Source organism: Humulus lupulus, chromosome 5 (assembly GCF_963169125.1).
Source record: "Humulus lupulus chromosome 5, drHumLupu1.1, whole genome shotgun sequence".
Classification (NCBI taxonomy): domain Eukaryota; kingdom Viridiplantae; phylum Streptophyta; class Magnoliopsida; order Rosales; family Cannabaceae; genus Humulus; species Humulus lupulus.
The window spans coordinates 7784320-7856408 of NC_084797.1; the positions used below are offsets into that span (position 1 = coordinate 7784320).

The 72089-nt window shown below is 32.8% G+C and overlaps 3 protein-coding genes and 3 long non-coding RNA genes across 6 annotated transcripts; 4 read left to right on the forward strand and 2 right to left on the reverse strand.

Moving 5' to 3' along the window:
• The first annotated feature begins 2073 nt into the window (after positions 1–2073).
• LOC133778790 (protein LEAD-SENSITIVE 1-like) lies at positions 2074–2772 on the forward strand. Its single transcript, XM_062218814.1, has 2 exons — positions 2074–2323; positions 2540–2772. The coding sequence occupies exons 1-2, from the start codon at positions 2236–2238 to the stop codon at positions 2770–2772; spliced, it is 321 nt and encodes a 106-aa protein (XP_062074798.1). The 5' UTR covers positions 2074–2235.
• An 8432-nt stretch (positions 2773–11204) lies between these two features.
• LOC133780242 (uncharacterized) lies at positions 11205–12474 on the reverse strand. The gene is made up of 3 exons (XR_009869181.1): positions 12323–12474; positions 11662–11736; positions 11205–11241 (listed from the first exon to the last, which is right to left on the reverse strand). It is a non-coding gene; the product is annotated as an uncharacterized LOC133780242 (long non-coding RNA).
• A 6503-nt stretch (positions 12475–18977) lies between these two features.
• Positions 18978–20654, forward strand: LOC133780243 (uncharacterized). Its single transcript, XM_062220094.1, has 2 exons — positions 18978–19227; positions 19444–20654. Exons 1-2 carry the CDS (start codon positions 19140–19142, stop codon positions 20232–20234), a joined length of 879 nt encoding a protein of 292 aa, XP_062076078.1. The 5' UTR covers positions 18978–19139; the 3' UTR covers positions 20235–20654.
• Positions 20655–33225: 12571 nt separating this feature from the next.
• Positions 33226–39466, forward strand: LOC133834330 (uncharacterized). Its single transcript, XR_009893338.1, has 3 exons — positions 33226–33572; positions 39007–39061; positions 39257–39466. It is a non-coding gene; the product is annotated as an uncharacterized LOC133834330 (long non-coding RNA).
• Positions 36010–36746, reverse strand: LOC133780244 (uncharacterized). The gene is made up of 4 exons (XR_009869182.1): positions 36641–36746; positions 36389–36504; positions 36216–36302; positions 36010–36090 (listed from the first exon to the last, which is right to left on the reverse strand). It is a non-coding gene; the product is annotated as an uncharacterized LOC133780244 (long non-coding RNA).
• Positions 39467–67257: 27791 nt separating the features above from the next.
• LOC133778791 (uncharacterized) lies at positions 67258–67824 on the forward strand. Its single transcript, XM_062218815.1, has one exon. It carries the CDS (start codon positions 67258–67260, stop codon positions 67822–67824), a length of 567 nt encoding a protein of 188 aa, XP_062074799.1.
• The last annotated feature ends 4265 nt before the right edge of the window (positions 67825–72089 follow it).

The following is a 72089-nucleotide window of genomic DNA, read 5'->3' on the forward strand; positions in this document are numbered from 1 at the left end:
AAACCCAAAAGAATTAGGATTATTTTTATATATATACATCAAGAATAAATAAGTTTTTTATTTAATAATGGATGTGTGATTTGAATAATATCTTAAATGTTTTGTATCTTAGATAGAATATTTCATGAACTAAAATGTTATCATGTTATCATTTGTTTTAATATAAAACTATAATCAATGTTTTGTATAATATTTATTTAAATATGTTTATGTCATTGTTTTATTTATAATATTGTTTATTATTATTTAAATTTTTGTATGAAAATCATAAATTTTTTATCAAATAAATAATAATTTTTGAAAATTAAACTAAGTAAATATGTATTGTATGTTGCTTGTACCAGTATATGTACATTTTGAGAGATATATAGAAAGGAGGACAACAGCAAGCTCAAAGCAATGGAGCTAGGTCGAGAATTAGTGAGAGAGAGAATCAATGAGAAAGGACAAAGCAAAAATTTTAAAATAAAAAACAAAAAAACTTACCCTTGATCTTATTTTTACAATTTCACTATCTCATTTTTGCTAAATCATTAAAAAAATACAACAAAAAATAACAACTCTAACAAATCTGATTTTTACATTTTCTATAATACCTATGCAATATACAAAATTCATATTAAATCATAAATTATTTTATACATTCTTTAAATATATATACATATATCAAGAGAGATAATGAGATTATGTGAGGAGCTGAGGTTAAAGTTTCAGAGGAGAGATTAGTGGATAGAAAGTAATGGTAGGATAGGTTTTGAATCATTTTTGGTAAGAGAGAGAGAAGAATGGAGAGGGACAAATGGAGGAAGACCTTTTTCCTCTAAAGTTTAATGATTCAATCCCTTAAAAAATAGAAAGAACCAAAAAAAAGACAAAAAAGAATTATGTAAATAATATATATCATTTTAAAAAATAATAAATATCTTTATTAAAAATATAAAATTGTAATTTTAATAATTTATTTCATTTCCATTCTTCCAACTTATTTCTTATACCAAACAACATAAAAGAGAGTAACTATCTTCTGGCAACTAGCATTTCCATCCATATATCACTCCTCATCTTTCCTATGTAAATACTCTATCCATCATACTCTCTCTCATTCCTACCAAACATATAGCATAAAAGTAGAGAGAGACTGAGAGAGTAGTATGATGTAGGAGTTACATTTTTACGTTTTTGTTTTTTTTTCTGTTATTTTTAAGTTTTCTTTTGTTGATGTTTAGTTGGTCCAATAAATTTTTTGTAAGTTGCTTTTTAATTGTTTTCTCTTTGAAAGTAATGGAGAGATTGAGGAAATAGAAAGGATTCTAGATGAAATTGATATCTCGTGCACTTCTAGCAACGATAGAAGTCGTCGACAGAGACCCCCACAAGTCAACGACATTTAAGACATTTTTTTGTAGTGCCTTTTAGATTTTTTTATTATTATTATTATATATATATAAATAACTATTTATTACCATTTTTAATTATGTATATCAAACCTAGTTATCATGCTATTATTATGTCGCTTATTTACAAAATTGTGCCCCAATATCAAACAAATTTATAAATTGTGTTAATTTGAACTATTTATCACTTAATATTGTAAGAATAAAATTGACGAATTTCGTTATCAATAAATAAATGCAAGGTTTTATATAACAAATAAAGAGGTTTGTTCAATTGTAGTATATATTATTTATATTATAACCTTTGATTTTGGAGGGGTGGCTCGTTATGGAGTGTACATTCAGTCGTTTTGATTAAAATAACATAATATTACTAAACTAAAAAAAAAAGTATTAATCGAGAACTTTTTTGTTGTTGTTGGTAGAAAGTTTAATTTACCGATGACTTTGCTCTGCACTTTCATAATCATTGACTTCTTAAAAAATGTGGACTTGGTACGTACTTTTATTACGTACCAAGAAAATTTATATTACTAATTAATAAGTTTGTTGACACATAAATGACCCTATAATTAATTTTATAGCTACGCAGTTTGGTCAATTTTAAGAGTGGTGTCATGTATGGTATATGGAATGAATCTACAAAGAAATTGAGATAGTGGAATGGGTCAACAAAGAAAGAAAGCACTACTATAGGACGTTTTCTGTCTATATAAGAAGATTTGCAATCGTAAAAGTAGATGATAAAGGTTTATAGTGAATGAGAAAAACAAGAGAAGAGTAACCCATTTTCCATTTATTCTTTTGGGTTTAAGAAATAATAGTCATATGCAAAGTGATCATGGGTTTATTTCCAATCGATAAGAGTTTACTTCGAGCAGGAGATCACGTTTACGGCTACAGAAACACGCACGTCTACACCCACCACGGTTAGTTTTAATTTATATATTCCTATATATAGCAGATGAATAATTTGTTAAATGCATGCTTTTTCCTTCAAAGATCGATACAAAAATAATAATAATAATTTTTGAGTGTTTATATAATGTGTAATAGTCAGAATATAGATTATTTTGTATTGGCCCGATAAAAGGTTTAACATCTATTCATGAGTAAATGATCTATTTATTCTCATCAATAAACAGGAATATATGTTGGAGATGATAGAGTGATTCATTTCACAAGCCCTGACTTCTCCAAATCACCAAACCATGTCACCAGCTGCGGAGACTGCAACTACGCTCCAACGAAGGACCGAGGAGTGGTCAAGTCCTGCCTTGACTGCTTCCTCAACGGCCACAGTCTCTATCTCTTCGACTATGGTGTCTCATCTTCGAGGTTTTTCTTCAATAGATCAGGAACATGCTCCACCTATTGAACACCTCAGCTCGGCTGTTACTTAACAGTCTCATCTTGGTAGCTTACTCTGTTACACAGTTGGTTATCTTAACTAACTTGTCTTGTAATATCAGTTCTTGAATGTTCTGTTTTCTTTTCTGTTGTAACAAACTTCTTCTCTCTTGATATATATAAGCTCCTTAGTCTCAGCTATTCCGGTTGAGCTACATTTTACCATTTTCAATCTTTCCACATTTTTCCACTTTCTCTGTTTCCTGTTATGGTACCAGAGCCATTGTCGCCATGGCAAATGACAACAACAATTCAAACTCTTCGTCTCCCTCCACAGGTGTTCTCCCTCCCGTAGCTCCCATGGCGGTCGATCCAGTTCCTCTTCCCAGTAATCATCTCCTTCCGCTTCAATTACGTCTTGACAGATCCAATTACTCCTACTGGCGAGTTCTTGTTTTGGCTGCGGCGCGTGCTTACAGTCTTGATGGTTATCTACTCGGCACTACTTCATCACCAGTTCCTCTTCTCCTCAACAATGATCCCAATCCAGCGTACCTGGCGTGGCTCAGATCCGATCAGTTCTTGATGCATTGGCTGCTCAACTCGGTTTCGGAATCAATGCTCGGACACATCATTCAATGTCGATCCTCCTCTGAAATCTGGTCCGTTTTGGCGCGCATCTTCGCTACAAAGTCAAAAGCTCGTCTTCTCCAAGTCAAAGGACTCCTCCAGTCGACCAAGAAAGGATCCTCATCCATTGATGACTACATCCTCAAGATGAAAGGGTATGCTGATGCTCTTTCAGCCGCTGGTGAACCTCTTTCTGATGAAAATTTATGTCTCTATATTTTAGGTGGTCTTGGTGCTGAATATGAGGCTACTGTTGTGAATCTAACCAATCGTACTGAGCCCCTTACTGTTCAAGATCTTCAGTTTAGCTTGCATACCCAGGAAATGAGGCTGCATCAACAGTCCACAGGTTCTCTTGATACCATTCAGGCTAATCTTGCCAATCTTTCCCTAAGAGGCAATCACAGGTTCAACAACAGGGGCGGTCGTCCGAGCTATCGCGGTTCTTATTCTAACAGGGGTGGCCGATCTAATAGGCCAGTATGCCAACTTTGTGGGAGGACAGGTCACATTGTTCAGAAATGTTACCATAGGTTCGATGTCAACTATACAGGAACCACTGGAAGCAACACTCCCTCTCCTGAGTCCTCCTCTTCAAGTTCTGGTACAGACAGTGCGCAGGCATATCTCTCTGAATCTTTTCTTCGTGATGATGCATCTGGTTCTTGGTTCTTGGACTCGGGTGCTACCAATCACATAACCCCTGATGTTCAGAATCTCTCCTCGAAGACTGACTATAAAGGAAAGTCCAAAGTCTTAGTTGGTAATGGTAATTCCATGTCTATTTCACATATAGGCTCTAATTTCATTCATGCATTACATAAGTCTAAATCTTTAGAACTTAGGGACATTTTACATGTTCCACATGCCACGAAAAATCTGCTTAGCATCTCTCAATTTACTAAGGATAATAATGTTGTGCTCGAATTTGACTCTCTTTGTTGTCTTATCAAGGACAAGACCACGGCCCAAGTACTTCTACGGGGATCACTCATTGATGGTCTCTACAAACTCCAGCTTCCATGTCCTGTTCGTTCCCGTTCCTCTCCTGTCCAGTCTACCAATACACCAGATTCTGCAGTTCAACTTTACAACTGTAATACTACTTCTAACCCTGTAAATGACAAGTCACAAGTAGCCAAAGTTTGGCACTGTCGACTTGGTCATCCTTCCAAACCAATTTTGCAAAAGGTCTTGTCTATAGTGCAACCGAATACCAAATGTACTTCGTTTCCATTCTGTGATGCATGTCAAGTTGGCAAGCTTCATCAATTTACTTTTAAATCAACCATCAATAAAACATCATTTCCTTTTGAACTTGTATATTCTGATGTATGGGGTCCCTCATTTTACAGTTCAATGGATGGCTATAGGTATTATGTGAGTTTTGTAGATGCATACACTAACTACACGTGGATATTCCCTATGCAAGTAAAGTCTGAAGTTTCAAACATCTTTCAAAATTTTAATTCTTATGTTGAAAGAGTTTTTGATGTCAAAATTAAATCTGTACAGACTGATTTAGGTGCCGAGTACAAACCTCTTTATAATTTGTTCAACACATTAGGCATTATTAGAAGGCACTCATGTCCCCACACCCACCAACAGCAGGGTCGGGTTGAACGAAAGCATAGGCATGTGGTAGATGTAGGCCTCACGTTATTAGCTCAAGCCAATATGCCCTTACAATTTTGGTGGGAAGCTTTTTTATCAGCAACATTTCTCATTAATAGGCTCCCCACTCCCACCCTTAAACTCATCTCACCATATCAAGCATTATTTCACCATGAACCAGATTATAATCTTTTAAAGTCCTTTGGTTGTTCTTGCTTTCCTTTATTAAGGCCATATCAGAGTCACAAAGTCTCATTTAGAAGTTCTAAATGTCTGTTTCTTGGTTATAGCTTACTGCATAAGGGGTATAAATGTATGCATCCATCTGGTCGAATTTACATAGCCCGTAGTGTTACATTCAATGAAATTGAATTCCCCTATACATCTCTTTTTCCACAATCTGATTCACAACCTACTCCTCATACTACTTACATCAATATTAGTGATCATCCAATCCCACATTTGCCTACATTTCCTTCTGCTCAGGTTAATGCGCCCAGTGCTCCCACTCCAGCTGTTCCAGGGTCTTCTCCAGCAGCCTTAACTCAGTCCAACACATCCACTTCTTCTCCTACGATCGTAGCTGATAGCTCATCTCATTTAAACACCTCATTACAATCATCTCAGTCACCCTCTGCTAGTTCACCACCATATATTCCCATTTCTGATATACAAATTGATTTGCCCATTCCACCTGTCCCAACCAACACTCACTCGATGCTAACCAGGTCCAAAACTGGCCATTCTCAACCTAAAGTTTTCTTAAGTACTGCATTCCATGATTTAGAGCCTATATCTTTTAAACATGCTATTACTAACCCCTCTTGGCAGCTGGCTATGAACCAGGAAATACAGGCTCTTCAACACAACCAAACTTGGACCTTGGTACCTGCTGAGCCTGAGATGAAAGTAATCAGCAACAAGTGGATTTATAGAGTAAAAACAAAGCAGGATGGCACAGTGGACAGATATAAAGCCCGTCTAGTAGCCAGAGGGTTTCAACAAGTTGCAGGCCTTGATTTTTTCGAAACATATAGCCCAGTTGTGAAGCCTTGTACAATACGTCTCATATTCACATTAGCTGTTACTTTTGGATGGGATATACAGCAAATTGACATAAACAATGCATTCTTGAACGGCATTCTTCAGGAGACAGTCTTTATGCAGCAGCCCAAAGGTTTTGTTGATCCCAATTTTCCACAGCATGTTTGCAAGCTCAACAAGGCAATTTATGGCTTGAGACAGGCTCCACGAGCCTGGTTTGATAAACTCAAAGGATCATTACTGAGGTATGGTTTCATTAACTCCAAGGCAGATTCTAGTCTCTTTTATACAAGGAAAAATGGCAAGCTGGTTCTTCTACTTGTCTATGTCGATGACATACTCCTCACTGGTGAAGATACTGCTTTGATTCACAAAGTTATCACTGATCTGCACTTAGAGTTTGCTTTAAAAACTCTCGGGTCTGTTACTTACTTCCTAGGCTTTGAGGTTACTCGTGATTCTACTGGGCTTCATCTCAATCAGAGAAAATATATTCTTGACTTACTACACAAAACCAACATGTTAAGTGCCAAACCCCAGCCTACTCCTATGTGCTCGAGTGTAAAATTGGCCTCTGATTCAGGTATTCCGCTTGCTGATTCAAAGGTTTACAGGAGTGTAGTTGGTGCTTTGCAATACCTCACAATGACACGACCTGACATCTCGTTTGCTGTCAATCGCCTTAGTCAATATCTAAAGGCTCCTACTTCGATCCACTGGGCTGCTTGCAAGAGGGTTCTGAGATACTTAGTTGGCACTACCACTTTTGGCTTGCATTTCACTCCTGCTTCTTCATTTACTGTCCAGGCTTACTCTGATGCTGACTGGGCTGGCAACATCGATGACAGAAAGTCCACCTCTGGATATTGTGTTTTCCTTGGTCCCAATCTTCTCAGTTGGTCTTCCAAAAAGCAAAATGTGGTGGCTAGATCAAGCACAGAAGCTGAGTATCGATCATTGGCCCTCGCCACTGCTGAAATCATCTGGATTCAATCCTTGCTCTCTGAAATTGGCTTTCCTCTGCATACTTGTCCTGTTCTTTGGTGTGATAATATGGGAGCTGGTTCCTTAGCTAGTAATCCTGTCTTCCATGCAAGGACAAAGCATATAGAGATCGATCTTCATTTCGTCCGAGACAGAGTATTGTCTAAGCAGCTGGATGTTCGATATGTGGAATCAGCTTCTCAACTTGCAGACATTTTGACAAAGCCTCTGCCTCATCATCAATTTACTGGTTTTTGCAACAAGTTGGCTCTTCATCAGACTCCGTCCAACTTGAGGGGGGGTATTGAACACCTCAGCTCGGCTGTTACTTAACAGTCTCATCTTGGTAGCTTACTCTGTTACACAGTTGGTTATCTTAACTAACTTGTCTTGTAATATCAGTTCTTGAATGTTCTGTTTTCTTTTCTGTTGTAACAAACTTCTTCTCTCTTGATATATATAAGCTCCTTAGTCTCAGCTATTCCGGTTGAGCTACATTTTACCATTTTCAATCTTTCCACATTTTTCCACTTTCTCTGTTTCCTGTTACCACCGGCTCATGCATCTACTCCCCAGACGACGTCGTCCGACGCGCCGCCGATATCTTAAACACCGACGAGGGTTTCGGTGATTACGACTTTTCTACGAACAATTGTGAGACCTTCGCAGTGTACTGCAAGACTGGCAAACGTGTAAGCTTGCAAATCTTTTCTTGGAAAAATAAAGGAAAGACTGCGTTTGAAGATATGACTCGTCAGCCCCTTTCTGTGAAGAACACGGCTAAAACTGTGTTTAATGTGCTTGTGAAACAGAAGATTGATACGCTTCGATATGATATAAGAATGCATCAACAAGAATCTAATGGTGCAGACGAAGATCAACAAGAAAAAAAGGATGATGATGATGGTGACAAGATTCGAAGCGTACCTTTTCTACCTCTGTTCAACCCGTTACCTTGTCAGATGCCTTACATGCTCCCTCTATTTCTCATAATCTTATTAGTGTTGCCCATTTATGCAAAGATAGTTCTCATATTCTTATTAGTGTTGTCCGTTTATGCAAAGATAATCATGTCAAACATCATCACGATACTCAGAAAGTTCTTCACGGCCACCTAGTTGATGGTCTCTATCGACTGTCTCTCCCCACATCATCAACCCTTCTCTCCGTCACCGTCCAATTCTGTCTCTCCTCGACTCTTTCTCGCAAGACCTCTTTGTTGAAATATTAAACTTGATTTATTATTGTTAGTTTCTAGAATTTGCATGAATTTGGAGTTTCTAGAGTTTCCATGTATTTACTATAGTTTCTAGCTAGTGTCTTTGTGTGTATTTACTAGAAGTTGTTGGGTTTTTAGCATTCTAGAACTCCACTTTCTTAATTAGGATATGAGAATTATCTAGAATATTCTGCTAGCTAATAAATTGGACTTGGTCATTGTTCCTCTGTGATCACTAATCAAGTGTTGTGTACACATGGATCTTTGGGCAGCTTCCCCATGGTCTCTATTAATGGGTATAAATATTTTCTTCTGCTTATTGATGATTTTTCTCGCTATTCCTGGCTGTATCTCTTAAAATCTAAGGATGAATGTACTAATCTTTTTATTCAGTTTCATACTATGGTTATAACTCAATTTATTAATGTCTCTATACAAAAGGTCCAAGTAAACTACAAATTTTTTCAAAGAATTTTTTTTATTTTAACGGTTTTTTTTATTTTTGCCCGTTAATCTTAACGGAATAACCGAATATTTTTATATTTAACGGTAGATTGTAAACATGTCTTAAACTTAAATAAAATGAATAACTGAACAAGTTAAAATAAGATATTTTTTAGATATTTTAAAATGATAACTATTTAAAAATAATAAAATCATATATTTTATAACTTAAATAAAATTTAATTAAACTTAAACTTAATACTATATTAAACATATAATATTTAATCTTTCGTTGTCAATGTCAAATTCAAAAAGCTAGAGAAAACATATACTTAAACAAAAATAAATGAATAAATTAAAATAGGATTTTTTAAAAATATTTTATGATAATTTAAATAATTAAATTGTATTTAATTAAAAATAATAAAGACATACATATTATTTTTTTCTTATAAATTTGTATGATAGTTTATTTTTTATCAAATGATTGGAGCTCTTTTTCAACATCAAATTCACCAAAGGACATTGTGAGAATCATTAGAAACAAAAAATAGTTGATGCATATATTCCCAAAATTTTATTTTAAATATTATTTTATTCTTATATATATGTCATATAACCATGTAAATATATATCTATGTCAACGTTGTCTTTAGATTTCATATATGTAGAAATTATTGATATAAATATGTAAATATACTATAGAACTATAATTCATTCAATTATATATATATATATTTTAAAAACAGTAAACCAGTTTTTATTAAAATTATAAACAATTTTACAACTTTAAATCTAAGCAAACGTGCATTGCACGTTGCTTCTACCTAGGATATATATGTGTATATATACTAGATACAAGCAACATTTATATATGTAACGCCCTCGATAACCCAGGACCGTAACACTGTGTACTTTAAATAATGCTTAACTCGCTAAATGAGTCATTAGGTTATAAATGTGCATCTAAGTGTTATTAATAGGCCAGGGTGAAAATTTCGGTCAAAAGGAATGGATATATTTTAATAAAAATGTTGAATTGCACATGGGCGATAAAAGTGTTTTATAAAGTTATTTACAATCCAAAATGGTCATTACTGTATAAAAGTTACAACCCGCCAACCTAAGCGGCAAAAATAGGGTTAAACCCTACTTCCCCTGAGAAACACATTGGTCGTGGTGGTCAAGCAGCTGCATATGTACACATCGCCACCTAAACTCTCCACTCAAGGCTGTGTGTGTTTTTCTTTCCCTTTACCTGCACAACATAGCACTCGTGAACCAAGGCTCAGCAAGAAAACTTATTACTGCATCTATACAGCATAAATAAATGATTATGGGGCTTGCAACCCTAATCAGATGGTGACTGATAATAAGTCTATCTCTGGGGTAGAGAAAAAATAACACTACAACAAAATAGAGGTTTTATGACTTTAATTGGGAGACATTGGAAGTCTACAATGTCTCCCACTTAGTGAGACGTTGTTGCTAGGGTCATTGTAGGTATATATCCCACGTCTCCCATTGGGAGACGTGCCTCACTTCCCACGTCTCCCACTGGGAGAGGTGGAAAGTCAAACGTTGACTTTCCACCTCTCCCATTGGGAGACGTGGGAAGTGACTCACCTCTCCCAATGGGAGACGTGGGAAGTCCCTAGGAGACATCCCACGTCTCCCATTGGGAGAGGTGAGTCATTTCCCACGTCTCCCAATGGGAGAGGTGGAAAGTCAACATTTGACTTTCCACCTCTCCCATTGGGAAACGTGGGAAGTCTCCCACCTCTCCCAATGGGAGACATTGAAAGTCTCCCACATTTAAAAAAAATAAATTAAATAAATTTATAATTAATATTATTTTAATTTGATTTAATAATTAATTAAATTGAAATAATATTAATTTAAATTGAAATTATTTTAATTTAAATTGAAATTATTTTAATCTAAATTGAAATTAATTTAATAATTAATTAAATTGAAATAATATTAATTTAAATTGAAATAAAAAAATATATTTGTTAGATATATACAAGAAATACAATATTTGTTAGAAATATTCAAAATGAACAAATATTGCATTGTGTATGAAGAAAGAGTTAAAAAATTAAAAAAAAACCTATCAACGAGGTCGGTAACTTTGGATTATCGGCAACATATATGTCGCCCATTCTTGTCGCAACTCATCAATTTGTGCCTCTGTATATGATGTGCTTGTTAGCTGCAAGAAATATAAAGTAAAATATATTAATTAATTATTTGATTACATTTATAGTTTCAAAAATAATTTGTAAATTTTAATTAATAATACCGTTCTCAAGTAATGCCTGGGACTTGCATGTTCAATCAAGTAATGCCCGTTCTCAACTAATCGTTTATTATCCTAAATAATATCGGGCAGCATTTCCCCTATAATAGTGATCTAACCATCTGCATGTGAATAACAAAACAAACAATTCAAACAACATACAATAAGTTTCTTCCTTATAGAATGCCTATATAAAATTAATTGTTTATTATCCTAGATAAAATCGGGCAGCATTTCCCCTATAATAGTGACCTAACCATCTACATGTGAATAGCAAAACAAACAATTCAAACAACATACAATAAGTTTCTTCCTTATAGCTCCGCAGCACACAGTCAAATTTCTCAGAACCTACTTCACTAATACACACAAGTTCTCAACCTTCCGTTATCACCGCAGCACACAATTTTAATCTCAGAACCTACTTCACTATGGATGAATATTTAAGATATTCAAACTCTTCTAACATTTGTTTAATAATATTAAAAGTAGAAGTAAGAGAATATATATTTACCTCTTGCAATTAATAATTCAAAAGCTAGCAAAATTACTTCAAGTAGTAATCGAATTCGCTATTAAATTCACAAACCAATATAAATAAATTAATAAATAATAAATAAAATATCACTAAATATATAGCAATATATAACTTATTATTATAATTTTAGAAACTTAATTACCTCAAATGTGTGATTGATAGATATAGAAGTTTTGATGCAAAGTACTCTCTAAAATCTCACCACCAAAATCACAACCTACGAAATTAAATTAATTAATATGTTAAACATTACTAAACAAATATCACTAAATTCCTAATAAGTAATTGATTGGTAAACAAATAAAAAAAAACTCCAATGAGCCACTAATTATAACCTAAACAAAAAATCAATAAAAAATTTCATAACCTAAAATCTCAATAATCAACAAAAACATAAATTTTTGCATATATTTATATTTTTTAAATTATTTAATAAATTTATTTTAACATAATAACTATATATATAACAAAATAGTTAGAATTTAAAAAAAAAAAAGTTTAAATATACATACAAAAATATATCTAACGAAATAAATAATGATAAAAATTAAAAAAAATCATGAACATATATATTATAATGAAATATATACAATGTGATAGGTTAAATTAAAAAAAAACTATGAAATCTTAAATCTATAAAAAAACCTCCATAGAAAAACAAATAAATCTAACAATGTATAGAAAAAAATGCATAAAAATGTAAAATTAACACAAAATCATGTATATTACTCATCCTAATGCTAAACCTATGATTTTTTATCAAAATAATTAACTAAAATTCATAAAAATTAAAAAAAACTAACCTTGAAAACCCTAAAATCGCAACCCCTTTCGTGCTCTCTGTTTGGTGTGCTCTCTCTGTTTGGTGTTATGAGGAAGAAGAAGACCCAAAATTCATTAAATGGCCAGGGGGACATCCAACGTCTCCCACTGGGAGACGTGGGACACGTGGCACGTCTCCCACTGGGAGACATTAGATGTCCCCCTGGCCACTTCTCAACCTATTTCTAACGTCTTCCACCATTTTTAATGTCTTCCAATTGTAGTCATTAATAAAAACTTTCAATGTCTTACACCATTAGACATTTAAAACCCCTGATAAGTTTTAATGTCTTACACCAATGGTGTAAGACATTGTAGGGAGTCATTGTATGTCAAATTTGTTGTAGTGTAAGTCTCCCTAAATAAAAGACTAATAAGTCTCTCCCAAATTCATCTTAATTTTCAACACTCTGATGTGTCAATTCGGCACGTTGGACTAGGTCATCAATCCTATGTGATCACTAATCAAGTGTTGCGTACACAAGGATCTTTGGGCAGCTTCCCCATGGTCTCTATTAATGGATATAAATATTTTCTTCTACTTATTGATCATTTTTCTCGCTTTTCCTCACTGTATCTCTTAGAATCCAAGGATGAATGTGCTAATCTTTTTATTCAGTTTCATACTATGGTTAAAACTCATTTTATTAATGTCTCTATTCAAAAGGTCCAAACTGACCATGGTACAAAATTTCTTCCTCTTCTAAATTTATTTCTCCAACATGGGATTCATCATCAATTTTCCTGTCCATATACAGGACCACAACATGGGTCCAAACTTTGTGTATTCACTTTTTTCTTTCTAATTTGACATTTCTTTAAATAGTCGTTGTTTTGAGTGGTCCTCTTATTAATTAAGTTTATTAATGAAGAAAGAAATAATAATAAAAAAAAAACTACCATGCTTGTTATAGGTTTGTTAATTGAATTTTTTTTATTTTAACGGCTTTTTATTTTTGCCCGTTAATCTTAACAGAATATATTTATATTTAACGCTAGATTGTAAACATGACTTAAACTTAAATAAAATGAATAACTAAACAAGTTAAAATAAGATATTTTTTAGATATTTTAAAATGATAACTATTTAAAAATAATAAAATCATATATTTTATAACTTAAATAAAATTTAATTAAATTTAAACTTAATACTATATTAAACATATAATATATAATCTTTTGTTGCCATTGTCAAATTCAAAAACTGGAAAAAAACATAAACTTAAACAAAAATAAATGAATAAATTAAAATAGGATTTTTTTAAAAATATTTTATAATAATTTAAATCATTAAATCATATTTAATTAAAAATAATAAAGACATTCATATCATTTATTTTCTTATAAATTTGTGTGATAGTTTATCTTTTATCAAGTGATTGAAGCTCTTTTTCTTCATCAAATTCACCAAAGGACATTGTGAGATACATTATAAACAAAAAATAGTTGATGCATATATACAACTGTCTACACTATGATTTTTTTTTTCTTATTTTATTTATATTATTAATTTCTTTTTAAATATTATTTTATTTTATATATATGTCAGATAACCATGTAAATCTAACGTTGTGTTTAGATTTCATATATGTAGAAATTATTAATATAAATATGTATATATACTATATAACTATAATTCATTCAATTATATATATATATATATTTTAAAAACAGTAAACTTGTTTTTATTAAAATTATAGACAATGTTTATAATTTTAAAACTAAACAAACGTGCATTGCACATTGCTTCTACCTAGGATATATATATATATATACTAGATACTAGCAACGTTTATTTATGTAACCCCATAGATAACCCAAGACCGTCACACTGTGTACTTTAAATAATGCTTAACTCGCTAAATGAGTCATTAGGTTATAAATGTGCATCTAGGTATTATTAATAGGCCAGATTGAAAATTTCGGTCTAAAAGAATGGATATATTTTAATTAAAACGTTAAATTTTACATACAATCTTGATACCCCATGTTTACTTTGACTCGGTAAACCTAGCTATACTAATTGATTAGTCACCAATGAATCAATCAACAAGTAGTTTCTACCTATAAAGTCCTCAAATGTTGATGACATGATGAAATGATCAATACATAAATGTCAATTTCCATGTGATTATCAGTTAATGCACTTTCAAAGTTCCCTAAGTACGTAAAGCACGTTTCAACAACTACTTTCAAGACCTCTTACTACTCTAACAACTTATCAGCACTTAATTAAGCTGGGGCCATGTGCATACTTGTGTTATGATGAGTATGTCAAATTAAGTATTATTTTCTTTAAGAAATTAATGTCATCAAGTTGATATTTTCAATCATCTCTTAATTAATTAAGATATGAAAAAATTGTATTATGAAAATTAAGGCCAAAGACCAGGAATTATATATGTGAGGATTGCGACTTCTCTCATGCTTATTTGTTCTAAATTTTCCATTAAAAAAAATGCTCATTTTTAATAGGGAATATAACCATTTGATACTTTATATTTTATCGAAATACAATCTTGATACCCCATGTTTTTAATAATGCTCATATGGTACTCTGTAGTTTGAAATTGTATATAATAGCTACCCTGGACTCAAATGTCAACAATAAAATTTTATCAATGTGACCAAATTATCATCAATAATATGCAATTAGGCAATTAAATATGAATTTGAAACTCATATAATTGAAGACAGCTTTGTTATATTGATAAATTTAAGTCTAGGGTGCCAAATATGTATGATTTCAAATTAAAAGACAGCAAATGTGTATTATTGAAAATATAGGGTACTAAATATATATTTCGATAAAACAAAGGGTAGCAAATGAGTATTTACCAGTTTTAGTATGGAAATATATTGTATTCTTGTATTTTTAATGAAACTTTTTCTATTGTACTTCAATTGGGACTTGTGCAAAATTTTACACTTGTATTTATATACTAGATACAAGCAACGTGCAATATGCACGTTTGCTTAGTTTTATTTATAGAATTTATTAATTATTTTTATTAAATGTATATTAATATCATATAAATTTCAAATAAATATCATATTTTAATTACATAATTTATTTATTTATGTTTAAGTTTATGTTTGTTCTAGTTTTTAAATTTGGGAGTGGCAACAATAGATTATATATTATATGTTTAATGTAATATTAAATATTATACGTGGATTTTAAATTTAAGTTTCTTGCTATTTTTTTTAAAACCAATTTGTTGTTAATTGACAATAGATTATATTATATGTTTAATATGGTATTATTCTAATAAGTAAGTTTAAGTTTATTAGATTTTATTTAATTTATAAAATGTACGATTTTATTTTTTTTTAAATAATTATCATTGTAAAATATTTCAAAAATATCTTATTTTAATTTGTTTAATTATTTATTATTTTTAAATAATTATCACTGTAAAATATCTAAAAAATATTCCATTTTAATTTGTTTAATTATTTATTATTTGTAAATAATTATCATTGTAAAATATCTCAAAAATATCTATTTTAATTTTTTAAATATTTATTTTATTTTATTTAAGTTTAAGTGTTTACAAACTACCGTTAAATATAAGAATATTCTGTTAAATACAAGAATATTTCGTTAAAGTTAAGATTAAAAAAATAAAAAACCGTTAAAATAAAAAAATTTCCGTTATCTACACACTTATCATATAGAAGAGATGGTTTAATTACTAAAATATCATTATGCCTATAATAATAAATCTATAAATGTAATGAGTGGGGTGTTAAGTATGTGTTGCAAAAGAGAACAAAAAAGGAGATTAATTCATGAATAAATACAGCCAACGTATTTGCGGGGCATAAATTTATTTCTTTATTATTTAAGAATATTCTATAATAATATAATTTATTATTTCTTTTATGCTTTATTTTATTATAGTGACATATATGGAGAATTTATTATGAGAGGAAATGTAATGGAAAATTGTTATATTTTATAATAAAATCTTTGAGAGAGAGTCTATTTTATAGTTATATGTCTCTATATGATTTACATAAATTAAATTTCAAAAGCAGCAGCTTAACTCCTATAAATATAATAAATGATTTTTATTTATATATTTATTATGGTCAATCTCAACCCAAATATGTATTTTAAAATAAAAAAAAAAAACAATGCCTGAAATGAATAAATTAATATGTAAAAGAAGAAGAAGAAACAGCCAATTTAAAATTAATTTAGTTATAAATAATCTAGGACACAAAGTCCACCTGACAACTCAAATGGGCCCTATTAATTCTAAAATATTAAAAGCAACATTAACCATATATGTGTGTGTTTCTCTTATCATTGGTAGAAAAGTTATTAAAACCCGCTATTTAATATTTTAATATTTTAAGGTATCTACTACTAAATGAGGTGACACTCTATGTTTGGTTAACAATACCTCATAATACTTATTAAATTGAAATGTGTGAGACTCTATATTAGATTACACCAATATATAAGAATATGACATCTTCTTGTGGTGTTGGGCATCCACATAAACTCTCAACAGAGAGAGAGAGAGAAATGGGAATAATATCAAACAGCATCAAAAGAAGCCAGCTCCGGCCAGGAGAAAAGCAGACACATACTCCCACCACGGTACCAAATCATATTGTGATGTATGTTATGAATACAACAATGTTTCTTCAGTTCAATATATATTATTTTCTTACGATCTGATCATATATATACACCATGCATGAGTGTTACTACGTATACTTATATGCATTATGTATGGAAAATATAATTGTAGGAATTTACATTGGAGAAGACAGAGTAATCCAATTCACAAGAACAAAAGAAAGCAAAATCTCAAAATTCATACTAAGAAAATCCTGTGAAAAGTGTAAGTACAACCCACGTAGGGACAAAGGAGTGGTGAAGACCTGTGTTGACTGCTTTCTAAAGAAACATAGGCTCTTTCGATGTGAATACAATGTCTCCATGATTCAGTGTCTCGTCAAAAAGTCAGGTTCATGCATCACAGATCTTCCAACACTCCTGAGAAGGTGATTCAACTCGCCACCGCAATGTATGATAAAGAAGGAAAAAAGTTTGGAGAATATCACCCTATCGAGAACAACTGTGAGTCCTTTGCTTTCTACTGCACAACAAACTATCGTAAGAGCATTCAAGGAAATGCTTTCAAAGCTCTAGTTGAGACTGTTTATCAAACGGCCACCAGTGGTGAACATGATTCTATTAGAGCCATTACTGAGTCTTTTATAAGAAATTTCTTTACGAATAAAGCCCAAAGAATCAATGATCAAGGGAAGACAGGTGAGACAAGTGAGGAGGAAGATGAAGTGGAAGATGAGGATTGAATGATCGATCTGCACCAACATTGGGCCTTGTCCAAACCCAAAAGAATTAGGATTATTTAAATATATGTATTAAGAATAAATAAGATTTTCTTTTAATCATTCAGGTGTCATTTGAATAATATCTTAAATGTTATCATCTTTTTTAATAAAAATCTATAATCAATGTTTTGTTTAATATTTGTTTAAATATGTTTATGTCATTCTTTTATTTATAATATTGTTTATTATTATTTAAAATTTTCTATAAAAATCATAAAAACTTTATAAAATAAATAATGATTTTTTAAAATTAAACTAAGTAAACATGTATTGTATGTTGCTTGCACCAGTATATGTACATTCCGAGAGATATATAGAAAGGAGGACAACAGCAATAGGTCGAGAATTTGTGAGACAGCAAATTTGCGCCATCAAAAGTACCCATATTGCGCCGGCATAGGTCAAAAACATTTCGTCGAGTCACCTTTCGTCGGCGCAATTTAGCGCTGGCAAAGGTTTCCGGTGACATTTCGTCGGCGATGTATTAACTGCGCCGGCAAAGTATGTTGTACCGGCGGTTTTAAATAACGCCGACAAAAGTCAACGCGCCAGCAAAAGTGCGTCGGATTATGCATTGACGGCTCTTTTTCACCGACGGTTGGACCACTTTCACCGGCAAACAATGTTGCCGATGAAAATTGAATTGGTGGGACTTTTGTCGACGCTCTATAGAGTCCAACTTAATTGGGCGTGACTCTTGTGTTGGGCCAGTATTACTAACAATTTCAATAGTCTACCTTTTTGCAGCACTACTAGAAATATAGACTTTTACTTTAGCTTTTATGCTCAACATACGAAAAAACTAAAGTAAAAGACTTATTAAACTCTTTTACTTTGCTTTTGGATCTAGCGCTAAAAAAATAGATACTAGTTCACTTTCTTAAAAAACGAAGTTAAAATTCAATGAGAAGAGGGCCACATTTGGTTGCACATGCCCACGACTTTATTTTGGAAGTAATAAGGTTGTAGAAAAAAGGTCAATCCAAACACGCCCTGTTGGTAGAAAGTTTAATTTACCGATGACTTTGCTCTGCACTTTCATAATCATTGACTTCTTAAAAAATGTGGACTTGGTACGTACTTTTATTACGTACCAAGAAAATTTATATTACTAATTAATAAGTTTGTTGACACATAAATGACCCTATAATTAATTTTATAGCTACGCAGTTTGGTCAATTTTAAGAGTGGTGTCATGTATGGTATATGGAATGAATCTACAAAGAAATTGAGATAGTGGAATGGGTCAACAAAGAAAGAAAGCACTACTATAGGACGTTTTCTGTCTATATAAGAAGATTTGCAATCGTAAAAGTAGATGATAAAGGTTTATAGTGAATGAGAAAAACAAGAGAAGAGTAACCCATTTTCCATTTATTCTTTTGGGTTTAAGAAATAATAGTCATATGCAAAGTGATCATGGGTTTATTTCCAATCGATAAGAGTTTACTTCGAGCAGGAGATCACGTTTACGGCTACAGAAACACGCACGTCTACACCCACCACGGTTAGTTTTAATTTATATATTCCTATATATAGCAGATGAATAATTTGTTAAATGCATGCTTTTTCCTTCAAAGATCGATACAAAAATAATAATAATAATTTTTGAGTGTTTATATAATGTGTAATAGTCAGAATATAGATTATTTTGTATTGGCCCGATAAAAGGTTTAACATCTATTCATGAGTAAATGATCTATTTATTCTCATCAATAAACAGGAATATATGTTGGAGATGATAGAGTGATTCATTTCACAAGCCCTGACTTCTCCAAATCACCAAACCATGTCACCAGCTGCGGAGACTGCAACTACGCTCCAACGAAGGACCGAGGAGTGGTCAAGTCCTGCCTTGACTGCTTCCTCAACGGCCACAGTCTCTATCTCTTCGACTATGGTGTCTCATCTTCGAGGTTTTTCTTCAATAGATCAGGAACATGCTCCACCGGCTCATGCATCTACTCCCCAGACGACGTCGTCCGACGCGCCGCCGATATCTTAAACACCGACGAGGGTTTCGGTGATTACGACTTTTCTACGAACAATTGTGAGACCTTCGCAGTGTACTGCAAGACTGGCAAACGTGTAAGCTTGCAAATCTTTTCTTGGAAAAATAAAGGAAAGACTGCGTTTGAAGATATGACTCGTCAGCCCCTTTCTGTGAAGAACACGGCTAAAACTGTGTTTAATGTGCTTGTGAAACAGAAGATTGATACGCTTCGATATGATATAAGAATGCATCAACAAGAATCTAATGGTGCAGACGAAGATCAACAAGAAAAAAAGGATGATGATGATGGTGACAAGATTCGAAGCGTACCTTTTCTACCTCTGTTCAACCCGTTACCTTGTCAGATGCCTTACATGCTCCCTCTATTTCTCATAATCTTATTAGTGTTGCCCATTTATGCAAAGATAGTTCTCATATTCTTATTAGTGTTGTCCGTTTATGCAAAGATAATCATGTCAAACATCATCACGATACTCAGAAAGTTCTTCACGGCCACCTAGTTGATGGTCTCTATCGACTGTCTCTCCCCACATCATCAACCCTTCTCTCCGTCACCGTCCAATTCTGTCTCTCCTCGACTCTTTCTCGCAAGACCTCTTTGTTGAAATATTAAACTTGATTTATTATTGTTAGTTTCTAGAATTTGCATGAATTTGGAGTTTCTAGAGTTTCCATGTATTTACTATAGTTTCTAGCTAGTGTCTTTGTGTGTATTTACTAGAAGTTGTTGGGTTTTTAGCATTCTAGAACTCCACTTTCTTAATTAGGATATGAGAATTATCTAGAATATTCTGCTAGCTAATAAATTGGACTTGGTCATTGTTCCTCTGTGATCACTAATCAAGTGTTGTGTACACATGGATCTTTGGGCAGCTTCCCCATGGTCTCTATTAATGGGTATAAATATTTTCTTCTGCTTATTGATGATTTTTCTCGCTATTCCTGGCTGTATCTCTTAAAATCTAAGGATGAATGTACTAATCTTTTTATTCAGTTTCATACTATGGTTATAACTCAATTTATTAATGTCTCTATACAAAAGGTCCAAGTAAACTACAAATTTTTTCAAAGAATTTTTTTTATTTTAACGGTTTTTTTTATTTTTGCCCGTTAATCTTAACGGAATAACCGAATATTTTTATATTTAACGGTAGATTGTAAACATGTCTTAAACTTAAATAAAATGAATAACTGAACAAGTTAAAATAAGATATTTTTTAGATATTTTAAAATGATAACTATTTAAAAATAATAAAATCATATATTTTATAACTTAAATAAAATTTAATTAAACTTAAACTTAATACTATATTAAACATATAATATTTAATCTTTCGTTGTCAATGTCAAATTCAAAAAGCTAGAGAAAACATATACTTAAACAAAAATAAATGAATAAATTAAAATAGGATTTTTTAAAAATATTTTATGATAATTTAAATAATTAAATTGTATTTAATTAAAAATAATAAAGACATACATATTATTTTTTTCTTATAAATTTGTATGATAGTTTATTTTTTATCAAGTGATTGGAGCTCTTTTTCAACATCAAATTCACCAAAGGACATTGTGAGAATCATTAGAAACAAAAAATAGTTGATGCATATATTCCCAAAATTTTATTTTAAATATTATTTTATTCTTATATATATGTCATATAACCATGTAAATATATATCTACGTCAACGTTGTCTTTAGATTTCATATATGTAGAAATTATTGATATAAATATGTAAATATACTATAGAACTATAATTCATTCAATTATATATATATATATTAAAAACAGTAAACCAGTTTTTATTAAAATTATAAACAATTTTACAACTTTAAATCTAAGCAAACGTGCATTGCACGTTGCTTCTACCTAGGATATATATGTGTATATATACTAGATACAAGCAACATTTATATATGTAACGCCCTCGATAACCCAAGACCGTAACACTGTGTACTTTAAATAATGCTTAACTCGCTAAATTAGTCATTAGGTTATAAATGTGCATCTAAGTGTTATTAATAGGCCAGGGTGAAAATTTCGGTCAAAAGGAATGGATATATTTTAATAAAAATGTTGAATTGCACATGGGCGATAAAAGTGTTTTATAAAGTTATTTACAATCCAAAATGGTCATTACTGTATAAAAGTTACAACCCGCCAACCTAAGCGGCAAAAATAGGGTTAAACCCTACTTCCCCTGAGAAACACATTGGTCGTGGTGGTCAAGCAGCTGCATATGTACACATCGCCACCTAAACTCTCCACTCAAGGCTGTGTGTGTTTTTCTTTCCCTTTACCTGCACAACATAGCACTCGTGAACCAAGGCTCAGCAAGAAAACTTATTACTGCATCTATACAGCATAAATAAATGATTATGGGGCTTGCAACCCTAATCAGATGGTGACTGATAATAAGTCTTTTGGGGTAGATGACTAATAAGTCTATCTCTGGGGTAGAGAAAAAATAAGTCTCCCTAAATAAAAGACTAATAAGTCTCTCCCAAATTCATCTTAATTTTCAATACTCTGATGTGTCAATTCGGCACGTTGGACTAGGTCATCAATCCTATGTGATCACTAATCAAGTGTTGCGTACACAAGGATCTTTGGGCAGCTTCCCCATGGTCTCTATTAATGGATATAAATATTTTCTTCTACTTATTGATCATTTTTCTCGCTTTTCTTCACTGTATCTCTTAGAATCCAAGGATGAATGTGCTAATCTTTTTATTCAGTTTCATACTATGGTTAAAACTCATTTTATTAATGTCTCTATTCAAAAGGTCCAAACTGACCATGGTACAAAATTTCTTCCTCTTCTAAATTTATTTCTCCAACATGGGATTCATCATCAATTTTCCTGTCCATATACAGGACCACAACATGGGTCCAAACTTTGTGTATTCACTTTTTTCTTTCTAATTTGACATTTCTTTAAATAGTCGTTGTTTTGAGTGGTCCTCTTATTAATTAAGTTTATTAATGAAGAAAGAAATAATAATAAAAAAAAAAACTACCATGCTTGTTATAGGTTTGTTAATTGAATTTTTTTTATTTTAACGGCTTTTTATTTTTGCCCGTTAATCTTAACAGAATATTTTTATATTTAACGCTAGATTGTAAACATGACTTAAACTTAAATAAAATGAATAACTAAACAAGTTAAAATAAGATATTTTTTAGATATTTTAAAATGATAACTATTTAAAAATAATAAAATCATATATTTTATAACTTAAATAAAATTTAATTAAATTTAAACTTAATACTATATTAAACATATAATGTATAATCTTTTGTTGCCATTGTCAAATTCAAAAACTGGAAAAAAACATAAACTTAAACAAAAATAAATGAATAAATTAAAATAGGATTTTTTTAAAAATATTTTATAATAATTTAAATCATTAAATCATATTTAATTAAAAATAATAAAGACATTCATATCATTTATTTTCTTATAAATTTGTGTGATAGTTTATCTTTTATCAAGTGATTGAAGCTCTTTTTCTTCATCAAATTCACCAAAGGACATTGTGAGATACATTATAAACAAAAAATAGTTGATGCATATATACAACTGTCTACACTATGATTTTTTTTTTCTTATTTTATTTATATTATTAATTTCTTTTTAAATATTATTTTATTTTATATATATGTCAGATAACCATGTAAATCTAACGTTGTGTTTAGATTTCATATATGTAGAAATTATTAATATAAATATGTATATATACTATATAACTATAATTCATTCAATTATATATATATATATATTTTAAAAACAGTAAACTTGTTTTTATTAAAATTATAGACAATGTTTATAATTTTAAAACTAAACAAACGTGCATTGCACATTGCTTCTACCTAGGATATATATATATATATACTAGATACTAGCAACGTTTATTTATGTAACCCCATAGATAACCCAAGACCGTCACACTGTGTACTTTAAATAATGCTTAACTCGCTAAATGAGTCATTAGGTTATAAATGTGCATCTAGGTATTATTAATAGGCCAGATTGAAAATTTCGGTCTAAAAGAATGGATATATTTTAATTAAAACGTTAAATTTTACATACAATCTTGATACCCCATGTTTACTTTGACTCGGTAAACCTAGCTATACTAATTGATTAGTCACCAATGAATCAATCAACAAGTAGTTTCTACCTATAAAGTCCTCAAATGTTGATGACATGATGAAATGATCAATACATAAATGTCAATTTCCATGTGATTATCAGTTAATGCACTTTCAAAGTTCCCTAAGTACGTAAAGCACGTTTCAACAACTACTTTCAAGACCTCTTACTACTCTAACAACTTATCAGCACTTAATTAAGCTGGGGCCATGTGCATACTTGTGTTATGATGAGTATGTCAAATTAAGTATTATTTTCTTTAAGAAATTAATGTCATCAAGTTGATATTTTCAATCATCTCTTAATTAATTAAGATATGAAAAAATTGTATTATGAAAATTAAGGCCAAAGACCAGGAATTATATATGTGAGGATTGCGACTTCTCTCATGCTTATTTGTTCTAAATTTTCCATTAAAAAAAATGCTCATTTTTAATAGGGAATATAACCATTTGATACTTTATATTTTATCGAAATACAATCTTGATACCCCATGTTTTTAATAATGCTCATATGGTACTCTGTAGTTTGAAATTGTATATAATAGCTACCCTGGACTCAAATGTCAACAATAAAATTTTATCAATGTGACCAAATTATCATCAATAATATGCAATTAGGCAATTAAATATGAATTTGAAACTCATATAATTGAAGACAGCTTTGTTATATTGATAAATTTAAGTCTAGGGTGCCAAATATGTATGATTTCAAATTAAAAGACAGCAAATGTGTATTATTGAAAATATAGGGTACTAAATATATATTTCGATAAAACAAAGGGTAGCAAATGAGTATTTACCAGTTTTAGTATGGAAATATATTGTATTCTTGTATTTTTAATGAAACTTTTTCTATTGTACTTCAATTGGGACTTGTGCAAAATTTTACACTTGTATTTATATACTAGATACAAGCAACGTGCAATATGCACGTTTGCTTAGTTTTATTTATAGAATTTATTAATTATTTTTATTAAATGTATATTAATATCATATAAATTTCAAATAAATATCATATTTTAATTACGTAATTTATTTATTTATGTTTAAGTTTATGTTTGTTCTAGTTTTTAAATTTATTAGTGTTGTCCGTTTATGCAAAGATAATCATGCCTTTCGTGTCAAACATCATCACGATACCCAGAAAGTTCTTCTTCACGGCCACCTAGTTGATGGTCTCTATCGAGTGTCTCTCCCCACATCATCAACCCTTCTCTCCGTCACCGTCCAATTCTGTGTCTCCTCAACTCTTTCTCGCAAGACCTTTTTGTTGAAATATTAAACTGGATTTATTATAGAAGTTTCTAGAATTTGCTTGAATTTTGGAGTTTCTAGACTTTTCATGTATTTACTGTAGTTTCTAGTGTGCTCGTGTGTTTACTAGAGTTTAGAACTCTAATTTCTTAATTATTAGTTGAGAATTATCTAGAATTATCTGTTAGCTAATAAATTGGACTTGGTCATTGTTCCTCTGTGATCACTAATCAAATGTTGTGTACACATGGATCTTTGGGCAGCTTCCCCATGGTCTCTATTAATGGGTATAAATATTTTCTTCTCGCTATTCCTGGCTGTATCTCTTAGAATCTAAGAATGAATGTGCTAATCTTTTTATTCAGTTTCATACTATGGTTAAAACTCAATTTATTAATGTCCATTCAAAAGGTCAAAATAAACTACAAAATTTTTCTTCTTCTACAAAATTTATTTCTCCAACATGGTATTCATCATCAATTTTCCTGTCAACATGGGTCCAAACGTTGTGTATTCACTTTTTTCATTCTAATTTGACATTTCTTTAAATAGTCGTTGTTTTAAGTGGTCCTCTTATTAATTAAGTTTATTAATGAAGAAAGAAATAATAATAAAAAAGACTACCAGACTTGTTATATCTCTTCAATATAAAATGTGTGTACATAAAAGATTTTTTTTTTATTTTAACGGTTTTTTATTTTTGCCCATTAATCTTAACGGAATAACCGAATATTTTTATATTTAATGATAGATTGTAAACATGACTTAAACTTAAATAAAATGAATAATTAAACAAGTTAAAATAAGATATTATAAAATAATAACAATTTAAGAATAATAAAATCATATATTTTATAGCTAAAATAAAATTTAATTAAGCTTAAACTTAATACTATATTAAACATATAATATACAATCTTTTGTTGTCATTGTCAAATTCAAAAACTAGAAAAAACATAAACTTAAACAAAAATAAATGAATAAATTAAAATAGGATTTTTTAAAAATATTTTATAATAATTTAAATAATTAAATCATATTTAATTAAAAATCATAATGACATACATATCATTTTTTTTCTTATAAAATTTTATGATAGTTTATTTTTTATCAAGTGATTGGAGCTCTTTTTCTTCATCAAATTCTCCAAAGGATATTGTGAGATACATTAGAAACAAAAAATAGTTGATGCATATATACAACTGTCTACACTATGACTTTTTCTTATTCTTATTTTATTTATATTATTAATTTCTTTTTAAATATTATTTTATTTTATATATATGTCATATAACCATGTAAATATATATCTATGTCAACGTTATTTATAGATTTCATATATGTAGAAATTATTAATATAAATATGTATATATACTATAGAACTATAATTCATTAATTTATATATATATTTTTTAAAACAGTAAACCAATTTTTATTAAAATTATAGACAATGTTTACAAATTTAAAACTAAGCAAACGTACATTGCACGTTGCTTCTACCTAGGATACACTACAAGAAAAAATGCTTTTAATAACACCGAAAATGTGTTATCAACACATACGATAACACTTTCTGATGTGTTAAGACCGACTATGTTATCGTAGGTCAAGGTACTTTACATAACACTTTATCAGTGTTATATAGGTGTGTTATTGTACTGTCAACGATAACACAATTTCTGTGTTATTTTAATATATAGATAAGTGTTGAATTATGTTATTTATAGTCGATTATATAGCAATTTTTTTGTGTTATACTACACTTTATTATAATACTTTTTTTGTGTTATACTACACTTTAGTATAACACTTTTTTTATGTTATATTACACTTTAGTATAACACATTATTTGTGTTATATAATGAAGTTTGCATAACACAATTCTTTGCATAAAAAGTGTTATTGTAATAGATATTATAACACAATTTTCGTATTATTGTTATATTTAGATATGTTTAAATTCTCATTATATATTTTATTTATATAACACTAATTTATTCTATTATCTTTTAATTTTTTTTATATAATTAAAATTAGCTTTCTAATATATACTAGCATCATCAAATGAACTTGATTTTCAAATAACAAAAAGTAAGAACATTCAACATTGTATTAACAATCCACAAATTAGTTTAAAACATTCAACACTGTCATCAACAACAAAATGTTCTTTAAGTATTCAAGGAGTCTTAAATATTCAACATAGTTAAAAGTTACTACTTTCAACACAAATAAATAAACAAAGTTACTACTTTCAAGGAGTCTTAAGTATCATTTTCTACTTCGCTTGTCACATCTGCAAAATAAACAAAGAAATATTTTATTGTTATTATCTAGCATCACAAATTACTTCAAGAAAAATGCTATGGAAATTATATCCAAGAAAGGACACCACATACAAAATAATGAATTCACAACTACACCAAAGCAAACAAAGAAACTAAACTCTAAATTATAAGACATTGGTTATTTTTTTAGTATGAAAATGTACTTCTTGGAGTAACTTTTTTAAAAGGCCATGCAACTGTGGAACCAACTACTTCTTGTATTGTAAGCATCGCATTATTAGGACGAAATAAGTAAGATTCTGGTACAAACTCCCTAGCCTTTTGCTCATATTCCACCGTTGCTCTACAATTTTAGAGCATACGTCAATAATCAAGCACTGACACTTAAACTTATACCCAAAATAAACTATATGATTTTGGTTACTAACCTGTAAAGATGGATCCAACTTTTATCCATCTCCAATGAATTTGAATTTGATGTTGTTCTCTTAATAAAATCTTGTTTTTTGTCTGGGTTTAACAACTGTTAGACAAGACAATCACATTATTTGCGGTTGTAATTTCAGGGTCATGACAAGGTCATTAACACACATGCTTTTAAAAGAAAACATGCCTTGGTTGAATTTCAGGTCATCTTAAAAGAGAATTTCAGGTCATACCAGTTAAAAAGATCATTTTCTTCAGTTAAATATCCTATATTTGCTATTTATTCTATGAATGATTAAAAATGGAAAAATCCCTTTATTGTTTTGGGGTTAGTTGCAGAAGAAGAAGAAGAAAAGAAAAGCCATTAAGTCAATGTTGTTTAATTGAGAAGTTGACCATATTGTTATTTTCTACCTCAATTGTTTTGTGGGTTGTAAATATATCAATGAAAAGGCCTAGTGGGCACTGGCCCTTTTAATTTGATTAAGAAAAAAAGGGATATTATGTCTAGTGGGCAGCAGACTCTACATCATGTGCTCTTAAGAACTTGTTCCTCTTGAGAGTATAATATGATTAATTCAATCTTTTAAATCTGTAAAAACAATTGGTTATATGATCCAAATGGTGGTAACCAACCAAAAGGAAAGAAGAGGAAAAGACATAGATCTCTTTTGTTTTTTTTTGTTATTATATTTTTGCTCAAGATTATTATTTTTATTATTATATTTCATTTCTTGGTTTTCTTTTAAATCATGGCTTTCTATTTTCTGTTATACTAATCATATCAGCCCTGTTTCTTATGGAATGAGCATGCATTTAAACATCATTTTTAACAAAACAAGTTTCATATATCTCACAATTCAGGGCCAATTTAAGAAGCGTACATTGCCATCTATTTGTTAGTGTGACCATTTTCTATTAGTATACATTATAAATTCAATCTATTGTACTCACTTTGTTTGGCAATCTATTGCGAAACTTCCTCAAAGTTCTTACTTAAGGAACTTCAGACTTTTTGACTGATTTTAATTTGTAGGAAGTGCTTGTGTGTTTGATTTTGCAGTAAAAGGAAGTTTTAACAACGAACAAGGGTAAGATTTTCAAGCTAGCAAAGGGGTTCCGTGGGGTACACTATCTAATATTTGTTTCATAGATTTGTAATTTTGATTCAGATTTTATATTATATTCTCTGTCTATACACGATAGTAATAAGGGATTGCTGATGATTTTGGTCTTCTTATTATGTAAGTTTTGTAGTATTGATCTCAGAATGAATCCTGCTCTAAGTCTTAGTTTTGTATTCAGTTTCTTTTAACTAAAAACTATACAAATAGTTTAGTTAATGCTCTCCTTCAGCTGCACTAAAGAGTTAGAGAAGGATTCATTTTGAAATCAATATTAAAGATAATAAATAGTAAAATATTGTGTACAATTTCTGAATGTGTAAATTACTTTTGTTTTTGTGGCTTGAAAATCTTGTTTGCATTTTATTATGGAGATTTCTGTTGAAATCAGTAAGGCAGAGTGAGTTTCACTTATTTTAGATAGATTTTCCTTTGATTAAAAACCTTATAGTAATTTTTGAGGAACCAAAAACTAGAGAGAACTACTGAAATTCCTCATTATTAATTAATAGACTGTGCTGGTATAGACCAAAACCCTAAACATTACAAGGTTGAGTTAGATTGAGAGGCTCCCCTTTCCCAAAGATTGCCAAATTCTTCTCTAAGTAAATCTCACTCTCTATCTACAATATCTTCCCAACCTAACAGCCCAGACAACTTCTAACACAAGTCTTTCTTATTGGAGGCTTATCTAATTGATTATCTAGTTATCTTATTGGAGGCTTATCTAAACACAAGTCTTGACCACCATTTTTTGTTAATTCTGCTGATTTATTTTCTATCCATTTAATAGTCTCTAGTTCAAGAGATTCTAGTGTTGTGTTTAATTTAAAAATAATATTCTAAAATAGTAGCCACTGACTAATTGTGTTTGGATCAAAGACAAGATTTTAGCTTGGGTTATGGCAATTAAATCTAATCTATACATATGGAAATAATGAAAACAATATGACTAAATGAAAAATCTAATCTATACATATAATGAAAAATCTAATCTATACATATAAAAGCTTACCTAACCATATATCAATACCAAGTCAAAAAATTCAAACAACACACAATAAGTTTATTTCCTTATATCACCGCAGCACACAAACAAATTTTCCAAAACCTACTTCTCTAATACACACAAGTTTTCAACCTTCCGTTATTACCGCAGCACACAATTTTAATCTCAGAACCTACTTCTCTATGGATGAATATTTAAGATATTCAAACTCCTCTAACATTTTTAAGATATTAATAATAAGAGTTAAAAGAACAAATTTCGTACCTCTTGCAAATTAACTTTGCAATGCTCCTTGCCAATTCGATCCCCAACCTAAAGAATATAATCAATACCTAAAATATTAATACAAAATTAAAATTTGTCAATAGATATTAAAACAGACTTTGAAATCCAAAATTTATGTAATTCAATCTTAAAATTTGGGGATAAAATATATACACACATTTATTTTACAGGCATTTTAAGTATGACTTAGTAAATTTTGACAAAATGGATAGGAGAGTTTAACTATTTCACACAATACAACAGTAAGTTTTCATCGTTTTCTAAATATATGGGATTAAATGGTAATTTTTCCATAATTGAATTGTTTCTTTCCGGGGATGATTGAGATGCTATTATCCAATAATTTTTTTTCTAGGGGACATTTCTACTCTAATAGAAATTATAGATTATATACTGAATATACTCTGGTTGAAATTACAGAGAGAAATTGAAAGGGTAAAGGCTGAACTGAAATTTAGAAGTGATAACCAAAATCTAGGCAAAGTAAATGAGAAATGACCAGCAGGAAAAATGAGTTCATCAAGCGTAGCTAATAAGTGAAAATGAGAAATAACCAACAGAATATAAGCAGTAAAAAAAAGAACTTAGAACTGATATTCTTTCAAGGCAAAGTAAATGAGACATAAATTCATCAAGCGTAGCTAAAAATGAGAAATAACCAGCAGAATATAAGCAGTAAAAAAAGAGGTTAGAAGTGATATTCTTTCTAGGCAAAGTACAGATATAAAGATTGTAAGAACCCAAACTATAAAAATTGGGAGCTGATATTCTTTCTAAACATCAATTAGGATCAAAATTTTATATGCATTGTTAACGTTAATTAATATGGATTCATATTTCCAATCAAACTTGTATGTTTCAATCTAATCCATGCAACTTTCAAAAAAATAATTCCCTACAACTGTCATCGCCACTCACTAACCAAGTATATTGACTTTGATGAAATATTTATTTGTAAACTAACTTTCAAGAAAAATGTTTACAAAATCACATACAGGTTATACCACATTCTTTTCTCTTTTTCTTTTTCAAAATTTAAAATCATAAATTAACCAATATGGAGTGTTGCTGTACTATTATATTAAAATTTAGTTCCTACCTTGCAAGTTGATAATGAATCATGTGATCAAAGTTTAATTACCAAATAATAGTGTTAAAGTGTATATATGTACCACTAGAGAGAGAGAGATTCAAGTTAATTATATAGTGAATTGTATGCATCATGCTGGAAAATCTGGGTTCAGGGTTCAGCTTTACACAATTCCCACCACCAATTGATATATAAATTAAATAAATAGTAGAGCATTAATTAGTGCGATTCAACTTTACACAATTCCCACCACCAACTGTATGCATCATGTTTGGCTACTCTAACAGATGAAAAATAAGCACTTCTAGTTCTTCTATTAGTGGGATTCAGCACATATTTTATAAATTAAAAAAATCAGCAAATAGCATTTAGATAAGACAAGACATGACTGTGTCAGCTTGACATAAAGCTCCTCCAACCCCAATCAAGTAAAAAAAGTATTCAAAATAAAATGCCAGAAAGTGTTTGTAATTTTTGCAAAACTATTTAAGGTTCAATGATATATTTAAAGCTCTCATCACAATCGTTATGACAGCTCATAAGATGTCAATATTAGAGAGCTAATATGTATAAGAAGAAAATAATTTCATATACAACACATAAGCTCACAAATAATAGCGTGTAATGTTCCTCCTAAACTCTAAAATAGAAAATCCAAACCTGCACAGGAGGGAATTCAGACGAACTAGACTCAGGCCTGCAAGACGAAGCTTATGGCAGTGGACCTGGAGGTGGAGGTGGAGGTGGCATCTGTTGGCTGTTCAAAGTTGGATAGCTAGAGGTGACACTAGAAATTGGACCTCCAAATAATTAGATGGTTGTGATTAGGCTTACTTACAAAGAAGTAATAAAGAGTATAAATGGTTGTGCTAATTCATTAGTCTGAACACCACAACAAACTAAGCTACAAAATCCAGCATCAGACAGTGATTTATGTTCGAAGCCACTGCCAAAAAAAGCAAGGAACATTGCAAACGTTTGTCAAAATACAAAGCAAATGAATGAGATGTACATCACCCATCAAATCATGCTGACCATCAGCTTTGGTACAGCTCAAAGATCAAAGCACACATTTTTTTAAGAAATGAATAGATACTAAAAAAATAAAAGGAAAATACTAAAATTTGTAAAGTACTCAAGTGACACTACTACAAAATTGGGCTTTCCCGACACCCAACCACGGTAGTCAACTTTGTTGACTATCGTAATTGCTTAGTATGACTCTACGACGACAGTTAAAAACTGTAGGCACAGAGACCAACGCCGATAGCTAATAACTATCACCGTTGCTTTTGACTGTCACTATTGACCCCAACGTCGACAGTTAATTCTAGACCAATGCCGATAGTTAAAATGTGTCGTTATTGATCCCAACGCCAACAGTTAATTCGAGACCAATGCCGACAGTTAAAAGGTGTCGCTATTGAGCCTATTGCCGACAGTTAATTCAAGACCAATGCCGACGGTTAAAAGTTGTCGTTATTGACCTCAACGCCGACAGTTAATAAAAGCCCAATGCCGACAGTTATAATATGTCGTCGAAATTCAAATAAAAAAATCTAAAAATATAATTAATGAATAATTTAATTTTGAAAATAAACTAATTTTTTTTAAATATATATTTATTAAAAACTAGATTTGTAATATTAATTGTTAATTCAATTTATTAAATATTTTGTAAAGGAAGTTTTTTTAAATAAAAATTCTTAATATTAAATTTAGCTTTTTGTTGAAAGTAAATTATTTATTCAGCTTTTTAATAATATTTATTAATAATTTTTTTTACTTAAATATATTTTTTGTGATACATTATTATTAATTAAAACATAAAACCCTCATCCCACATGTTTCTCTTTCACTCTACAAACCCTACATCTTCTTTCTATCATACAACCAGCTGCCCAACACCCTTTTTCTTTTCTTTCAGGACCATTTTAGAAGGCTCTTTGTTGCCATTCACGGTGGGCAAGAGCTGCCTGACGGAGTTTACCGTCGTCGTTTGTGCTAAACATGGGTTGTGTTCGCTTAGGGCGGGGCTGGGCATGGGATGTTGCCGTTCATGGAGGACGAAGTTAGGCTCGGAGGTGGCTGGAAATAGAATTGGGCTCGCGGATTGCATTATCTCTGTTCGTGGAAGAGGGGGCTAGGCTCATTGAGGTGAGGGTTAGGCTTGTGGAGGTGGCTAAAAACGGTGTTCACAGAGGTAATTTTGTGCAATGAGTATATTATTTTTCAATTTCATTATCAGTTTTATAGTTGTGTGCAATGGGTATTTGAATTTGTGTAGTTTTATAGTTGTGGGCAATGGGTATTTAATTATGTGTCTTGAACTTTATACATGGAATATATGCAATGGCATTTGAATGAGGACTAGGATGATGCCCCGCCCAGTACGAAAATTTTTGCTTCTCCTTGTCCCGTCTCACAAGAGGATCTCACAAGAAGTCAGTGGTGATTCCGAAGGTCAAGTATATAAATTTTGTTTGCCATGTTTTATTTAAATTACTTAAATGTGTATTTTTTCTTTAAAAGAGATATCAACCATTTTAGAACTCTTAATTCGATATCCACCTTTTGGACTCCAAGTCAAAAATGAATTCAGTAGAGAATATGCAAAAGTAATGTTGGAATATATCTACCTAGTATCATAAACCTTCATGTTCATTTATTTGAAATTTCCAGATACTAGGATGCTTATTGGAGTTTCCTTGGTGGTCAGGTTACATATAAGTTGTATGTTTTTACAAGAAAAAGCAAATAAATTTGTACACTGCTGAAGGATTCCAAAGAGATTTATTTTGTGTAAACAGATAGACTGAGAGGAGTTGAATGTGGTGTTGTCCAAATAATCAAGGAGCAATGACTAGATAGATATATGGCTAGATAACTTTATACTAAGGATTTTTACTTTTCAATGCATTGTCATGATGATGTATGTATACATATATACATCCGCTTTTAAAGAATATAGAGTTTTTCTTTTCTTCTCCTGTTGATAATCTATGAGACACACACTTAGAGTGCAATACAAATGAGTTTGTTACATCACAATCAATCTATTTTTAGCATAAACTAATTACAAGTACTATTTCTTGACAAGTATATATTCACTTTCAAAGTCGAGTAAGATTTTTAATGACATTATGATCTTCTTTTAAGATCATTTATGTACTGCATGAAGTAGTTTAAGAATAGAAAGTGTACATCACATAGAGATTCTTTACTGACAAGTTTTGATGAGTATCTCTGTCAGAGGCCTACTTTTATTTGTTGAATCTGAAGCATTTATATAACAGTTTATTTGAACACTACAAGAAAAAACATTTAGAATAACTCTGAAAAAGTGCTATAAAAAACAGTTTATAACACTTTATCAAATGTTAACATAGGCCATGTTATTAAAAGTCCAAACATTTTTATAATAATTTTTAAGTGTTATCAATTGTGTTATAATTAACTATTATATAACATTTTTTCTTTGTTATAATATACATATAATATCTATTTATCAAGCTTATAAATATGATGTCAAGAGCAACTAATTATGCCTATTTCATAACATTATTTAAGAGTTATAAAAAATGTTATTATAGATTTCTTATAACATTTCGTGCTTGTTATATTATATTAATGATAACGTTTGGTTATATTTGTAATTATCTAAACTAAGCACTATAATATGTTATAAATGATGAATTTATAACAATTTCTTTTTGTTATATTATAAATGTAATAGCATTTATTATTGTCATATATTTTAAAACAAATTATTATATTTTATTTATATAATATTTTAATAAATTTTATTATGTATATATTTTGATCAAATATATTACAAAAACAAATATTCACAAAATATTAATATCATTACATTAGTAATTAAGTGCAATACAAAACATTTCTAAAATATTAACTAAAAAGTTAAGCTAATATATAAAAGTAGTACACCACAAAATAAAAAATAAAAAAAAACACTTCTAAAATTTTGTAGTCGAACTCGAATCTGTCATCACTGGATCATGTGGTATACTCCGAAGAAACTTTATATAGTAGGAAGTACCTGACCAAATTTAGAACACAAACTTAAAACCAATAAACCAGGTCACAACAAGTCTAATTAACATGTCTCAAGTAAAAAAAGTTTAGGATATAATATTTTTTTTTTTAAATGTAAGGTTCAGTAGCATAACAGCTATTTTTCAATAAATCCTAAATTTACATAAGTAAATTACTAGCATTTGTATAGTACAAACTTGTGTTAGTGTGAGAATTTACATTAAAAGCATTGCAAACAAAACAAAAGGATCAAGAGCACAAACCTCAACCAGATGTGGAACTGAGAAATGTAGGTTTCAAGAGTAACCTTTCCAAGCCATCTACATATAAATTGTCAAAAGTATAACGTTAAAAAAATTAGAAGAATAAATGATCCTGATGTTTGAGCCTTTTTAAGGTTTAGACAATTTATATGGAGAAATTTCGGAACTGCTGGGTGAAGTTCCGCAAACTTATATAACCCTGGTAAAAAAAAAGAAGAGAAATTAAAGACAGAAAGAAGTGTCCTGTGAATCTATGCAAATGATTTATGTCATCATAATATTATCCATATTATTACTCATGTATAACACGCACGTTATAGAGATCCATGAGGTGTAGGGATGGAGCTTGTTATATGAAACCTTGTCGAGCTTGTAAATGTACTCGAACCATAAATAACCAACCTACACAAAGGATCATGAATGAAGTGAGAAGAATATATATATATATATAAAATAGCCATAAAAATCATCACTGGCATTATATAAGCTCATGATACTAAAATTGTTGTCACATAAATGCTACTGACAAATACGGAAACAGCAACTACAATCCCTTTGATTGAAACTCTCTTCTTGGTTTCTGTTTCCTCCAATTTTTCCATCCACTTCTCAACCTAAGATAAAACAATATTGTTCAGCTAAAGAAACCAAAAGGAAAAATAATTATTAGACAGGCGAGCATGAACATTCAATGATTTACATTTGGATGACAATATGCATATATCATTCCAATGATCCATATATAACGATCAAGTCCAGATCTGAAATGCCACTCATGCAGCCGAGAGAGATCTGGCTTTGCAGGATCGGTATACCCTGCATGGTGCAGAATAAGGAAAGATATGAGATTACTTTAGTTTTAGTCTATTTTTTTATTTTTGGCGATAAAAAATCTATTGTTAGAAAATACATATGACACATTAAATGGAAATGAAATAAAAAAAAAATTCACCTGAGTAAAACGTGCAAGACTAAAATCTTTTCTGATGTAATAGTAGGAAAAGTTGCCAAATCCAATCATCCAAACATATGCAGCAATGAAGACACGGATCACATTATATATCTCAGTTGCAGCAAAGAAATGATACATCAAAAATAGGACCTGTTAATGGGAAAAAAATAGTCATGGTCATAAGATATGGAAATTTTAATCAGAAACTGTTCGCAGAAATAAATTTTCAAAATAGGAATTTAATAATTTCAAGTAATGTAGGATCAAATAAGGTTTGCAGGCTTAGTTCTCAGAACTGAATACTTTTATGGTTCCAGACTCCTAGAATAATCAAAGAAAAGGAAATAAGATAAAAATGATTTATCTTTGTTATGGCCACATGAAACTTAGTGCCATTAATTCGATCAACCAAATATGAGTTTATGAGTTTATATATGTATGAATATATATATATATATAGAGAGAGAGAGAGAGAGAGAGAGAGAGAAAACAGAGAGACAGAAAGTAAAATACTAGTATATCAAGAATCGGTGAAAGAAGGTGCAAAACAGAGGTTTGTGCTCTTGAATAATTAAAGCATTGCAAAGAATTTCAAACTACTAGGAATTAAAAGCTTATTGATGCTGCAAAGCAAAGCAAAGATAATTGGATGATTTAAGTTAATTACAACTTACTGAAGTACCTTTCTGATTGACGTATATATGCTATCCTTTGCTGTACTTGGTTCTCATGTCTTGGTACACACAACACAATCAATCTGGGTAATGCAGCCACTTATTCCCTAATTTGTACAATGCTAGTTACGGAACATAAACTATATGATGAGAACTCACTACTAACACTTGTGTTTTATCAACCTTCATATAGCCTTTGATCAAAGTGAATCTGGTAAACCCCGTTTGATAACATCAGTTCATATAACTCTTTCAGTTTCTCCACTTTGCAAAGAGAATCAATTACAATACTATATGTACATACATCAGCTAAAATTTCAGAATCAATCATGTTGATTAGGAGTCTATGGGCTTCTTCAAAACTACCAAATTATATAAGCAAATTAATATCAATCACTTGAAACTTTAAAGAAGGACCCAATACCCTTGCCCAAAGACATGTTTCCTTTTCCTTTAGTTCTATCTCAGTCTACCAATGCCTAGGCCTGTTTACCATCCCAGACATACCAATTGTTTGAGCTGCTAGCTGCAATGACTGATTTATTATCATGAGTCATAGTCAGATCAAGAACAAAACCAAGGCAACAGTAGAGTGTGCGACTTAATGATCCAATATTGGTATCTAAATGCGTGTTACGCCAAGAACAAACAGGTTTCAAAGTTAGAGAGAAAACCTGAGAAACTAGAGGCTTCGATAGAGCGATATAGGCCAGAGCATGAGCGCCTTCTTCAATCCAAAGTCGCTTTCGCTTAATACATGCTTTATTGCCTCCCTGGCTATTTCTTCCTGCGATCTAGATAGATAACAATCCCACCAAAACCATAGTCAAAACCAACACTAACACAACTCCATCCACAGATCATCACTGTGATCACTGAAACCAATTCGATAGTTTCCCCAGAAAATGCAGGCAAAATTGAATAAAATCCATAAATTTACTCAAAGCAAAATCAATCCCCAATTTCTATAAATCGTAATTAATAAACCAAGGCAGTCCTTTTTATATAATAAACTTTCCAAAAACCAAACAGAAGAAGAGTTGAAAAACCACATTGCTAATCAAAAAACTTACAAAACGATCGAACTGGAAGATTTTTCAGCGATCGATCGAAGTTTACAAGGAAATGGGTTTAGGTTTTGGCAAAAAGAATTGGGAACTTGGGATTGGAACTAGTATAAACGAATCGCGAGCTTGATAATAAGGTTATCATCACCAATTTCCGGCGATTAGATTGGCGGCGAAGTCACCGTCGGTGAGGAGAGCAAGTGGAGAAGATCTAGGATACTTCGTTCAGAGAGAGAGAAGAGTTTTTTTTTTTTTTGTATGAACAGGCTTTATAATTAGCCTTATTATATTTGTCAGCCCAATATTCAAAAGCCAATGGTATTATTTTTAAGATATTGACCCAATTTTTCAATAATAACACTTTTCAAAAAGTGTAATTTTTTTAATGTGATATAAACTCTAAAATGTTGTAGTGGAATATGAGACCTCAATCGCAATGGCTCTTCTAAAGTTAGCTAAGTTGAGTTGATAATAATGCTCTGTTTTGAACTCATTCTTGCAAATTTGATGCATGTTTTTAGTTTGTTGAGTTTGATATATACTGTCATTTTATTTGAATATGACATTTTTTTTAGTTTATTTTAGTCTCATGCAATTTTATATTAAGTTTGGTTTAAATCTTCAGATCATGAAGGATTGATAATATGCTTTGAGACAATTTCTTATTGAGACTGACAGAGGTATGTATTCCTTAGTTAAAAGAACTAAGACTAACTACTTAAGCCATGAGGCTATCCAGTTTGATAAGAAAAATACAATTTTTATATAAATCATTTTTGTGACCACATTCATCCTTTTTATTTCTTATGCAACCTCAAGTTCTCTATTTATTTTAGTTTTGGTTTGACTTTAATGGTGTTTATTATGTATTGTAGGCTAAAACTCTACTTGGATATTTAAGAGAACCAATACAATTATATAAGAGAATCAAGGCAACAAGAAATTCTTCTTCAAGTTGTTGGGTATTATTTTCTTTTTTGCTTGTAAGAATTATGTACTGTGAGGATTTGATGTATTATTTACATTGAGAATAATGAATTTTTATTGAGAATTATAATAAATTTTTATTGAGAATTATTTAGTCTCATGGGGATTTGATGTATTATTTACATTTCAATTGTATGAATAAATGTTGTATTTATATGAATTTTTATTATGATAAATTTTTTTTTACAAGTTATGGTAATAATAATTAATTATGTGAGTAATTTTTTTATTTAAATTTATATCAAACTTCAATTGTTAAAAATATAATTAAAAGTTTTAAAAAAATATATATCGAAAAATTATTATATATATAAATTAGTTTTGTGTAAGTAAAAAAAGATTATGTTTCTCTAAGCTAAATATAACACAAAAAATGTGTTATACTAAATTGTGTTAAAATAACACAGAAATTGTGTTATCGTTGACAGTACAATACCACATCTGTATAACACTGATAAAGTGTTATGTAAAGTACCCTGACCTACGATAACATAGTCGGTCTTAACACATCAGAAAGTATTATCGTATGTCTTGATAACACATTTTCGGTGTTATTAAAAGCATTTTTTCTTGTAGTGATTTTTTTTTATCTCTTTCCTCTAGAAATACTCACTATTCTATTGTTGGTTTTAGGAGTGTTCCACGTCTTGCATTTGTTCTCATATCTCGGTTTTGGTAAGGAAAATAGGATAGATCTTCTATGTTTGTATAATATGTTATGCTTATGTTATATGTTATGTTATCTTATGTTGTGTTATGATATGTTAACATTATGTATAGTATGAAATTCGACCTTGGTCATATGAATTGTCTAGCTAGAAAGCCCCAATAATGTATGGGCATATGACTTGCTTGATTAGCAAGCCCCACCAATCTATTGGGCATATGACTTGTTTAGTTTACAAGCCCCAAGTAGTATAATGGTCATTGTGGCAGTATATGACATATGTTTATGATATGGTTATATTATATGTTTATGAAATATTTTTAGCATATGTTATGATATAATTTTATGTATATGATTTATGTTATTGGTTTATCGTTGCTGGGCAATAGGCTCACTCCTTTTCTAATAGTGTGATGCAGGAAAATAGATGCAAAGGCAAAAGGATTCTTGGAAGCTTGTTGTGTGTGTATGGAGGTGAATGGAGTGGACGGGCTGCGTGTCGATTCGAGGACAACGTTTTTTTAGTCACTTTAAACTACATTTTTATGTATTTTCCGCATTTTGCTTTGTAAACAATATTATTTAAATTTATGTTTTATTTCAAAACAATGAAGTGATAGAGGAGGAAAGTACTTAATAAAAAGATTAAGGTGCAAAGAAGTGATAGAGGAGGAAAGTACTTCTCTAATGAATTCAATACATTTTGTGAAGAAAATGGTATAATTCATGAGTGCACCGCACCTTATACACCACAACACAATGGTGTTGGCGAAAGGAAAAATAGGACTTATCTAGAGATGATAAATTCTATGTTGGTGTTTTCTAAGTTGAATTTCAACTTATGGGGTGAAGCGCTTTTAACCGCTTGTCACATTCTTAATCGAATACCAATGAAGAAAAATGAGATATCTCCATATGAGTTATGGAAAGGAAGAAAACCCAACATAGGGTACTTCAAAGTGTGGGGGTGTCTTGCATATTGCAAGAAAAACGAACCTAATATAACAAAGTCAGGTTCAAGAGCCAAAAAGTGTGCTTTTGCTGGTCATGCCACCAATAGTAAAGCTTATAGGCTATTAGACTTAAAGTCTAATATTGTGATTGAATCTAGAGAAGCTGAATTTTTCGAGAACATGTTATGTGACAACAATTCTAAAGCTTCAACATCTCTAAAGGAGAATTTGTTATATGAAAACAATTCTCAAGCTTCTACATCCAAAAATGATTCTCAAGAGGAGAATTCTCAAAAAAATGTAAAGTAACACTTTGAACATAGAAGAAGTCAAAGGCTTTGAAAGGAGAAAAGTCTAGTAATGGATGAGATGGATTCTCAACGAATTTCTTTCTACATGGTAAAAGGAAATAGAGAGGAAGTCATTAGGAAAATTCCTATTGTACTTCTCGTTGAGGATGATCCTAAGACTTATAGAGAAGTTATGCAATCAAGAGATAATGCATTTTGGAAAGAAGCCATCAATGATGAGATGGATTCCATGCTTTCCAACAACACTTAGGAATTGGTAGATCTCCCATTGGGGTCTAAGCCAATTAGGTATAAGTGGGAATTTAGGAGAAAATACCACACTGATGGCACTATCCAAACCTTTAAAGCTAGATTAGTAGCTAAAGGGTTTAGGCAAAAGGAAGGTATCGATTATTTTGATACCTATGCGCCTGTTTCAAGAACAACTTCTATAAGAATCTTTTTCGTTTTGGCTTCTATACATAACTTGTATATTCATCAAATGGATGTCGAAACGACATTCCTTAATGGTGACCTCAATGAGGATGTCAGTACCCGAGCCCTAGGCTATGACAGATTTGTAATATCCATAACTTGGGTGCCAGTACATTCCACTATAAAGTCTGCCAATGCCTGTGCCCTAATGGTCGTCCTCGGATGGTAAGTGATCTCGAATTGTCCAAGTTCAACTACCCATTTAAGAAGTCGACCTGAAGTCTCCGGTTTAGACAGGACTTGCCTAAGTGGTTGGAGAGGCAGCACATGGATGGGGTGCGCCTGAAAGTAAGGTCGAAGTTTACGAGATGAATGAATTAGGCTAAGAGCTAGCTTTTCCATCAAGGGGTACCTCGACTCTGCCCCCAGTAACCTTTTGCTGATGTAATAGATGGGTCTCTGTACCTTTTCTTCTTCTCGCACGAGCACTGCACTTATTGCATGTTCGGTGGTGGAAAGATACAAGTACAATACTTCTCCCGTAATAGGTTTTGACAAGATGGGGGGTTCTGCGAGGTACTTTTAAGCTCTTGGAAGGCCAGCTTGCAATCCTCCGTCCATTCAAATTTCTTGCCTCCCCTCAAAAGGTTGAAAAACGGAAGACAACGGTCTGTAGATTTTGATATAAACCTACTTAGTACCGCCATCCGACCGGTCAAACTTTGGACATCCTTGTGTCTTCGAGGCGAGGGCATATCGATCAGGGCCCGGATCTTTTTGGGGTTGGCTTCTATTCCCCGAGCGTTTACAATAAAGCCCAGGAATTTTCCTGATGATACTCCAAAGGTGCACTTCTGAGGATTTAGTTTCATGTTATACTTTCGGAGCACGCCAAAGCATTCTTCGAGGTCGTTAACAAGGTTATCGTTAAGTTGAGACTTGACTAGCATGTCATCAACATAAACTTCCATGTTGTTTACTATTTGCTCCGAAAACATCATATTCACGAGCCGCTGGTATGTGGCCCCAACATTTTTGAGCCCGAATGGCATGACATTATATCAGTATAACCCCTTATCGGTTATGAAGCTTGTATGTTCCTGGTCGGGGCATGCATGGGAATCTGGTTATATCCAGAATAAGCATCCATGAACGACATCAGTCCATGCCCCGTCGTGGCATCCACGAGCTGATCAATCCTCGGTAAGGGAAAACAGTCCTTCGGGAAAGCTTTGTTGAGGTCCGAATAGTCGATACAGGTTCGCCATGTCCCATTGGGTTTTGGGACCAACACCGGATTGGCTACCCAGTCAGGGTAAAAAGCATCCCTAATGAATCAGTTTGCTTTTAACCTGTCGACCTCCTCCTTCAGTGCCTTCTTTCTGTCGTCATCCAGCTGTCTTCACTTTTGTTGCTTTGGAGGGAAGCTTTTATCAATATTTAGCGCGTGGCTTTCTATGTTCGGACTTATTCCTACCATGTCCGAATGTGACCATGCGAAGACATCCTGGTTTCTCTTCAAAAAGCAAGGTAGTTGATATTTGGTTTCTTCCTAGAGGTGTTTTCCAACCTTTACCTTTTTCGAGGGATCGGACTCTTCGAGCTGAATCTCTTCGAGCTCTTCTAAGGGTTCGAGGTCAACCTTCTCCTCAACCCTTGGATCGATTTCTTCATCAATCTCCAAGACCGTCCCGTCTTTACTCTGAATGATGACGAGTGCTTGTGCGCTCGTCTGTTTCTTTCCTCTCAAGGAAATGTTGTAGCATTCCCTTCCAACTAACTGATCTCCATTCAATGTCCCGACGCTGCTAGGGGTCGGGAACTTAATGGCCAGATGCCTTACTGATGAGACTGCCCCCTGATTAGCGAGTTTTAGACTTGTTTTAGTGTGTCTACTTAGGAAGTATTTTAGAGGTTTAGGGTTGTTTTGTTCTACTTTACGCTTGTTTTGTGTTGTTTTTTTTTTATTTTCAGGTTTTGAAGGATTGGGATGATTTAGAATGAAAAAGATGCCAAAAAAGGCACAAAAATTCGTAAAGCTGTCAAAAATGCCTTTTCTGAGAGAGTAGAGCAACCTCGCTACCATAGAGCGCGACCGCGCTAGGTTCCTGGAAATTGAAATTCGGCAGATTTTTAAATGAAGGGCATTTTGGTCCATTCACAGGGGATAATTTAGGGTTACGAGTTCTGATGCGATTTTAAGAGGAGAAAAATGTGAATTAGAAGGGAGAGACAAAAAACAAGTGGAAAAGAAGAAGAAGAAGCTTGGAGCAAGCGTGGGCGATCTGTGACAATTCCCAATCTAGTTTCATTCTCCTTTTCTTTAATTTTCTATGTTATTGTTTATGTTTAGTTTGATAATGGATATGAATACTGAGATTATGAGCTAAACTCATATTTAGGGATTTGATGGATATTGACTGAGATTATTCCATGGATTAGTGCTATTTGATTGTTCTTTCTTCATTGTTTATGTGATTTGTTCATCATTGTGCTTAATACACGTTTGAGATTGATCACCTTAAGCATGATTCATGATCCTAATATGAAATCTGAAAAGTGAATATTAGGAATGCTCTAAATGAATAAACGTAGGTTTTGATGTGAAACGAAAGTATTTGCATAGCTTGTGTGACTTTTAGATTATTGCTTAATGCAAATTGTTTGTTGTACTTTCTCAGAGATGCAGTAGTTGACATGAAATTTAGTACCTTTATGATCTGAAAAGAGTTTAGGTGATTTTATAATCTGTCATCACATAGGAGGAAGAAGAATAGTTAACTAGTATTAACAATTGGGTAATCAAAGCAATTGAAATCATATCCTTAATTTCACATCCATTGTTAAACCCCTTTTTAATTGTTGTTTTGCTTGCTTTGTTTTCCGCATTATTATTTTAAAACCTAATTTTATTGTTGCCAAATAGAAATATAAATCCAATTTGGTTAGTACTTAGCTACAATTCCCTTGGGTTCAACCTCACCTGTGTGAGTTACTACTTGTATGATACGTGCACTTACGTGTAATAAAATTATCGCAACACCCCCAGCTCAACCAGGGCGGGTCTCCCGAGCAGCACATTGTAGGCTGAAGGTAGATCCACTACCACGAACTCCATCATCTTGGTTGTTGAGACCGGGTAGTCTCCCAAGGTTACGGGGAGTTCGATGGATCCCATGCAGGCGGTTCCTTCTCCTGAAAAGCCGTATAGCGTAGTCGCACATGCTTTCAGGTCGCGAAGGGAGAGTCCCATCTTTTCAAGGGTTGCTTTATAGAGAATGTTAACTGAGCTCCCATTCTCTATGAGAACTCGGTGGACCCTTTTATTTGCCAACTGGAGGGTGATGACCAGTGGATCATGGTGAGGAAATTGAACATGGGATGCGTCTTCTTCAGTGAAGGTTATTGGTTACGATTCAATCTTTTGACTTTTTGGAGCTCTAGGTTCGGGTTCATAAGGAGACCCGTCCCCAGTCTTCAGCTCATTAACGTATCTCTTTTGGGCATTTCTGCCCACTCCCGCGAGATGAGGCCCTCCTGAGATGGTTATTACGTCTTCTCCATCAATTAGAGGGGGCCTATCTTCTTCCATGGCTCGAGAATTGTTGTTTTGTGTGAGCTGTGGCGCAGCTGCTCTTTGGCTCGCGAACGCTTGATTAGTACTCTGGTTCTTGACATATTGTCTGAAGTAACCTCTCGAGATCAATCCTTCAATCTCGTCTTTCAGTTGTCGACATTCATCAGTAGTATGCCCGGTGTCTCTGTGAAATTGGCAATATTTGCTGGAGTCCCTCTTGGACTTCTAATTTCTCATTGGGTCTGGACGCCTGAAGGGGACCTGGTTTTCATTAGCCAGGTATATGTTCTCCCGAGACTCATTGAGCTCGGTGTACACTTTGTACACGGAGAAATATCTCTCCCCCTTCTTTTTCTTTCCTCCCTCGGCCTCGGGGTTACTCCCTTCGTACTTTTTTCTCTTGGAAGGGTTTTCCACTGCAGGCTTTGAAGCTGGTGGGTCCACCGAGGTTGAGGCAAAGATTACGTTTATCGTTGTAGTTATGGGCTGGGAAGTCACATTAAGTGTCGACCTCGCTTCCTCTACATTGACAAACCTCTGTGCTCGTCTATTAAACTCGGTTAGGGACCTCACTGGTTTTCTCTGCATGTCATCCCAGAGGGCATTTTCTGGCATTACTCCGGCTTGGACAGCCATTAGGTGACCGCTGTCATCCACATTCCGAGCTCGGGCAACTTCCAAGTTAAACCTTGTAAGGTAACTTTTCAATGTCTCACGTGGCTGTTGCCGAACGTTAGTCAGGGTTGATGCCTCGGGTCTAACTCCCATCATGGCTTTGAACTACTTCTTGAAGTCTTTGGACAGCTAATCCCAAGAAGTTATTGAGTGTCTTCTATATTTTTCGAACCAGCTTTTGGCTGGTCCTGTCAGTGATGCTGGAAATAACATGCATCTGAGCTCGTAACCCACGTTACTTGCTCTCATTATGGTATTGAATGTACTCAAATGGTTGTACAAGTCGGACTTTCCCTTAAACGTTGGGACGTGAGGGATCCAAAATCCTTGAGGAAATGGAGTGTTGGAAATATGGGGAGCAAACAGTTCAAGCTCCTCATCAGAATCTTCATATCGATCTTGACCTTGCTCATTTTTCAAAAGCCTGAAGGCTTTTTCTAACTGATCAATTCTTTCCTGGACTGGGTCCGCGAAGGGTCTTGTCTGGAATTGGTTGTCATCGATCACGATTCCAGGCTCGCGCCTCCGCAGGGAGTCTTTACGCCTATTTAAGCAATCCCTCAGGTCTGGGTTCATCGGGTTAACATTACCCCGACTCTGATTGAAGTGTTCCTGTAGTTGGAGCGATTCCTGCGGCTTCCAATAATCTTTCAACGTCGATCATGCATGCTGACCAAGTTGGTATCTCCAGATTCATCACTAGTAAAACTCATCGCATGATTATTTCGAGATGGGTCTTTTTCATGCCGCCTCGTTTCTGCAGTCCGAGCTCGGGACGTTTGGCTTTTTTCAGAGGGGGCGCCTCTCCACTCCCGGAAAGCCTCCCTGTTCCCTTGTCTCCTCCCTGCACGTCTTTCGTCCTCACCTCGAACTGATTGAGCATTCCTACGAGGAGGTGAAGGATATCTTATAGGTGATGGAGGGAACCGTATGGGTGATGGTGGCTGCCACCCATTTCGCGCCCTAGATGGTCCGAAGTTTTCCCGAGATGGGTTGGTTGAATTCTGTGCGCTCCTAGGGACTTGAGTTTGAGCCTCTGCAAGGGCTCGGTTGTTCTCAGTTCCTGCAGGTACTTCCGCAGGTGGATTAACCGGGGCCATAGCTCGGGTACTTCTCTGGGGCCTAGAGGGGGTTGATTGATCTGCTGGTGCAGAAGGTTGTTCTGGCCTTCTTGTGGCAGCATTCTTCCGTGGACGCCCACGGTCTCTGCGGGGAGGAACATGCACGTCCCTCGAAGGAGGGGCTTGGTTTTCACGCGGAGGCGAGGGCTGAGCCGCCTGCGCCTCGGCGGCTATCCTTGCCAGCTCCTCATTCCGCTTGTTGGCTTCTGCCAACTGCTGTTTCAGCTGCCAGTTTTCAAGTTCCAAAATGGGAACGTACCGCTCAGGATTGTAATACATATCCTCATCCCTTGGTGGTGCGGGTGGTCCCCGAGAATCGGAGGACTCGCTTCTCTCTTCAGCATCCGGGTTTACCATTGGCTGTTTCCCAGGGCGTCTATGATAATTTTCTTCAGGAACGTTTTGATCGTTAAAGGCCATAAATCGTTCAGGGGCTGAATGCTTAAGCCTCTCAATGAAAGCACCAAACTGTTGACGCCGTTTTTCGTCAACAGTGAAATAAGAGCACAAAAACAATAAATAGTTATGGCCAGAAAAATACAATAATACAAATGAGATTTTTACGTGGTTCAGCAGTTAACTCTGCCTAGTCCACGAGTCTTTGTTATTAGAACTTTAAGATGATCTCTGGAAATTCCTCAAGAATGAATTCTCCAGAGTTTTCTCTCAAGATTACAAAAATTCGGTCATATACAATGGTTCATGACTTCTCTATTTATAGAGAAGATTTTTTAATACTATCCTACACATTTTGGGAAGTTATTCTGTGTATGTAAATAAATTTAATTGCATTAAAAACCTGTAATCCTATATACAAGGAAACGTCTCCTGAAGATCAGGGAGCGTATAACTGAATAATAAATATCCCTTGATTATAGGGGATTTACAGCAACGAATGCAGACTGCGTCTCTCTTAGATGATTCACTAAGATATTCAAAGTTATCAACTTATATTGTCAATGCCACGTTTATCCAGGTCTCTTAATGACTTTCGAGCTACACACTTATCATATAGAAGAGATGGTTTAATTACTAAAATATCATTATGCCTATAATAATAAATCTATAAATGTAATGAGTGGGGTGTTAAGTATGTGTTGCAAAAGAGAACAAAAAAGGAGATTAATTCATGAATAAATACAGCCAACGTATTTGCGGGGCATAAATTTATTTCTTTATTATTTAAGAATATTCTATAATAATATAATTTATTATTTCTTTTATGCTTTATTTTATTATAGTGACATATATGGAGAATTTATTATGAGAGGAAATGTAATGGAAAATTGTTATATTTTATAATAAAATCTTTGAGAGAGAGTCTATTTTATAGTTATATGTCTCTATATGATTTACATAAATGAAATTTCAAAAGCAGCAACTTAACTCCTATAAATATAATAAATGATTTTTATTTATATATTTATTATGGTCAATCTCAACCCAAATATGTATTTAAATTGTAGTATATATTACTTATATTATAACCTATGATTTTAGAGGGGTGGCTCGTTATGGAGTGTACATTCAGTCGTTTTGATTAAAATAACATAATATTACTAAACTAAAAAAAAAAAGTATTAATCGAGAAATTTTTTGTTGTTGTAGAAAGTTTAATTTACCGATGACTTTGCTCTGCACTTTCATAATCATTGACTTCTTAAAAATTGTGGACTTGGTACGTACTTTTATTACATACCAAGAAAATTTATATTATTAATTAATAAGTTTGTTGACACATAAATGACCCTATAATTAATTTTATAGCTACGCTGTTTGGTCAATTTTAAGCCCTGCCTTGACTGCTTCCTCAACGGCCACAGTCTCAATCTCTTCGACTATATATGGTGTCTCATCTTCGAGGTTTTTCTTTCATAGATCAGGAACATGCTCCACCGGCCCATGCATCTACACCCCAGACGACGTCGTCCAACGCGCCGCTGATATCTTAAACTCCGACGAGGGTTTCGGCGATTACGACTTTTCTAAGAACAATTGTGAGACCTTCGCAGTGTACTGCAAGACTGCAAGAATGGCTTTTAATGACTTTCCCGAAGAGAATGACTTAAGCAATTATCTTTATCGATTATCAGGTTTAATTTGACTCGGTAAACCTAGCTATACTAATTGATTAGTCACCAATGAATCAATCAATTAGTTTCTACCTAAAAAGTCCTCAAATGTTGAGGACATGATGAAATGATCAATACATAATTTTCAATTTCCATGTGATTATCAGTTAATGTACTTTCAAAGTTCCCTTAGTACGTAAAACACGTTTCAATAACTTATAGCACTTAATTAAGCTCGGGCCATGTACATACTTTTGTTGTGATGAGTATGTCAAATTAATTAAGTACTATTTTCTTTAAGAAATTAATGTCATCAAGTTGATATTTTCAATCATCTCTTAATTAATTAAGATATGAAAAAATTGTATTATGAAAATTAAGGCCAAAGACCATGAATTATATATGTGAGGATTGCGACTTCTCTCATGCTTATTTGTTCTAAATTTTCTATTAAAAAAAATCATCCAATGCTCATTTTTAATAGGGAATATAATAATTTGATACTTTGTATTTTATCGAAATACAATCTTGATACCCCATGTTTTTAATAATGCACATATGGTACTCTGTAGTTTGAAATTGTATATAATATAGCTACCCTGGACTCAAATGTCAACAATAAAATTTTATCAATGTGACCAAATTGTCATCAATGATATGCAATTAGGCAAGTAAATATGAATTTGAAACTCATATAATTGAAGACAGCTTTGTTATATTGATAAAATTTAAGTCTAGGATACCAAATATGTATGATTTCAAATTAAAAGATAGCAAATATGTATTATTGAAAACATAGGTTGCTAAATATATATTTCTATAAAACAAAGAGTACCAAATGAGTATTTACTTTTTTTAGTATCGAAATATATTGCATTTTTGTATTTTTTTATGAAACTTTTTCTATTGTATTATCAATTGGGACTTGTGCAAAATTTTACACATGTATCTATATACTAGATACAAGCAACATGCTATATGCACGTTTGCTTGGTTTTATTTATAGAATTTATTAATTATTTTTATTAAATTTATTTTAATGTCATATAAATTTCAAATAAATATCATATTTTAATTAAATAATTTATTTATTTATGTTTAAGTTTATGTTTGTTCTAGTTTTTAAATTTGGGAGTGACAACAATAGATTATATATTATATGTTTAATGTAATATTAAATATTATACTTGAATTTTAAATTTAAGTTTCTTGCTATTTTTTTTTAAACCAATTTGTGGTTAATTGACAATAGATTATGTTATCCAGAAAAGTAGCATTGATGACGTGGCAAGTGATCCCTGGACACGTGGCCGACACCTGGAAACGTTCTGATAGAGTATCGACCAGAAGACATATTGGAAGCAGTATGAACCTGTCTAACCTGCGACCAGTCTGGTCGATGGTTCCGCGTACAAGGAAACATTAATGGGAAGATCTTTCTGAATCCCGAATTTATCTCACACAATCTCCTGAGTATCTGATTATTCAGGAAAGAATATCTGTAACAATCTTTTGTAATCCCCCTTGAGCCTATAAATAGCAAGAGATAGCTCAAGGGATGGGACTTTTTTGGCTTTTGAATCATTTGAGACTATAGTAATTCTCCTAGTGATATTGCATTGTTCTTCAGAGATTAGTGAAACTCATTGAACCCAAGTTCTTTGATCACTCATCTGATCTTTATATCAATATCAACCTAAGTGGACGTAGGTCATTACCAGATTCTGGGGCCGAACCACTATAAAATACTGTGTCTTATTTACTTTTGTCATTACGTTCTTCTCATACATTCATTCATATCAAGCATATTCTGACTTCGTGTCAGTTGGCCAAATCTTGGGTCAATGGATTATATTATATGTTTAATATGATATTATTCTAATAAGTAAGTTTAAGTTTAATTAAATTTTATTTTATTTATAAAATATATGATTTTATTATGTTTAAATAATTATCATTGTAAAATATTTCAAAAATAACTTATTTTAAGTTGTTTAATTATTTATTATTTTTAAATAATTATCATTGTAAAATATCTAAAAAATATTCCATTTTAATTTGTTTAATTATATATTATTTGTAAATAATTATCATTGTAAAATATCTCAAAAATATCCTATTTTAATTTTTTAAATATTTATTTTATTTAAGTTTAAGTGGTTACAAACTACCTTTAAATATAAAAATATTATGTTAAATATAAAAATATTTCGTTAAAGTTAAGATTAAAAAAATAAAAAACCGTTAAAACCAAGAATTTCCGTTATCTACACACTTATTATATAGAAGAGATGGTTTAATTACTAAAATATCATTATGTGTATAATAATAAATCTATAAATGCAATGAGTGGGGTGTTAAGTATGTGTTGCAAAAGGGAACAGAAAAGGAGATTAATTCATGAATAAATACAACCAACGTATTTGCGGGGCATAAATTTATTTCTTTATTATTTAAGAATATTCTATAATAATATAATTTATTATTTCTTTTATGTTTTATTTTATTATAGTGACATATATGGAAAATTTATTATGAGAGGAAATGTAATGGAAAATTGTTATATTTTCTAATAAAATCTTTGAGAGAGAGTCTATTTTATAGTTATATGTCTCTATATGATTTACATAAATGAAATTTCAAAAGCAGCAACTTAACTCCTATAAATATAATAAATGATTTTTATTTATAAATTTATTATGGTCAATCTCAAACATGAAATTTAGGATCATTGTTCTGAGCTAATGTATTAGCAAGCATATGACTTTGCTCCATATCAGCTAGGTTTGCAACATTTACCCCTCTCACATGATCCATTGACATCAACTGAGACAACTCCTGAGAACAAAATTACAAAATCAAACTCAATGCATGGATGACTATTTTATAATTCTTCAAAAGGTTGAAAGAGCAGCCAAACAATCAATCAAAGAGATACAGCCCTTAAGTGGATGAAGTTGATGCAAAAAAGAAGATAGAATTTATAACAAAAAAATATATTTAACTACATCGTAAATCAAAACTTAAGTGATCCAATTTGGATACACGGTCCAAGAGCAATTTTTTACTGTAAAGGCTTACGTGCCAATTATCTTTATGGTTAGTCTTTTAAAATCCTATAAATGAACTAACATTATAAGTGTATACCCCATCCTGTGATATTTTTTATAAGATAAACATAAGCAAATATTGCAGCTTTTATATCTAGAAAAGTTAAAGCATAAAAATAACAATGAAGGTATACTATTCTGATTGACACACCACAAAATTGAGCTCTACAACTAGTGTTAATGGTACTACTGCAGACCTCACATAATAATGCAAGCTTAAGATATTCAGAGTGTTGGCACCGCAAATCTATTATTAGTACAAAAGATATACATTAAGTTTAGCATAACAAATATTTCAGCAGAAGTCATAATCATGAGGCTGAAACATAATAAAACTAAGCAATCTAGTAATCTACAAATACGCAAGATTAAAAGAAGAGAAAAATATCTTGAAAATTAAAGTTACATTTTCTTTCAAGTCACCAAAGTTGTTTATTTTATTTACTAACTCAACTTTAGGAATAAAACCTCTCAAGGGCAAAGTAAGATTTAAGATTGGTACCAATTGACTAAAAAACAAAACAAAAGAAATAAAAGTCACAACTTTATTTAGAGGACGTACTTTCTCAATTATTTGGAGCCTATTCACATATGTTTTATCCTCTCTTCATCAAGAATCAGAATTTGACAGCGTAGAATTTATCAATGGCCAAATCTGTGTCATTTTTACACCTCACATTAACCCAATTTAGCTTGAACAAACAATAATGTCGAAGAAAACTACAAGGCTACACTAACAGTATCATTGAAACATATTTGGAAACAGATGGTGTGCAGCGTCAATATTCTCAGAGAAATAAAAGACAATACTTAAACCAAATAAGAATCAAATCAGAAATAATGTTTAATAAATAGCATGATACTGAACAAGACCCAAAACAGAGAAATGAAAAACAACAATTCATGGAAAATGAGATATGATAGATTTAGAAATGCATACCAACCATTGTTTTTTTCCTAAAAATTGCCTCATTTCTACTTTATAAATGCATACCAACCATTGTTTTTTTTCAAAAAATTCATGGAAAATAGTCTTCTCCCTAGCACCGCTTATTGTTTAGGCATCCAATGAAAAAGCCCTAAATTTTATCAGAAAGAACCCTCAATTTCGACAGTACTTCAAGCTTCAGTTCATTTCAATATGTCTATGATCTAAATTTCTAATACCTCAGCCAGTTTTAAGAAAATACAACATATTAATGGAAAAATCAAACAAAAATAAAATTAATTTATATTCTGCACCCTTAAACATCCATGGATTCAAAATCAGATCAACCACAGTTTCAAACATACCTGAAAACTTGAAATCACATTTGAAAGAGCAAAGAAACATTAGCTTGCGAACCCGCGCTACCGTGTGCTGTCCAGCCAGCCCCGTCCTTGCGCGGTCGATCCCACCCCCCGAGACCCTCGCGCCGTCGAGCCCAGCCACCCCGGAGAACCCCACTCGCCGTCAAGCCCACCCCTTGAGCCCCCAGCCACTGTCGAGCCCTTGAACCCCCAGCCGTCATCGAGCCCAGCCAGAGTGAGAGATGGGAGGATGAAGGAGTGAGAAAGCCGAGCCCCCTACCTCTCCATCGAGACCGCTGCCGTGATCCGACCACCAGCCAACCACCTCGCCGTGATCCATGCATGCCGTCAAAGAGGAGGGCTGGTTGGGTTTGAGGAAAAGAACGAGAGAGAATGAGATTGAGGTTGAGGGTTGATAGGGTTTAGTTATTATTATTATTGTTTGTTAAAAAAATATATAGTTATTATTATAAAAATATATAAATGCAAAGTATAATGATATTAAGAAAAAATAATATAATAAAATATTAATGATATATCATTAGTTTTTATTTTCTAATTATATTTAAAAACTGACAACTTATAATTTTTTTTAATTATTAAAACATTTAACCATATATAAATAATTTAATTTCAACTATTAATTAAGTGTAAGTAAAAGTTTAAACTGTCACGTCATCGAAAATATGTAAACATATTATTACTTACACATATATGTGTAGCTAAAATTTTGTACATATTACTTTTACTTACACATATGTGTTCTTACACATGCCCATATTATGTGTAAGAAATGTTTTATTTATCTACACATAATTTACTGTAAGTAAAAGTATACTTTGCCACATCATCAAACATATATATACTATTTATTATTTACATATATATGTGTAGCTGAAATTTTGTAGATATAAGTTTTACTTACACATAAGTGTCCTTACACATGCCCATGCTATGTGTAAACAAATCTTTCATAATGTACACATAATTAAGTGTAAGTAAAAGTGTAATTTGACACATCATCAAATACTTTATTACTTACTCATAATTATGTGTACGCAAAAGTATAATTTGACACATCATCAAACACTTTATTACTTACACATATATGTGTAACTATAATTTTATATGCGTAACTTTTCCTTACACATATTTATCATTACAAATATTTATATATTATGTATAAGCAAATCTATATGTACTTACACATAATTAAGTGTAATACAAAATTTAAATTACCACATCAACAAAAAGTATAAATACTTTATTACCTACACATATATGTGTAGCTAAAATTTTGAATATATAATTTTCACTTACACATATTTTTTCTTACACATATATGTCACTAAATATATATTTACTTACACATAATTAAGCGTAAACAATAATTTTTTTTGACATGTCATTAAAATTATGTAAAAAAATTTACTTACGCATATATGCGTGCTAAATGTAATGTTTACTTATACATAATTATTTTGACATATATTAAAATTATGTGTAAGAAAATATATATTTACTTATACATAATTATGTGTAACTAAAAAATGTGTAGGTAAAGACCATATTTTATTGTAGTGTGTCGGCATTGAACTTTTATTAACTGTCGGCGTTGGGGTCAAAAGCGATACCTTTTAACTGTCGGCATTGATCTCGAATTAACTGTCGGCGTTGGGGTCAATAACGACACATTTTAACTGTCGGCATTGGTCTGTCGGCGTTGGGGTCAATAGCGACACATTTTAACTGTCGGCATTGGTCTTGAATTAACTGTCGACGTTAGGGTCAATAGCGACACTCAAAAGCAATGGTGACTGTTATTAGCTGTCGGCGTTGGTCTCTATGCCTACAATTTTTAACTATCGGCGCGGAGTCCCGCTAAGCAATTACGACAGTCAAAAGAGTTGATTGTCGTTGTTGGGTGTCAGGAAAGCCCATTTTTGTAGGAGTGTTTTTACAAACTACCATTAAATATAATAATATTCTGTTAAATATAAGAATATTTTGTTAAAGTTAAGATTAAAAAAATAAAAAACCGTTAAAACCAATAATTTCCGTTATCTACACACTTATTATATAGAACACACTTATTATATAGAAGAGATGGTTTAATTACTAAAATATCATTATGCGTATAATAATAAATCTATAAGTGCAATGAGTGGGGTGTTAAGTATGTGTTGCAAAAGGGAACAAAAAAGGAGATTATTTCATGAATAAATACAACCAACGTATTTGCGGGGCATAAATTTATTTCTTTATTATTTAAGAATATTCTATAATAATATAATTTATTATTTCTTTTATGTTTTATTTTATTATAGTGACATATATGGAAAACTTATTATGAGTGGAAATGTAATGGAAAAATGTTATATTTTCTAATAAAATATTTGAGAGAGAGAGTCTATTTTATAGTTATATGTCTCTATATGATTTACATAAATGAAATTTCAAAAGCAGCAACTTAACTCCTATATATATAATAAATGATTTTTATTTATATATTTATTATGGTCAATCTCAACCCAAATATATATTTTAAAATTAAAAAAAAACCCAATGCCTGAATTGCATAAATTAATATGTTAAAAAAAAAAAAAAAACAGCCAATTTAAAATTAATTTAGTTATAAATAATCTAGGACAAAGTCAACTCAAATGGGCCCTATTAATTCCAAAATATTAAAAGCAACATTAACCATATATGTGTGTGTTTTTCTTATCATTGGTAGAAAAGTTATTAAAACCCGACCCGAGTGTTGCTATTTAATATCTTAAGGTGTCCAACACCACATGAGGTGACACTCTATAGTTGATTAACAATAACTTATAATACTTATTAAATTCAAATGTACGAGACTCTATATTGGATTGCACAAATATATAACAATATGACATCTTCTTGTGGTGTTGGGCATCAGTAGTGTCCCTTAGCATTTCTCTTAAAAAAAATTATTTAAACGCGTTCTACAACTATGGAGTTTCAAGACTACTTCCTGCTCCAAACTTACCAACACTTATTTGGCTATATATATACACTCCATCACTATGTTTACCCATAGACTTTTAGTACTTTGGTCCATATTTCCATTCACATAAACTCTCAAGAGAGAGAGAGAGAGAGAGAGAGAGAGAGAGATGGGAATAATATCAAACAGCATCAACAGAAGCCAGCTCCAGCCAGGAGATCACATTTACTGCTACAGAAAAGCACACACATACTCCCACCACGGTACCAAATCTTATTATGATATATATATTATTTTCTTATGATCTCATCATATATATACACCATGCACGAGTATTCCTCTTTAATTTGTAGTCATCTTTCTTATGATTGATATATACATCATGAGTGTACTACGTACTTATATGCATGCATGGAAAATATAATTGTAGGAATTTACATTGGAAAAGACAGAGTAATCCAATTCACAAGAACAAAAGAAAGCAAAATCTCAAAATTCATACTAGGAAAATCCTGTGAAAAGTGTAAGTACAACCCACGTAGGGACAAAGGAGTGGTGAAGACCTGTGTTGACTGCTTTCTAAAGAAACATAGGCTCTTTCGATGTGAATGCAATGTCTCCATGACTCAGTGTCTCGTCAAAAAGGCAGGTTCATGCAGCACCCATCTTCCAACACTCCTGAGAAGGTGATTCAACGCGCCACCGCAATGTATGATAAAGAAGGAAAAAAGTTTGGAGAATATCACCCTATCAATAACAACTGTGAGTCCTTTGCTTTCTACTGCACAACTAACTATCGTAAGAGCATTCAAGGAAATGCTTTCAAAGCTCTAGTTGAGACTGTTTATCAAACGGCCACCAGTGGTGAACATGATTCTATTATAGCCATTGGTGAGTCTTTAATAAGAAATTTCTTTACGAATAAAGCCAAAAGAATCAATGATGAAGGGAAGACCGGTGAGACAAGTGAGGAGGAAGATGAGGATTGAATCATCAATCTCCACCAACATTGGGCCTTGTCCAAACCCAAAAGAATTAGGATTATTTCTATAAATATATATATAAAAAATAAATAAGTTTTTTCTTTAATCATTGAGGTGTGATTTAAATAATGTCTTAAATGTTGTGTATCTTAAATAGAGTATTTCGTGAACTAAAATGTTATCATGTTATCATTTCTTTTAATAAAAAACTATAAACAATGTTTTGTTTAATATTTATTTAAATATGTTTATGTCATTGTTTTATTTTTAATATTGTTTATTATTATTTAAAATTTTGTATGAAAATCATAAAAATTTTATAAAATAAATAATAATTTTTTATAATTAAACTAAGTAAACATGTATTGTATGTTGCTTGCACCAATATATGTACATTCCGAGAGATATATAGAAAGGAGGACAACAGCAAGCTCACAGCAATGGAGCTAGGTCCAGAATTAGTGAGAGAGAGAATCAATGAGAAAGGACAAAACTAAAATTTAAAAATAAAAAACAGAAAAACTTACCCTTGATCTTATTTTTACAATTTCACTATCTCATCATTTTTGCTAAATCATTAAAATTGTTATGTATATCAAACCTAGTTATCATGCTATTATTATGTCGCTTATTTACAAAATTGTTCCCCAATATCAAACAAATTTATAAATTGTGTTAATTTGAACTATTTATCACTTAATATTGTAGGAATAAAATTGACGAATTTCGTTATCAATAAATAAATGGAAGGTTTTATATAACAAATAAAGAGGTTTGTTCAATTGTAGTATATATTACTTATATTATAACCTTTGATTTTGGAGGGGTGGCTCGTTATGGAGTGTACATTCAGTCGTTTTGATTAAAATAACATAATATTACTAAACTAAAAAAAAAAGTATTAATCGAGAACTTTTTTGTTGTTGTTGGTAGAAAGTTTAATTTACCGATGACTTTGCTCTGCACTTTCATAATCATTGACTTCTTAAAAAATGTGGACTTGGTACGTACTTTTATTAAATACCAAGAAAATTTATGTTAGTACTTAATAAGTTTGTTGACACATAAATGACCCTATAATTAATTTTTAGACGACGTCGTCCAACGCGCCGCCGATATCTTAAACTCCGACGAGGGTTTCAGCGATTACGACTTTTCTAAGAACAATTGTGAGACCTTCACAGTGTACTGGAAGACTGGCAAACGTGTAAGCTTGCAAATCTTTTCTTGGGAAAATAAAGGAAAGATTGCGTTTGAAGATATGACTCGCCAGCCCCTTTCTGTGAAGAACACGGCTAAAACTGTGTTTAATGTGGTTGTGAAACAGAAGATTGATACACTTCGATATGATATAAGAATGCATCAACAAGATTCTAATGGTGCACAAAAAAAGTCCATAGAATCTTATAAATAGAGATGTAATCCCACCATTTTGTATCAAGTCAAAAACACAAGTTGAGTTCCATAAAAAAAAAAGACTTTTCCATCCTAAGATTATCTTTTACATTACATTAATTTTCAATAAAGTCTTCAAATTCTCTCCCAAATTTATCTTAATTTTCAACAATCTTATGTGTCAATTCGGCAAGTTGGACTTGGACTTGGTCATTGTTCCTATGTGATCACTAATCAAGTGTTGTGTACACATGGATCTTTGGGCAGCTTCCCCATGGTCTCTATTAATGGGTATAAATATTTTCTTCTGCTTATTGATGATTTTTCTCGCTATTCCTGGCTGTATCTCTTAAAATCTAAGGATGAATGTACTAATCTTTTTATTCAGTTTCATACTATGGTTAAAACTCAATTTATTAATGTCTCTATTCAAAAGGTCCAAATAAACTGACCATGCTACAAAATTTCTTCTTCTACAAAATTTATTTCTCCAACATGGGATTTATCATCAATTTTCCTGTCCATACAGCACCACAACATGGGTCCAAACGTTGTGTATTCACTTTTTTCTTTCTAATTTGACATTTCTGTACTCTTATTAATGAAGAATGTCGTGGTAAAGCAATCAACGACCCCAAGCTCCAAGATTCACCTGCAAAAAAAACCAAGAACAAATATATACAGAAAAGTGTACTAAAACACAAACACTTAGAGAACAACAATAAGAAAGGGGAAGAAAACGAATCACACAGAGAGATTTATACTGGTTCAGCCTTAAAATAAGGCCTACATCCAGTCCGAGCACTTCTCCACTATAATGAATCAATGTTACAATAAAAAGCAACCCTTCTTCCTCTCCAAAGGTTCTTAAACACTCTGTACAACTCAAATTCGAGCACTTAGTTTACACCACAGTAAACTCTCACACACTCAACAATGTACAAAGAAAATTAACCCTTGTTCTCTCTTTTCTAAGCCTCTCAAAACCTCTGAATTTCTTGTCTCTTCAACTAAAGAAACCCATGGATATATATAGCTGCAGCTCCAGTTCTTTCACGTGCTGAAAGGAAAAATCAGTTCTGTTTTAACTCACTAAAAATCTGTTATAACTGGCTAGACTAAAAAGAGTAACAGAAGAGAAAAGTTGTTAAATGAAACAACACATGATTTGCCAGTTATATTAGGATTACTCCAACAAAGAAAGAAATAAAAATAAAAAAACTATCATGCTTGTAATGTCTCTTCTATATAAAATGTGTGTAAATAAGGAAAACAAATTATTTTAATAGTTTTTTATTTTTTTCCGTTAACCTTAACAGAATATTATTATATTTAACAGAATATTCTTAGATTTAAAAAATAATAGGATATTTTTGAGATATTTTACTATTATAATTATTTAAAAATAATAAAATCATATATTTTATAATTTAAATAAAATTTAATTAAACTTAAACTTAATATTATATTAAACATATAATATATTATCTTTTTTTGTCATTGCCAAATTCAAAAACTACAACAAACATAAACTTAAACAAAAATAAATTAATTAATTAAAGTAGAATTTTTTTAAAATATTTTATAATAATTTAAATAATTAAATTATATTTATTTAAAAATAATAAAGACATACATATCATTTTTTTCTTATAAATTTGTGTGATAAAATAGAAAAAAAAAAAGTTTTAGTTAGGTATTTTGATAAATCGAGTAGATTATGTAAACGAGTTTTCTATTTGACACCTTGATTTAAGGTATCCTGATTAACGATAATTTATAACACTTACTAAATTCAAGAATGTGAGTTCCCATATAAGATTACGCCAATAATAACTTTTATTTGTATGTATTGTTTTACACTGTAAAATGAGGTGGTGATTTGAATAAGAAAAGAAAAAAAAACTAAACGTTATAAACGGTTTAAAAAAAATTAAAAGTGAAAATTTTCTATTTTCAAAATTTAATAATTTTCTTTAAAATTTAAAAAAATAATAAATTAAAATAGAGTTATCACACACAACTTTATGTTTAATTGTCAAATTTTTAATTAATTAAATAAAAAACTATTTTTTTAATTGTTACCAAATAACACATGTACAATTTAATTAGAATTAAAACTTAGTTACTTCAATGAAACATTTCAAATTACTTATTGACTTTTGTTGTCAAAAAAACTACTTGGTTACTTAAGTGAATTTATGTTTTATTAATTAATAACTTCACATTCCAATTGATATAGTATATATACTTGTAATTGCTCATAAAGTTTACCCAATTTTGTAGAAATTGTAGTTTCTAGCTCTAAAGTTTAAAGACAATTTTCTTGAATCAAACCCTTTTCTTTTCATCATTTTTTACAACTTTCTTCATATTATAGACTAAAATATAGCCTAGAAATCCTTCTATTATGGTTTTTCAGAGGAAAAAAATATATTTGGTTGTGGGTATTATTTCTCATGGGTTCTTGGTGTTTCTTGCCGGATTTTGACTGGATTTTTGTCATTGTAAGGTATTTTTGAGCTTCAAAACAGGTATGGATTACAAAATCATTGTTTTGATAATAATATATTTATTTTTCTATGCTTTCTTCAAAAAAAAATTTCTTGTTCTCATGTTTTCTATTGAATGTGTATAGGTGTTTGAGTTTTAAAATTGTTGTAATATCCGTTTTCCCAGAAGGGCAATTTCGTAATTTTCCCACTGTGTGGATCCTTGTCATTTTTTTTTCTTTTCCTTTGATGGATTATTGGATATGTATGACTTCCAATGGAAATAAAATTGATCGTTTCTCATGTTTGAGTTTTTGTGGAATCACAACATGAGAATAATGTCAAGTGAATAAATAATGGCTCGAGTTAAGTTATTTATTTACTTCAAAATTATTATTATTATGAGCATAATAGTAATAATAATATGCTTGAAATTATTTTATCATATTATGTGTAATTTTTGGTTTGCCATAAGATTAAATATTTGAATTTGTGAAAAGACCATAATACCCTCAAGTTTGGGATTGGTTCAAGGGTCATTTTAGAGACTTTATTTCTTCTGTTTTAACATGATTAAATATTCATAAAATTGGTTAAATTTTTTAAATTTAACTGATAATATCAGTTGTGGAACTTAGTCATTTTATTTTATTTTTAAGAAAAAAAAATAAAGAATTCCTTGAAAAGAGGATTTTACCACTTCAAACGCTAACTTATTTTCTAAACCTATTCTAAAACGTGTTACCATGATAATCTGAAGGAGAAATCATGGAAATATTGAGGGAAAAAACACTATTTAAGGTAAGAAGAGTGGACATTTGCGCACAGGGTGTACGTTATGCGTGCAATCTTGTTTTCTTATTTGTTCGTTATGTAATTATATTTGTGACCTGAATTGTTGCATTAGGTTGACTAGCATGAGGATAGTGCTAGGGATTTTAGTTAGTAGACATGCTTAGATGATAGAGTAGGCATGCTGCTAGATTCTAGCTGCTTGTGTGAGTATAGCACTTGCAGGAATTATCTTGGGTGTGTATAACTCAGGATAATAGGATGCCACCACGGAACTGCCGAGTGTGAGTACAGCGCAGGCAGGGCAATGATGTCTCGAGGGAATGGCCGAGTGTGAGTACACTGCAGGCTAGACTAGGTGCCACTATGGGAATGCCGAGTGTGAGTACAGCGCAGGCACGGCAAATTACATTTCATATCCGATCAACATGACTTGTTAGTATTTATGTGTGTGAGTGTAACACACATTATGTTAGTGTGATATGGTGTTTATATATCGGACGATGATTATTATGCTTATTTTGTTTATTTATGTTTAGTTGAAAGTTTATGTTTTCTGGTTTGAGGAGTTATGTCCTACATAGCTCTTCTTACTGGGCGTTAGCTCACGGGTACTTTGTGTGCAGGAAAAGGCAAAGCAAAGTAGTGAGTGGTGCGGGCTCGAGGCATGGACGGAACATGTTAGAGGCTGGGCTCTAGTTATTTTATGTTTTTTAGAAATAAATGTTATGTTTTTAAATTTTCAGACTTGAATGGTTATTTTCTTTAGGTTGTTGTTATTAAACCTAGCATCCAACATTTTTATTTTTAAATAATGAGATCTCATTGTCTGTTTAAATTTTAAATAAATATTTTCTTTTAGTGTCTTAAAGTATTTATTGTTTATCATCTTTACATGGACTCCCTAAGTAACGTCTCAGGAAATCGGGGCGTTACAGTATGGTATCAGAGAAAAAACGGTCATAAAGAATTTGTGATAAGCCCTAACATGTAAAGTTCATCACCAAGGACGAGCTCAACTCACTGTACTGTAAGCGGTTAAAGATTACTTATGAATTTTTGCTTTTCGACTATGCACATTTAGGTACTTAGTGTTCTCTTATAATGATCTCTTACCGCAATAATTCCTTTTCATTATAAGTTATTTACGTGTGTGGTTCAGGAAATTGAGAATGCTCCCTCGTAGATTAGTCAGAGTAGGACGTGGTCGAGGTAGGGGGAGAGCAGGTGCAGCACAACCCGAACCGTCACAAGGATGGGAGGAACGTTTTGCGAGAATGAAAGAGACCATTCATTGATAGAATGCAGAGATCAATCAACTGAGGCAGCAAGCTGGGCTACCTGTAAGGTTTGAAGCACCAATGGTTAGTCAGCCACCTGCCATCGTAGGGTTACCGGTTGCAGAGAATCGTATGGAGCCTTTGTTTGAAAGGTTTCGTAAGCAACACCCGCCAGTGTTTGAAGGCAACATCGATCCTGTCCAGACAAAGGAGTGGATCAGTGCGATGGAGAGGATCTTGAACATGATGGGAGTTCAAGGAAATGAACGAATGGTGTGAGCATCTTTCATGCTGATAAAAGATGCTCGGATTTGGTGGGAGGTGGTGGAGCAATCACGGGATGTTAACACTATGGATTGGGACGGATGCAAACAGGTGATTAATGATAAATACTACAACTCAGCAGTGTTAGCAGCAAAAATGGATGAATTTACCAAGCTGACTCAAGGTAATCTCTCGGTGACAAAATATGCACAGAAGTTCGACTGGCTGGCGAAGTTTGCCAAGGATCTTGTACCTACTGACAAGGTACGAGCGGATCAATTTGTGAGAGGTCTGAAATCAATGATTGCTTGGGATGTGGAGATTGTTTCTAGAGGTGTTTTTACCTATGCTGAAGTGGTGGAAATGGCTCTTACGGCAGAAAGAAGCGAAGAAAGAATCTGGAAAGATAATGCTGCTAGAAGGGATGCCAAGAACAGTGGGGCAGCCACCTCCAATGACAATAGGAAAAGGGGACAGGACCAGCCCAGAAAAGCCAGAAATGATAAACGGCCCAACCCCAACATTGACAACCGTCCTGATGGAAATGGTGGCAGAAACATTCCACCTTGCCCTAAGTGCACAAAATGCCATTTTGGTGAGTGCAGAGCTGGAGTTTGCAACAAATATGGGAAGGAAGGTCACGTGAAGCGCAATTGTCCGACATGGGAACAATCTGGCAATAAGGAAGAACAGAAGAAGGATGACAAGTACGTCCCAGCCAGAGTCTTCACCATCACCCAAGCTGAAGCCGAGGCAAGCCCTTCTGTTGTAACAAGTCATATCCCTATGGGCAATATCACATGTAAAGTTTTATTTGATTCAGGTGCATCACACTCTTTTAGTTCTAGTAGAACTGTAAATGTTGTAAATGCACCTAGTGAATTATTTAATGTGGGGTTTGGGACTATGTTACCTTCTGGGGAAATTGTAATATCTAAAAATTGGGTTAAAGTTGTACCTTTATGGATAGATGGGAGGAAATTGTATGTAGACCTGATTGTATTAGATTTGTCTGATTTTGATGTAATTCTGGGGATGGATTTTCTTTCCAAATATGGAGCATCTATCGACTACAAACGCAAGAAAGTGGTATTTGCACCGAAAGGCGGAGATCCGTTTGAGTTCGTAGGCATAAGCAAGAAACCCAAAACTCCTATCATATCAGCGATGAAAGCTAGAGAAATGTTGCAATACGGACGTTTGGGGTATTTCGTGAACATGGTCAATGAAACCGAAGAGACAGAAAGGAGACCTGAAGAGACAAGAGTTGTAGCTGAGTTCCTCGATGTTTTTCCAAAAGAACTGCCAGGTTTACCTCCGCACAGGGAGATAGAATTTGTAATATATTTGATGCCTAGGATCACGCCTATATCTCGAGCACCATATATAATGGCACCAGCAGAATTGAAAGAGCTCAAAACTCAATTGGAGGAATTACTTAAGCTGGGGTTCATCAGACCGAGCTATTCTCCTTGGGGCGCACCAGTGCTTTTTGTCAAGAAGAAACACGGGTCTATGAGGATGTGTATTGATTATCGAGAGCTGAATAAGGTCACAATAAAGAACAGATATCCTGTGCCGAGAATCGATGATCTGTTTGACTAGCTTCAGGGGACTAATGTGATTTCGAAAATTGATCTTCGGTTGGGATACCATCAATTGAGGATCAAGAATGATGATATACCAAAGACAGCCTTCAGAACCAAGTACGGGCATTACGAATTTCTGGTGATGTCGTTTCGACTCACAAATGCCCCAGCAGCTTTTATGGACCTCATGAATAGGGTTTTCAAGGAGTACTTGGATCAGTTTGTCATTGTGTTCATAGATGATATATTGGTCTACTCCAAGATAGAAGAAGAACATGAGGATCGTTTATGTCTGACCTTGCAACGATTACGACAGCATCAGCAATATGCCAAATACAAGAAGTGTGAGTTCTGGTTATCTGAGGTTGGTTTTCTGGGTCATATTGTCACCGATGGAGGAGTGAAAGTAGATCCTGCAAAGATTGTTGCAGTGAAAGAATGGCCAAGACCGAAGAATGCCTCGGAAGTCAGAAGTTTTCTGGGTTTGGCGGGCTATTATAGGAGGTTTGTCGAAGGGTTTTCGAAGATAGCCGTACCGATGACAGAATTGACAAGAAAGAATCTGAAGTTCAATTGGTCAGATAAATGCGAGCAGAGCTTCCAGGAATTGAAGAGTCGATTTATATCAGCACCTGTACTCAGCTTACCCTCAGAGGAAGGGCAGTTTGTGGTTTACTGTGATGCCTCTAGGAAACTGAACGATTATGAGCAAAGGTATCCGACACACGACCTAGAATTAGTAACGGTTGTCTTTGCACTGAAGATTTGGCATCACTATCTCTATGGGGTGAAATGTGAGATTTACACCGATCACAAGAGCCTTAAATACTTCTTCACCCAGAAGGAGTTAAATATGAGACAGAGGAGATGTTTGGAGTTAGTCAAGGATTATGATTGCGACTTACTATACCACCCCGGTAAAGCCAATGTTGTGGCGGATGCACTTAGCCGCAAAGGGCCGGGAATGGTTTCTTCTTTACAAGGAGTATCAAGGAAGATCCTAGAAGACATGGAACGCGCTGGTATAGAACAGGAAAACTTGCGAAGGTTACACTTCAGTCCACCTTGTTAGAAAGGATCAGGGAAGGACAGAATGTAGAAAAGAAGTTGAGTGACCTAAAGCAAGAGATGCATGATGGGAATGTCAAGGATTTCACTATGTCAGATACTGGACTAATCAGATTCAAGGGCGTATTTGTGTGCCAAACAATGATGAGGTGAGGAAAGAGATTCTGGCAGAACCTCATACTATCCCATATTCAGTTCACCCCGGGACCACTAAGATGTACCACGACCTTAAGGTATTGTATTGGTGCCCGGGAATGAAAAAGGATGTAGTGGAATATGTGGCAAAATGCTTCACCTGCCAGCAGGTTAAGGCAGAACATCAAAGACCAGCAGGGCTACTGCAACCGTTGAATATTCCTGAATGGAAATGGGATGAGAAATCTATGGATTTTGTGACGGGGTTACCTAGACCACAAAACAGCACGATGCAATTTGGGTAATTGTGGATAGGTATACTAAGTCAGCTCAATTCCTACCAGTGCACATGACTTATTCTATGGATTAGTTTGCCGAGTTGTACATGAATGAGATAGTACGGTTACATGGGACACCGTACTCTATTGTGTGTGATCAGGATGCTCGGTTTACATCATCATTCTGGGAGAGTTTTCAGAGAGTGATGGGAACTTGGTTGAAGTTCAGTACAGCTTATAACCCAGAAATGGATGGTCAGACCGAGAGAACAAATCGGATCTTAGAAGATATGCTCAGAGCGTGTGTCATTGACTTTCAGGGATCCTGGAGTAGATACTTGCCACTGATTGAGTTTTCGTACAACAACAGCTACCAATCTACCATCGGGGTAGCACCATATGAAATGTTGTATGGAAGAAAGTGTAGGTCCCCACTTCATTGGGATGAAATGGGAGAGAGAAAACTACTTGGACCCGATGCAGTGCAACACACCAATGAGGCTATTCAGAAAACCAGGGCTAGAATGGTCACAACTCAGAGTAGACAGAAGTCTTATGCAGACCTAAAGTGCAAGCATGTTGAGTTTGAAGTTGGTGATCATGTATTTCTGCGTGTGACTCCAAGGAAAGGAATTTCGGTGAAGAGGTTCGGCAAGAAGGGAAAGCTAAGTCCCAGATATGTCGGACCTTTTGAGATTTTGGATAGAGTGGGCAATGTGGCTTACAGGGTAGCTTTACCACCATCATTGTCGGGGGTGCACAATGTATTTCATGTGTCACAACTTCGAAAATATGTATCCGACCCATCGCATGTGCTGAGCTACGAGACCTTGGGTTTGCAGGAGGATTTGTCATTCGATGAGCGTCCAATGAAAATACTCAATCGAAAGGACAAAGTCCTAAGGAATAAGACCATTTCCTTGCTAAAAGTATTGTGGAGGAACAGTGTTGTCGAGGAGGCAACCTGGGAATTAGAGTATGATATGCTGCAGCAGTATCCCGAGTTGTTTGAATAAAATTTCGGGACGAAATTTCATTTCAGGGGGGGATAATTGTAATATCCGTTTTCCCGGAAGGGAAATTTCATAATTTTCCCACTGTGTGCATCCTTGTTTTCTTTTCCTTTGATGGATTATTGGATATGTATGACTTCCAATGGAATTAAAATTCATGGTTTCTCATGTTTGAGTTTTTGTGGAATCACAACATGAGAATAATGTCAAGTGAATAAATAATGGCTCGAGTTAAGTTATTTATTTACTTCAAAATTATTATTATTGTTATTATTATGAGCATAATAGTAATAACATATGCTTAAAATTATTTTATCATATTATGTGTAATTTTTGGTTTGTCATAATATTAAATATTTGAATTTGCGAAAAGACCATAATACCCTCAAGTTTGGGATTGGTTCAAGGGGCATTTTAGAGACTTTATTTCTTCTGTTTTAACATGATTAAATATTCATAAAATTGGTTAAAATTTTTAAATTTAACTGATAATATCAGTTGTGGAACTTAGTCATTTTATTTTATTTTATTTTTAAGAAAAAAAAATAAAGAATTCCTTGAAAAGAGGATTTTACCTGTAGAGTCCAAGAACTTTACTTAGCTAATTATTTAGTAGTATTATAGTATGTATAGTATTATCTTTGTAACTGTGGATTTTTGGTTCAGACTGGGAATTATTTGGACACTCATAGTAGTACTTATAGATTTTCTAAGTTTAACCTATAGTTTAAGAATATTAAGTATAACCTAAGGTTTGATTATATGACTGATATTAAGGATAATATTTGTTATACTATAAGGTTTAGATGAGGACCAATAGGATTTTAAGCACATGATATGAATGGATGATTAAGAATTAAGTATTTTGAGGATTAAATTTAATAAGGAGTAAAGTTTGAATGTTATAAGGTCAGTCAGCAGCTTTGAATACGTTGAGGGCTTAGTCAAGGCTGTTTACTCCATTAAAACTTAGCTAAAAATGTGTAATTTTGTGTTTAAATATTCAGCGTGTGCCGATATATCGCAGCTATAGGGGGCGATATATCGCAGCACGTAGATACGGAAAATACGAAATGATGCACGGTCGCCTCGGGCATACTGGCCCAGGCGATATATCGCCTACAGGGGGCGATATATCGCCTCCTTCAGCATAATTCAAATGTTTTTGAATTCTTTTTCCTTTCAGCCATTCAACTTCTTCATAAGTCCAGCATCTTTTGAACGAGTCTTCAGCCTCTGCTGAACGATTATTCAAATTATTTTCACCTAAAAAGCTATTATTTTTATTCAAGTAAAATTAAGATTCCTTCATTCCCAAAATCTATAAATAGGACCTAGTACCCAGCCATTATTCACCTTTTACTCTAAGTTCAGAAGCTGTAAGTGCTAGGAGAGTGTGAGAGTTAAACATTTGGGTGGGGAAATCATAAGCTTAATCATCTTACGCTTATCAAACACTTTGGGAAGTAAGATTTCATAGTATTTCGGTTCGAGGGTTAGATTGATCTACAAGTCCTCAAGGTATTCAACACACTCTAGTTCATTGGTTTTATGTTATGTTTCGCTTCTCTTAGTCTTCTACTCAGTCTTCTAACCTCATTCTTATTTTGGTTAGGGAATCTAAGTTCTTGAGCACATAAGTTTTGGTAAGTGTGACTTTCAATGGTTTAGTCTTTCCATTCCTTTCATTTCATCTCTTTTTCTTCATTAGACTCACCTTGTTATATATGGTTTTAGGAGTGTTCCAAAAAGTCCCAACGCTGTCCTCTTATCCCGGTAACTTTGGTAAGGAAAATAGGGTAGAATCAATATGTTATATGCTTATGTTATCTTATGTTTTATGTTATTAAATAAATTATGATATGTATGTATGTATGTAGGCTTGGGCATATGACCCATATGACTAACAAGACCCCAAAAGATTATGGGCATATGACCTACTTAGCTAGTAGGACCCCACTAATCTAATGGGCATATGACTTGTTTAGTCTATGGGACCCCAAGTAACAATGGCCATTATAGTATGTGTATGTTATAAGTATTATGTTAAGTCTTTATGTTTCTTATGAAATTATGTTTATGAATATGTGTTAGATTTTCCTTGCTAGGCATTAGGCTCATTCCTTTTTGTTTTATATGCAGGAAAATAGCTTTAGAGGCGATCAGGTTCGTGGATGCTTGGGATTGTGTATCGATGGTGAATGGATTCAAGGAGCCGAGCGTTATTCGATTCGAGGATGTAGTTTTGTTTTATGTCTTTGTACATGTATTTTCCGCACTATTTATGTAATGTCTTTTTATTTTAAATTATGTTTTGTTTTTAAGACAATGGGATCCCATATCCTACTAATTTTATGAAAGTAACTCTATTTCTACAAGTTTCCAATAAAGTATGGTATTTTCGCAAAAATGTAAGTTTTATGTATAGTTTCGTTAATGGTCCAAAAGTCGAAAAAGAGTTAGCCACTTTGTATGGCTAATCGCTTATAAGTGTAAGATCTTTTTAAGATCACTCATAAAGACATGTTTAGTCCATTTTTAATACGAGATTATGAGGGACTATGCGCAGCCAGTCAGTCTTGCCAACCTTTGTAAATTTATTTTACAAGTATTTGTTCATTACGTGTGTTGTTTTGATGTATTATAAGTGTTTACGTTTCCTACCGAGCAGCAATGTTTGCACAGGTCGTGGTCAAGGCAAGTGAAAAAGGACCTAAAGCTCCTCGATCACTTGGGGGGCATATAAGATACATCGATAGCAAAGCATACCAAGAGGTATGTAAACATATGAACAAAATAAGTGAAAGCATGCTACGGTACTTAGAGTATTTTTCAAAATTTATATTTTGTTGAATCAAACCAAAGTACTATGCTAAGTTCGGTCATGCGAACAGGTGTTATGATAAAAAGAAAATATTATAATATCATAAGGCATTCTTTTACACCGCGAGCATCACTGCTTGGATGTAATTGTTCAAAGTAAACGGAAAGTTTGCTGCCCGTGCAGAAAATTTAAATTTAAAAGTAAAAATTGTCTTTACAACACGTCTTGTGGGTCGTGTAATCGAAGAAAAATCAAACAGAAATAAAAATAAGTTTAAGGAGCAGGAGGGTCTTGCTCAGCAGTCTGATTGGCCGCATTCTCAACAGCTCCTCCCTCCTCTGCGTCAGCGGCTTGTTGGATGCTTGGGGAAGCAGGAACCCTTGCTCTTTCTTCTTCTTCAGCCCATCGAGCAGGGCAGCGGGCCAACTCAGCATTCCTGGCATCTTCTGAAAGGTAGTTAAAGTTGGCACCCCGGTTGTGTTTCCAAAAATCGTAGAAACACCAAAGTGTTGCATTCTTGTACCTCTCCAGATTATTAGCATTGGTAAGCTTCAGCTGCTCCACCTGGCTCTCAAGAACAGCTATGGCCTTGTCCTTATCTAGGAGCTCCTCCTTGAGCCTCTTGACTTCACGATATTGGACTCGGCTGGAATCTTGGTATTCATCCCTCTGCTTCTTCAAAGCTGCCTTAGAAGCTTCAGCCTCCGCCAGCTTTGCCACCGCAGGATCCTTCTGCTGGGTGACCACCTCCAACTCCCCAGCATGCCTGGCTTCTGCAGCCTGAAGCTCCTCGTTGGCCTTCACCTGGTACCCCTCAATGGCCTTTGCCCGAGCCTGGTCGATGGTAACCTGGGCACGGGTGCGAGCAGCCGTTGCAGTCAGCATGGCTTATGGTCAAAGGATAAAGTTAGAATCTATTACAAGGAAGAAAAAACGAAAACCAAAGAGATAAAAAATGCTTACACTGGCAATTTCGTTTAGAGCCCTGTTCAGGATTTGATCGACCCCCGTATTCTCCGCCTCAGCCATCGCTGCCTTGCAGCGGTCGTACTTCACGATGTGTGCAAGGCGATCATTTGCTGCTCGCAAGGTGCGGTGTGAAAGTTTGGCCCCAGGAACTTCATCTTGCTGGGACTGTTCTTTCGTGGCTACTGGTGTGGGATTTGTAGCAGCGGGCGGGGTTCCTTTTCAACAAGAGCCGAAGGCTGAGTAGAAGCTTGCCCAGTTGGCGCACCCTTGGAAGGATCTTCTGTTCGACCCTTCTTGGCAGGAGGTCCTTGGCTCGATTCGCCATTATGCCTCCTAGATGTCTTTCGTCGAACCAGGGGGACTTCTACCTCCTCTTCAACTTGGTACAAATCAAAGACGTTGGGAGTGGCCATCTCTGTGTACAAAGAAAAATATGCAGCTGATAAGATAAAGGCGGATGAAAACTCTTGATAAA

Coding starts and splice junctions, on each gene's coding strand:
- LOC133778790 (XM_062218814.1), top strand. CDS start 2,236: ATGGGTTTATTTCCAATCGATAAGAGTTTACTTCGAGCAGGAGATCAC. Junction 2,324..2,539: donor GCACGTCTACACCCACCACG/GTTAGTTTTAAT, acceptor ATCAATAAACAG/GAATATATGTTGGAGATGAT.
- LOC133780243 (XM_062220094.1), top strand. CDS start 19,140: ATGGGTTTATTTCCAATCGATAAGAGTTTACTTCGAGCAGGAGATCAC. Junction 19,228..19,443: donor GCACGTCTACACCCACCACG/GTTAGTTTTAAT, acceptor ATCAATAAACAG/GAATATATGTTGGAGATGAT.
- LOC133778791 (XM_062218815.1), top strand. CDS start 67,258: ATGGGAGAGAGAAAACTACTTGGACCCGATGCAGTGCAACACACCAAT.